Source organism: Ursus maritimus, unplaced genomic scaffold, assembly GCF_017311325.1.
Source record: "Ursus maritimus isolate PB19 unplaced genomic scaffold, ASM1731132v1 scaffold_23, whole genome shotgun sequence".
Lineage (NCBI taxonomy): Eukaryota > Metazoa > Chordata > Mammalia > Carnivora > Ursidae > Ursus > Ursus maritimus.
Window position 1 is genome coordinate 31,924,427 of NW_024424786.1, and position 58,421 is coordinate 31,982,847.

The 58,421-nt window shown below is 37.7% G+C and overlaps 3 protein-coding genes and 1 pseudogene across 3 annotated transcripts; all 4 read left to right on the forward strand.

Moving 5' to 3' along the window:
- The first annotated feature begins 9,027 nt into the window (after positions 1 to 9,027).
- Positions 9,028 to 10,130, forward strand: LOC103672263 (annotated as a pseudogene).
- A 7,067-nt stretch (positions 10,131 to 17,197) lies between these two features.
- LOC103672264 (olfactory receptor 4C11-like) lies at positions 17,198 to 18,501 on the forward strand. Its single transcript, XM_008700930.2, has one exon. It carries the CDS (start codon positions 17,587 to 17,589, stop codon positions 18,499 to 18,501), a length of 915 nt encoding a protein of 304 aa, XP_008699152.1. The 5' UTR covers positions 17,198 to 17,586.
- A 15,201-nt stretch (positions 18,502 to 33,702) lies between these two features.
- On the forward strand, positions 33,703 to 34,652 carry LOC103672262 (olfactory receptor 4C11-like). The gene has a single exon (XM_008700927.2). The coding sequence runs from the start codon at positions 33,703 to 33,705 to the stop codon at positions 34,615 to 34,617; it is 915 nt and encodes a 304-aa protein (XP_008699149.2). The 3' UTR covers positions 34,618 to 34,652.
- A 15,843-nt stretch (positions 34,653 to 50,495) lies between these two features.
- On the forward strand, positions 50,496 to 51,410 carry LOC103672261 (olfactory receptor 4C11-like). Its single transcript, XM_008700926.1, has one exon. The coding sequence runs from the start codon at positions 50,496 to 50,498 to the stop codon at positions 51,408 to 51,410; it is 915 nt and encodes a 304-aa protein (XP_008699148.1).
- Positions 51,411 to 58,421: the final 7,011 nt, after the last annotated feature.

A 58,421-nucleotide genomic window follows, 5' to 3' on the forward strand; every position in this document is an offset into this window, starting at 1 on the left:
TAATGATTTTGAACACTTTTTCATGTGTCTGTTAGCCATTTTTATGTCTTCATTGGAAAATGTCTGTTCATATATTCTGCCCATTTTTTGATTTGTTTATTTGTTTCTTGTATATTGAGTTTGAGAAGTTCTTTGTAGATCTTGGATACCAGTCTTTTATCTGTAGTATCATTTGCAAATACCTTTTCCCATTCCGTGGGCTGCCTCTTAGTTTTTTTGACTGTTTCCTTGGCTGTGCAGAAGGTTTTTATCTTGATGAAATCCCACAAGTTCATTTTTTCTTTTGTTTCTCTTGCCTTTGGAAATGTGTCATGAAAAGTTTGCTGTGGCTGATATCAAAAAGGTTGCTACCTATGTTCTCCTCTAGGATTTTGATGGATTCCTGTCTCACATCAAGGTCTTTCATCCATTTAGAGTTTATCTTTGTGTATGGTGTGAGAGAGTGGTTAAATTTCATTCTTTTTCATGTAGCTGACCAATTTTCCCAGCATCACTTATTGAAGAGACTGTCTTTTTTTCACTGGATGTTTTTCTGTGATGAATTAATAACACCCCTCCAAAAGAATGACAGAGTGTATTGTCATGGAAATTGATAAACTGATTCTAAAATTTGTATGTATGTGTAGCTATGTTTGAACAGCCTTGGCAATAAAAACAGTGTCAGGGACATAGAGTTGGGAGACTGGATCTTCTACATATCAGAATATACCAAAAAGCTCTGTTTTGTAAGCATTTGGCTGTAGGCCTGTTAATAAAGAACTCTGAAGAACAGAAGAAATGGCCCAGAGATTAAGCCATCTATTTTTGGAAATTTGGTATGAATTTTGTAATTTAATAAATGATGAAGGTGGGATTTTAAGTCTGTGGGTCGAATGGCTTATTGGATCAATTCTGGAAGGGCAAATTGTCATTTATCTCCCCTACTCCATCTCCCCATTTCATACATTTCTTTGTGCCTGTCTCTGTCTCTGTCCTCTCTCTTTTTGATTTGAAAAGCCTTTTTTCTTAAAGATTGATTATTATATTATCTGTCCCATCCCATCTTCACACTATTATTTCAGTGTTTTACCACTCATTTCTTCTAACAAAATGAGATAATTAATGATGAAGCAAAGCAGGGCATGGAATTAAGTAGAAGATGCCAAGTGTGGTTTGAAATAGGACTAGGGTTCCAGATTTAATGGCTGGAGTCCTGCCATTGAGTCATGTGTTTAAATGATTCTCTCTTTCAGGAGTGTGATCCTGGTCAGATGGTTCTTCTGGTCAGAGAAACTCTCTAAAATGTCAGTTAAGAGAAATTAATGTTTGTCCCTTAATACCACAGATGAATAACACCTGTTTCCTCATACCACAGGTGAATAACACTGTCCCTTTATACCACAGGTGAAGGTGCTTCTGCTTGTTCACTTTTCTGATGAATCACTTCAATTCTACTTCTTTTAGTCAGATGGGAATAGACATAAAATAGGTAGGATCAAGGGTGACAATGACAAACTCCTTGGTATAGATGCTTTCTGAAGGGACCTCAGGAGCTAAGTCCAAGTTTCCCTCAAGCGTCAATCCCAGGGCTACCTAGATTCAGAGTAAGCAGACCTGTCATTCCTTCTCTTCCAAAAAAAAAAAAAAAAAAACCAAAAAATGGAAAGAGAAATTTCCTTTAATCTCTAAAAATTGCATTGTTTAGTTTTAAAGTCATGGCATATATAGCTTATGTACTAAGGAAGAAAAAAGAAGATTTTGGATTAGTCCATACATTTTTGCACATTATCCACAAACTGTGTTAATCTTTAATAAGCACCTGTCGCTACTCTTTTTTTTATAATAATTATTTATTATGTTATGTTAGTCACCATACAGTACATCCCTAGTTTTTTATGTAATGTTCCATGATTCATTACTTGTGTATAACACCCAGTGCACCATGCAATACATGCCCTCCTTAATACCCATCACCAGCCTATCCCAATCCCCCACCCCCCTCCCCTCTGAAACCTTCAGTTTGTTTCCCTGTTGCTACTCTAATCCCAGCACATTACAAGTCCTTGTGGGTTGATGTTGTGTTTTATGCCAGAACTCAGCTCTTGTATTTAGTTAGAGTATGAGCATTTTGCCTTAATCCTGCACAGAGATACTGTATTCCATCCCAATGCACAGTTTTCTATTCCTGAATATGAAGGGAATGGAAAGCATCTTCACATGGAAACCCAGGAGAATTTGGAAAAAAAAATAATTGGTTGGAGACATAAAAGTTTTGCAAATACTTGAACAAATGAAACACAGGTAACTGTGTCTTGAAAAATCGTACTGATGGGAAATTTCCAAACCCTGAGGAGAACTGAGAAGCAATTCTATCGGGTCATGACCTCTCAGGGCAATGTCTTTAAATTCCAGCTGGAAATCAAGGAGGAAACTTTTGCTTCTTTATTTTTTTCCCTGAGACCATGTTGAAGATTGATAAGCAGTGGGGCACATTCTCTACCTTGTCTGCCACAGATACTCATCCTCTCTGTCTCTTATATGTAGAAGTAAGACTTGGAAAAACACTTCACATTTTGGACAGCCATTGATTGGACTTTTCTCCATGGAGTATAGGAGATTGCCATCTCCAGAATTTTCAAGAAACTGACAAATGATGAGATTTATAATGCACATTTTTGCATTTTCAGAGAGGATTTTAAGGTGATGTAGTACTTAAAAGTATGGGTGTTTTGGTCCAAGATACCAAATGCAAGCATGGGTCTATCACTTAACTGTGTACACTTGGGCTAGCTACATAATCTTTTTGGTCCTGAATCTTCTTTTTTAATGCATGTTATATATTTTAAAAGGTCAAAGGATTTGGAAACAAAATAATGCATGTAGAGTTCACAGGACAGCACTTGACGCAATATTATGTGCTCAATAAACAGACACATAGACCAATGAAACAGAATAGAGAACCCAGAAATGGACCCTCGGATCAATGGGCAACTAATCTTTGACAAAGCAGGAAAAAAACATCCAATGGAAAAAAGACGGTCTCTTCAATAATGGTGCTGGGAAAATTTGACAGCTATATGCAAAGAAATGAAACTTGACCACTCTCTCACACCATACACAAAGATAAACTCCAAATGGATGAAAGATCTGGATGTGAGACAGGAATCCATCAAAATCATTGAGGAGAACAGAGGCTGCAACCTCTTTGATATCAGCCACAGCAACTTTTTTCATGACACATCTCCAAAGACAAGAGAAACAAAAGATAAAATGAACTTGGGGGACTTCATCAAGATAAAAAGCTTCTGCACAGCCAAGGAAACAGTCAAAAAAACTAAGAGGCAGCCCACGGAATGGGAGAATATATTTGCAAATGACACTACAGATAAAAGACTGGTATCCAAGATCTACAAAGAACTTCTCAAACTCAATACATGAGAAACAAATAATCAAATTGAAAAATGGGCAGAAGATATGAACAGACACTTTTCCAATGAAGACATACAAATGGCTAACAGACACATGAAAAAATGTTCAAAATCATTAGCCATCAAGGAAATTCAAATCAAAACCACACTGAGATACCACCTTACGCCAGTTAGAATGGCAAAAATAGACAAGGCAAGAAACAACAATTGTTGGAGAGGATGTGGAGAAAGGGGATCCCTCCTACATTGTTGGTGGGAATGCAAGTTGGTACAGCCACTCTGGAAAACAGTGTGGAGGTCCCTTAAAAAGTTAAAAATTGAGCTACCCTATGATCCAGCCATTGCACTACTGGGTATTTACCCCAAAGATACAGACGTAGTGAAGAGAAGGGCCATATGCACCCCAATGTTCATAGCAGCAATGTCCACAATAGCTAAATCGTGGAAGGAGCCGAGATGCCCTTCAACAGATGACTGGATTAAGAAGTTGTGGTCCATATATACAATGGAATATTACTCAGCTATCAGAAAGAACGAGTTCTCAACATTTGCTACAACATGGACGGCACTGGAGGAGATAATGCTAAGTGAAATAAGTCAAGCAGAGAAAGACAACTATCATATGATTTCTCTCATCTATGGAACATAAGAACTAGGATGATCGGTAGGGGAAGAAAGGGATAAAGAAAGGGGGGGTAATCAGAAGGGGGAATGAAACATGAGAGACTATGGACTATGAGAAACAAACTGAGGACCTCAGAGGGGAGGGGGGTGGGGGAATGGGATAGACCGGTGATGGGTAGTAAGGAGGGCACGTATTGCATGGTGCACTGGGTGTTATACACAACTAATGAATCATCGAGCCTTACATCGGAAAACGGGGATGTACTGTATGGTGACTAACATAATATAATAAAAAATCATTTAAAAAAAAATAAATAAATTGCTAAAATTCATCTGAAAAGGAATCCAGCTACATGTTTTAAGAGAAGACAACATTGAAAATAAATTATTTTTACTAAAAAAATAAAAAAAAAATAAATAAATAAATATAGTTTTAAAGATATATTTCAAAGTTGAAACAGGAATTTCTAATATTTTCAGAATGATTGATCCTAGAATTAGTTTTGTGACAAAATGAGTGGAAAGGAAACTGTGGACAAAGGGGTTAGTGGGGAGGCAAAATTCCCAAGGTCACAGCTCAGGAGATGGTCCATCGTCCCGTTTATAGCCATGAGGGCCCCTAAGCAATCTCTGGTGCACCTCCGATGTATTAAAGAGTATGGCTATCAAGAAAGAGTAGACCTTTGAATCTTTGGGAAAATTTGGGCCCATGATACGTGTATTTATGAAAAGTTTATAATAGTTGAACATTTTTAGTTTAAGAAGCTATGTTATGATATGTTAGTTCCACCTACACAAATTAATTATACTGGACAGTTAATAAAATTATGCTCAATCCCCATCTCTTTTTTTCTGAACTGCTAAGTTGATGGAAAATGATAGTGTTATGGATTTTAAACCGGATTTTGGGGGGCACCTGGGTGGTGCATTGGGTTAAGCATCTGACTCTTGCTTCTGGCTCAGGTGGTGATCTCAGTGTCTTGAGATCAAGCCCTGCCTTGGGCTCTGCACTCAGCATGGAGTCTGCTCAGATTCTCCCTCACTCTCCCTCTGCCCCTCCTGCTCATGCCTGCTCTTGAAAATAAATAAATAAATAAATAATAGTTAAATAAATCTTAAGAAAAGCAAACTTGATTTTTAATTTTGAATATCATATAGCTATGTCTAGATACTTATTGAAAATAAAAGTCTATAGTTTTGTATGTTTACTTCCTGATTTTAAAATTATATTAACATGTCTGTAAAAATGGTCAGAGTTATTATAAATATTTTGTTTTTCTCATTTCATATATTGTAAAAATGCTTCACCATTCATGTCCTCACATTATTAATTAGTGTTTTACTGCCAGCATCGTGTGCTATCAATTTGTAACAGTGTGATTTACAAAAGCATCCTCCTATTATTGACCATGTTAGATATTTCTAAATTTTCACTATTATAAAAGACATGACTTCATCTTCCATTCTAAAAGTTATACCACCTTATTTCACTTTTAGAATAATCTTTAGGGTGGAGTTACTACATGAAGAATACAAACATGTTTATCATTCTGGAAATAATGCAAAAGCATTTTCCAAATGATTACATGAATGAATCAGTTTCACCGTAATTTTAGAATTAATGTATTTTTTAAAACCATGTTAAAAAAAAACCACATATTTTATCTTCTGCTGGATTAAAATTTCCAGCTTACTTTGTATGTGTAGACCCTGCTTTAAAATAATGTGATATCAATATTTCACATCTTCCTTTTGAATTATACATTAAAAAGCACATTCATAGTAACTGTCTTGTCTGACTCTTGTGGGCAGCAGCTTGAACAAGTGGTACTGTAGTTATTTTATGGGAGAGGATGTTGAGGCTTAGTGGTTCTTCAAAGACACATGGCTGAGAAGCAATGAAGCTGTAATTGTCAACTTTTTGACAGCAGAAACCGATATAATAAAATATTATTTTTAATTAAATTCATATTTGGAGCAATTTTAAATTGAAAGAAAAGGTATCTAGACAGTATAGAGAGTTCTTATAGTCTCCTCACTTAATTTTCCCTAATAATATAATCATATATTATCATGATTCAAAACTATGACATGAACATTAATATATTACTCTTAATGAAACATCAGATTTTATTCATATTTCACTAATTTCTCCACAGCAGTCCTTTTTCTACTCTAGAAATCCAACTTCACTAGGACACATTGTAGTTGGGACAACTACCTTTAAATGACTTAAAGTCATAAACCTTATGATCATAAACTATGAAGACAATGCACTCTCCTTTGTCAAGGTTTTAATACTAGTTGTGGAAATTCCTTTTATATGAAAGAAAGGTTGATTTATTTATATCTAATAAATATTTTAATTCTAAAATGGAATTACTCTCAGAAACTCCCAGACAAGGGAAGTGGAGAGCCTAAGAATTCTGTAATTATTAGATTAATTTAGAGCCTTCCCCTCTACCTCCTTACCTGAATTTGGTTTTTCTCTGTATAATGAAGCTATCTTAAAGAGAAGTGGACACGTGTGGGTCTGGGGGCCACAATAATTTATTCAGCGATTATTAAAGTTATTCAAAAGTGTTGCACACTTAAGCAATGCTAAATCTGCACTGTAACTTAAAAAAAATCTTTGTGAATAAATAAAAGCATTAGTAAAAAACATGCTTTCAGACTTGGTCATGGTAAAGAAGGTATTAAGGGTAATTGGCTCTGGGGGCTTGTTCTCACAACTTATCATGAATTTCTTCTGTGATTCTAACTGCATAAATGTTTTTAAGTGTTGCTTTATCTGATTTTCAAAAGAACACAGCAATAGGCATTTTTGTTATACTTGATTGCAGAAGTAGAATCAGAGTCTTGAGAATTTTAAGTGACTCTATCCAACACATAGTATAACTAAGTAGAACACCCTGGTCTATATGAGTCTGGAGCTGATGTTCTTCCTCATTTCTTTCCTGCTTTGACCCTAGGGTAAGCTGATCACTGCTGGATCATGTATTCTTAACTTTTTAATGAATGGTTGTTGATGGATCCAAGGACCTTATAGGGTTGTTTGATACGCTTGTTTTCTTGGTGACAGCTTATAGCCAGATGTAAAGTTTGCAGTCCAGGCACTATTCAGGATGTCTTGTACTCTGGAAACATAATGGAAATGGTTACAGTAAGAGACAACTTACTTAGTATACGTGGTTGTATATTTGTAGTTTTATTAACATTGAAAACTGTTTTGGTTAGCTCTAAGTTGTGTTCATAAAAATCAGCTTAATTTTAATTTTCCCAATAAGCCCCATTATTCTTTTATTTGCCTGTTTAATCAGCATAGATTATATGTATATGAACACACACATTTGGTATTAGATGAATAAATTTCTGCTATATGTGCAGGAGAGGATGTAATCTTTCTTTGAAGCTGTGTCTTGCTATGGAAAACGAAGTCAAAAGTTGGAATAATTATCTCGATGGCTCATGGAAAAGCTTTCTGTGGATGAGGTGCCTGGATTTTCAAGTGAGAGAATACTAACAACAATTGATAAGGTCTCCATATCCTAAGCAACATTTCACCTTTTCCAATTTGACCTCCATCATAATCCTATGAGATGAGCAGGTAGGCTATATATAAGCATCCCTAATTTACCATAAAGTCATATTCATTAGCAACAGATATACCTTGGCAAGTTGTGCTTAATCAGATTGGGACACTTTGTTTAATTAATTAGCAATTAATTAATAAATCCCCAGGATTCTAGCAATATTCACCACGCTGTTACTGTTCCCTACTTATGTGATTGTTGCCAGTTTGTATCTGTAAGTAATTGGGCCATTATCTTCTGATTCTACATTCATTTGTTCTGTGTCTGCCATCACAGGGCCTCTTCCAAACATGAAGGAGGGAATCAGAAGAATCAGAAGGCTTGAACCTCTACATATGGATGGAGAATAGAAAGGCCACCCTGCCCTGCATTCTTGCAAGAAAAGGAAAGTTCTTGTTCCTTTCTGTTGATACAGTGGGAAGGACTTGGGTGTTAGCGCCAGCATTTCTCTGTTATCCCAGATTTAGCATCTGTTGTTAACCTTATCTTTGTATGCATGAGTTTCCTACCAGTAAAATAGGGATAAGACCTAACATGGAGCATTTCCTGGACACTAGACCCAGAACAATTGTTTTTTTGTATTATTTAACTTAATCATCATGGCCACACTCTGATATAGGTATTTTTTTTCTAAATATCTGTTTTTATTTTAAAATGGTGAATGAAAAGAAAACTGAACACATGGATACTTGTTCTGTGTTTGTATGGAGGTTTCCCATGTATCTCTCTCTTTTATAAGGAATGAATGAACTCATCTTAAAGGCAAAGTTTTTTTCAGATTTTTATTTTATTTTTTTAATAATATTTTTTTATTATATTATGTTAGTCACCATACAGTACATCCCTGGTTTTTGATGTAAAGTTTGATGATTTCAGATTTTTAAAGACATATTTGGAGAGTAGCCATGATATGCAAGTGCCTCTTAACCTGGATGTTATTCTTCTGTTTGCAGATCAGGCAAACTCCTGGCAGGGATGGCATGCAAATCCCCTCTGCTCCCATTCTGTGCTCATGGGTGGACATGAGGACTCCATTGTAGTGCTCCTTTCCTCAGAACCCTTCTCAACAGTTCATTCCAGAAAGCCACTGCTAAGTGACTAGAGTTGGCAGTTGATATAAAGTATTTCTCCACAGGTGGATACCTCCATTCCCCTTTATTGAATCTCTGGCTACTTTAAAGTATTTAATAATACTTTTTCTCCTCCTCAATTCTGTCTGACCTCTCACTACCACCTTCAACAAATTTTGAATTTTGTGTTCTTAGCGACGCTAGAAACACAGAAGATAATTTTTCATGTGATGCACCAACTTCTTAATGACTACTGTTTCACTTTACACTGGCCTGAGACAAATTTTTCTTTCCCATATTTGTAGACTCTACATGTTCCTTCTGGCAGCTTTGAGCTTTCCCTTGGAAATCATGCTAAACCAAACCTTTGTAACTGAGTTTGTCCTCCTGGGGCTTTCACAGAATCCTAGTGCTCAGAAAATAGTATTTGTTGTGTTTTTGTTTGGCTATATTGCAACTGTGGGGGGCAACTTGCTAATTGTGGTGACCATCAGCAGCAGCCCAGCACTCCTGGGCTCCCCCATGTACTTCTTCTTGGCTTTCTTGTTCTTCCTGGATGCCTGCTTCTCCACTGTCATTGCCCCCAAGATGCTTGTGGATTCCCTCTATGAGAGGAAAACCATTTCCTTTGGAGGTTGCATGACCCAACTCTTTGCTGAACACTTCTTTGCTGGGGTGGAGGTCATTGTCCTCACAACCATGGCCTATGACTGCTATGTGGCCATTTGTAAGCCCCTCCACTACACAACCATCATGAACTGGAGACTCTGTGGCATTCTGATGGGTATAGCCTGGATGGGGGGGGCGGTTTCTGCATTCCACGATACAAATTCTCTTTACTTTCCAGCTTTCTTCTGTGGCCCCAATGTCATTGATCACTTCAGGTGTGATTTGTACCCATTACTGGAGCTTGCCTGCACTGACACTCACATCTTTGGCCTTTTGGTGGTCGCCAACAGTGGGTCTATCTGCATCATAATCTTCTCTTTGTTGTTTGTCTCCTGTGTTGTCCTCTTGCTCTCTCTGAGAACCCATAGTCCTGAAGGGCAGAGGAAAGCTCTCTCCACCTGCGGATCTCACATTGCTATTGTGGCTTTGTTCTTTGTCCCCTGCATATTTGTGTATGCAAGACCCCCATCTGCTTACTCCCTTGACAAAATGATGGCTGTATTTTACATCATTCTAACTCCCTTGCTCAATCCTTTGATGTACACTTTCAGGAATAGGGAATGAAAAATGCCATAAAGAAAGTGTGGAACAGACTAATGGTGGTTTGTAGTGACAAATGAAACATTAAAGTTTAAAGAATTGTGAAGAGTAAAAGTCAAATTTTCTAGAGAGAAGCTTTGTTTGTTTGGGCCTCTTTGATAGCAACTTATGTAATGCAAAGACACACACACACACACACACACACACACAAAACCAAAAACCAAGTAAAAAAAAAAAACACAAAAAGCAAAAAAAACCAAACGAACACACAAAAGAACACACACACACACACACACACACACACACACACACAAAGAAAACCAAAATCAAAAACACAAAAACCCAGTAATATGGGGCCTGGAAAATAGTTCCACATTTATAACACTTGTCACCTCGGATTTGGTCATTCAGTATCTTCACGGTAAATTAAAAAGAGTTGGAGATTATGTTTACTTAAAATCTAAGATTCAGTAAATGATTGTAAAGAGAAATTACCCATCAGACCTCTTGCCACTCATCCCATGCTTTGGTAAATATTTCTGGAGGAATGGCAAAAATATCTTAGAGATTAGAAACAGAAACTTACACTCTTTCAAGTGAAAAGAAGCTTATGTGTAGGGCCCTGATCTCCATGGTTGATGAAGACAACAGTCAGGACTGAAGAGTAGAAGAGTACAAGTATTCTCAGAACCTGAGCTGTAGGAGTCCCTACATCATAAGACTATGTTCCGAAAAGAGCAACTCACACCTTGGATTTCATGACCCCATTTCCCCATCTCTCTTATTTATTTATTTTTTATTTCTCAAGAGATGTTATTACTTTCTGAAATGCCGATATAATTTATTCAATTTTCTTATTTTTCATTTTTCGTGGAGCCTCCTCTCATGGACTGTGAGTTCTGTGTGAGGCAGGGATTTTTTTTCTCTCTCTTTGGTTCATGATGTATCATTAGCATCTAGAACAGCCTGATGTAGGAGTTCAGTAGATATCTGTTGAATAAGTGAATAAATGAGGTATCTTCCCATATTCACATTTAAGCCTATCTTTAACATTAACACACTACAGTGTCAAGTTTGGCAAAGGAATGTGAATGTAGTTATTGCTGATATTAGATCTTGGTAATGGTCACATAGACATATATACATATAAATATATACACATATATACATATATAAATTCAAATAGAAAATAAAGCCATTGTTCTCTATGCACTTTCTCATTCTTCACTCTCTATCCCTCCTTCCATTCTCTGCAACAATAAATCTTGCTCTCAGTGACCTGACTTATAATTGCAAAGTATTTCTGGTCCCATTAAAATAATTTATTGCCTCAAAATTGCATTGTATTATTTGGGTTTATACAGCCATTTCTGAATTATTCATTGGAAAACTTACCTTAGTAAGATACAACTTTAAATGAGCAGAGTTTAAATCAGGGCCTTGACTGATGTTAAGGTGAAGTAAGAGGTGGCTCAAACTAGTAGAAAACTCACTTGGCATTTGTTCTATTTCCACAGTTACCATGATGGAATGAGCATAGTCAAGTGCATTCAGCAAATCCTGGCATTGCTTTGACAGAAGCTGGAGTCCAGATGTCCTCCAGTCCTTTGATCTACAAGAAATTTAATAAGCACTAAAGGTCATTTGGCACAGAGATTGAAGAAACTTCAAGTGATCATTGACTCAGCTTCTTGCCTTTGGCCACTCTGGGATCTCCTTGGAAACCACCCTCCAAAATTTTCCCAGCAGAACTGGAGAGCTTAATCATTCCTTCAGAAGTCAGGAGTTCATTTAGGGCTTTTGGATTGGAAAGTTTAATGCAGGGGGTCATTCATTCCCTTTCTTGTTTTCCAGGCCACGAAATCTTATGACATTACTGTGCACATCATATGGATGTAAAAATGATTTCGACTTATATTTAGAAGATGTGGATTCTAGGCTCAGTTCTGTTACTAATTAGCTGTGGGAACTTTGTGAGGTATTTCAATTCTCTGGTTCTCAATACCTCATGTTTAAGTAGGATTAATATAAAACACACGAGTATTTCTTCTGTGCTTTCTCTGAGTCAAGGATTCATTCTTTTCCTGTGTTATATATTTTAAGTTTTACAGAAATATTTTATAGGTAGATCTTCATATTCCCATTTAATTGATGGGGAAGCTTAGTTTCTAAGACCTTAAGTGACACCCCAAAAACCTTCCTGAGGATTCTTCCAGTCCATTTGTAATAAAAGTGGCCAGGTGTTGGGGTGTGATTTTCTCTCAGGTGTTTCTGTGAGATACCAGGCCTTGTTGGCTACCAGTAGACCTTTCAGCAAGAGTGCAAAGCATTGTGCAGTCATTTGTGGGATCCTCTCACCTCCATTCCTATCTCCACCTTCTGTCCTTGCCCTGTACCCTGGACAGCTCACCTCATCCACTTTGAAGGTGTCTAGCAGACAGTGACACACATGGCAGGTAATTTTTGGACCAGAGTGCTGAGTAGTAACATGATTTGCCATGTTAAAACTAATTTTTAATGCAATCTTCATCATCTTTAACAGCTTATAACCATTCACAAGCAACTTTCTCTCTGGTAAGTGAAAGGGCACATATCTTTTTTTTTTTAAAGATTTTCTCTATCATCTTCTACTATCTAAATATCATCTATCATCTATCTATCTATCATCTATCTATCTACCTATCATCTATCTATTTATTTATTTGAGAGGGATGATAGAAGAGCATCAGGGGAAAGAACAGAGGGATACAGACAAGCAGACTCTGTGCTTAGTGCTGAGTCTGACTCAAGGTCCATGACCAAAGGACCATGACCAAAGGACCATGACCAAAGGAGCCAAAATCAAGAGTCAGAGGCTTAACTGACTGAGCTACCCAGGAACCCCAGGAAGGGCACTTACTTTAAAAAGAAAAAGAAAAAACTGAGGGCTTCAGAGGGGAGGGGAGTGGGGGACTGGGATAGGCAGGTGATAGATATTAAGGAGGGCACGTATTGCATGGTGCACTGGGTGTTATACGCAAATAATGAATCATGGAACATTACATCAAAAACTAAGGATATACTGTATGGTGACTAATATAACATAATAAAAATTATTATTAAAAAAATAACATACAGAAGACATGTATTCAAAAATTCTTTCCCTTTCCTTCTTTTCTATCTTCCTCTCTACATTGACAAAGGAACAGAGGTAAGACTAGGAATGGGAGAACTGAACATTAATGTTAAAAATAAAGAAACTAGGGTGCCTGAGGGGCAGAGTCAGTTGAGTGTCTGACTCTTGATTTCAGCTCAGGTCATGATCTCAAGGTCTTGAGATTGAGCCCTGTGTGGGGCTCCATGCAAGGCATGGAGCCGGCTTGAGATTCTCTCTCTCCCTGTGCCCCTCCTGTCCACAGCTCATGTGCTTTCTTTCTTTCTAAAAAATATATAAGAAAGAAGAAAGGAGGAAAGAAGAGAGAGAACGGAAGGAAGGAAGGAAGGGAGGAAGGAAGGAAGGAAAGAAGAAAGAAAGAATGAAAGAAAGAGAGAGAGAGAGAGAGAGAGGGAGAGAAAGAAAGAAAGAAAGAAGAAAGAAAGAAAGAAAGAAAGAAAGAAAAAATTTTATTACCAGTTGAATTTTACTAAGAGAGAATTGGAAATTAACGTGAGAAACTTGCTCAAGATCACATAACCGATAATGGTGGGGGCAGGTCTCATGTCTGTCTACCTGACATACTTCATCTATCTGAGCCTTTAACTGGCTTCAACAACTTTCCACTTCTACATGAGATGGGCTTAAGCAAAGCCTATGGAAAAGTGAACAGACTTTCCTGTCCTGCAGTTCACAGTGAGTTGAAGCTAAGTAATTGGCCCCAAAGCATGTGTTTGCCCATGGAACATCTGAACAGGGTAGCACATTGGATATCCTTTGGGACTGGGTTGGTAGTAATGGTTTTCCTGGAGGTCCTGAGGCTGGAAGACTGCCTTAGGCATTTGTAAACTTGTGTAAGAATTGCCATAAATATGCAATGCTGTAAGAACAAATCAGTTACCTCCTGTGTTTTCCAAAAGAGGAGCTCTGAGAAGAGAAGCAGTTTCAGAGGCATTTCTCTCTCAGAGAACGAGGTTTCTTCCACAATGTTTTGAGGAACTGAATTCGGAAATTTCTCTTTTTCATGACCCTCTCCCCTGCTCCAATCTAGACCTTGTTGTTTTTGTCTAACTTAGTGCTTTGTAGGAGGAACTGTGTGATGTATGGCCACATGGAGAGTCCCCTTTCTCCAGAAACTCTACATCCCGTCCCCTCCTGTGATAAAAACATTGATAAATCTCAATGAAATACAGTGTGCAAGTTTTATTCAGGCTTACTACGATTTATCTTCTAGCTATATTGGAGTTGAAGATATGAAGAAATGTACTGTATTGGAAGTCATTTATTTCCTCCGAAGCAAATAGGTAAGTTTTCAGTCTGTCTGAGATAATTTCTTCACATTGCCTCTTCAAGACTGATCTGATGGAATCTATACTCAGAGTGTCTTCTAACAAATGATGAAATTCCTGCACAATGTTTCCACACATGAAAGGTTAAGGTGGTCCAGATCTCCCAAACCTTTCCTGGCCTCAGCACAAAGCTTTCCTACCTTTCAAATCACCTCTTCTTAATGTAGGGCTGGGGTAGAACAACTGCAGCATGGCATTGAGGCCAAAGTGGCAGAAGTTTCTATCTTGGGGAGTCCCCTGATTTGAAAAGTTTTAGGTCAGTAGTGATGTTTCTTGGATGGAGTATAAGAAAGGAGTGCACTTTCTATACAATTGGGTTTTTAAGACCTTTGTTAACCCCTTGCTCATGACCCACAACTGCAACTTCTGTCTGGTTTCGGGGTGAGGGATCATGTGGTAGGTCCGGAAGAAAGAAGCTGAACTCTCTGATGAAAGCTTGGGTCAAGTGACCTTCTCCAATGTTTTTTGTTCACCTCCCTTCTTTTGTATGTCTTTTGTATCTTATTCCCTAACACACCTCTCCCTGGTGTCTGCTCACTCTCACTCTCCTCTCTCCTGTTCTGACTGTATTTTCTCTTTGCCCTGTCTTCCTCTTCACCGTTATTCATTTGGGTATCTAGTTTTCCCTTTACCTCACCATGCAGTTACAGAACCTGATTTTTGGAGTCAGGACCAGGAGTTAAGATATCAGTGGGCATCCTTCTCTAATGGCCCAGAGTTTGTCTTCTCTTGGATGCAATCTACGTGATGATAGGAATTTGAGGTTTTATATGCTGTGGAGGGAGAATGCTAGAGAGAGATGCTAGCTGGTAGCATCCCATTCTAGTTCTAGCCTGACTTTACTGTGCGTGGTGAAACTTACTGTCTCCCAGCTGAAACTCTGTATATAGATTTCTCTTTACACAAAGCAAGAGGACACACCTACCTTGCAAGAAAATATGCAGGTCAAATGAAACAACAAAAGAAGAACATTGTTTGAATGATGTTTGAAGATTTTAGAAGAAGAATAATATATAGTATAGGTCTTACTCAATTGTGTGTATAATATCTATATCTATATAATATGTATATATACTTAATAGACTCATATTAATATAAGAGTTAGAATCACAACCCTATTGAACCTGGAAAACCAAGGGGAGACTGTTGGTACTAATATAATGTGAACTGTAAAATTTCAAGAGGTAAAATAAAAAATTAAGTATTAAGGAAGAGAAAAAGCATGCTCTATTACTGAGATGTTACCTGAAAGATACAGAGATAGATAGGATGGTGTGGGAGTGTGAGGAAATGATGACTGAATTTAGTGATAGAACACAGTGGTGGTGTCGATATCACATAATGTATACATCTTGTAAGTGCTACTTTCTTGTCTTAATGCTCCCAAATATTCTTTTTGCTTATTTAAAATAAAATAAAATGGAACAACATCACCTGGCTTTCATGGTTGTCCATTATCTGGCCCCAAATTTCTCTGTTACAACCTTTTAATTTAATGATAGGATAGTTTTATGGAGATCATCTCTATGTTAAAATGAAGCTAAGTATGTTTTTCCTTATATAATATTTTATTGAGTCTTTTCATCTAATTGAACCTCTCTTCACAAGCAAGCCCTCCCTCATGTAGGTTTCATCCCTTTTCAGGAACCAAATTTGTCTTTTGAAAAAAAAAAATATATATATTTTTTTTGAGAGAGAGAATATATATATATATATTTTTTTTTTTTTTTTGAGAGAGAGAATGAGCTGGGGAAGGGGGAGAGGGAGAGAATACCCAAGCAGGCTTCTGATGAGCATGGAGCCCAACAGGAGAGCTTGATCCCAAGATCCATTAGATCAGAAACTGTTCTGAAACAAAAAGTCAGGGGCTTAACTGACTGAGCCACCCAGGTGCCGAAGGAATTTGCTGTTTCACAAAAAAGTAATCATTAATTTCTTTTCTTTTCTATACCTGTCAGAGATCATTGGAACTGCCAATCAGAGCTTGTAGTTATAACATCTCTAGTTTATCATACTACACTAATATTATTTTAGCTGGATGGCAAATAAATTCTATGTTTTAGTTAGATCCAGTATAAACTTACGGAATACTTGAGTTTCAGAGAAGTGTGTTGGGAACTCCAGTTTACATATTTAAAGCCCTTACTTCATTTCTTGTCATTTTTGAAACTTCACCAATAAACCAATTCATATTCAAGGGAACTTTGTACTTTTGAAACCAAAATTCACTTGGTATTATCACATAGAGTTGAGTCTAATTCTTAAGTCGTTAATGATCTTATCTAGAGGCATGTTATCCCTCCAACTTGTTTGTAAAGAGGTTGAGGATATATTTCTATGCCCCATTACATAGATGGCAGATATGAGTATGTACTTAGTACATATTGGTGATTGATTTGATGGTGTTATTGATTCATTGATGGATTGTTGATTTATCAGAAAAAGAGTTTCTCAAAACTCATTCTCAAATACATTCTAGATCATTTGACACCAATATTAAAAGTTACAGAAATATTGTGAGACAGAATAAAGATAAATTGTAGTAATTTCTTAAACTGACATAAGAGAAGGTAAAATTATGGCTAACATGAACCTCAATTTGTGGAAGTAATTTCTTCTTAAAGCATAATCCAAGCAAGATACTCAAAGGGTCAGGATAGTAGGTGCAAACTGGTGACAAATGAGGAAATGTGTTTTTTTAAAAAAGAGTCTCAAAGTGTATATGTTTTAAAATTAGAAAGGGATATTATTTTTTAGTAATGGAGCTGCATATACATTATATTCACACATACACATAAGGATATACTCAATTGTGTATCTGTTAGAGTGTCTAATTGTCAAATGAAGAAAAAGCTTCAAGACATTAAAGTGATCTGATCAAGATCATACAGCAAAGTCATTAGTTCTCAGAATTCGGCAGAGCTCACCATTGCTTGAGAACTTTGTTACCCCTGAAAATCTTGGTCCACATAGGAAGACCTTCAGTTAATGGTCATAGTTAGTGCCTGGACATTGGCATTAAAAAAATAAATACATTTTCTCAAGTGATTTCAATATACGAAAACCTGAGAGCCATTGGTTTATGTGTTGATGGAATTAGAACTATAAACATGCAATTCTGAATCCAGTTTCACTGCTATTACCAAGTCACTATTTCCCAATTTTCTCTGCAGATGAACAATTTCTACATTCACTGTAGCCATGGAGTGGAATAGCAGTGTGAATGAGTTCATTCTGTTTGGGTTAACACAGAATGTGCTAAAGGAGAAAGTCGTGTTTGTGGTCTTCTTGTTTCTCTACCTCGCAACTCTGATGGCAAATTTACTGATTGTGATGACCATAAGATACAGCCGGACACTTGGGAGCCCCATGTACTTCTTCCTTTCCTACTTGTCCTTTTCTGATGCCTGTTTCTCAACAACCACTGCTCCTAGGTTGATAGTAGATTCTGTATCTGAGAAGAAAGTCATCTCCTACAACGAGTGCATGATCCAGATTTTTACATTTCACTTCTTTGGGTGCATGGAGATCTTGGTGCTTGTCCTCATGTCCTTAGATCGCTATGTGGCCATTTGTAAGCCCCTGCGGTACACAACGATCATGAGCCAGCATGTCTGTGGCACAATGGTGAATGTGGCCTGGGTGGTATCTTGTATCCATTCTTCTTCACAGATTTTCTTGGCTTTGAAACTACCATTCTGTGGACCCAATGTTATCGATAATTATTTCTGTGATATGCCAACTTTGTTGAACCTTGCATGCATGGACACTCATATAATCAATTTACTCATAGTTTTTAATAGTGGGGCTATCTGCATGGTAAGTTTCATAGTCCTGCTTACCTCTTACATTTTCATCTTGCGTTCTCTGAATAGCCAGAGTGCAGAAGGAAGAAAGAAAGCCCTCTCTACCTGCACATCCCACATTATCGTTGTCATCTTATTTTTTGTTCCATGTATATTTACATATATTCGTCCTGTAACTACATTTCCAGTGGACAAGATGGTGGCTGTGTTTTACACTATTGGGACACCTGTGCTCAACCCTCTGATTTACACGCTGAGAAACGCAGAAGTGAAAAATGCCATGTGGAATTTATGGTGCAAGAAACTCTGACTTGCAATGGGAAAAAACAGAGGACTCCAATTTTAAATTCTGTAACAGTTTACATAAATTTGGATTGATAGAAAAGGGAAAATGTTTTCATCCCAACATGGACAATTGAACCCTCTCCCAGTAGGACATTTGGAGACATAGGCAGAATAACCACAGAGCACAGACCCGTTCATTTTGAATCAATATCACAGAGTGAGACAATATCAAATACAGTAGTATTTGTGGGAAGATAAGCCCATTCCTCCCTTCTGTCTTAGTAGCAGCTTGTGATCCAGCTTCTGTTGCATCTATGCTTTACCTCCCTCCTTTGCACATTACTCTGGTTTGTGTTTCTCTTTTCCATGTTTCTGGCCTGGTTTGAAGACTTGGTCCCTAATTTTGACTGAACTATTCTGTTGGCAGATCAGTTTTGACACCACTGAATCTGGATCTTATCTTTTCTGACTCAATGGTGGATAGCCCAAAGTCACTACAAGAAACTGATGATCCCACAGGAGCACACATATCAACCAATTAAGCCTCTCTTTGGTGCTTGTCTTCCCTTTGTAACATCTGTAAAAATTGGCCATTTTTTTTAATTGTCTCTTGAGCATGTAGAAGGAGATACCTCATGATCTTCTATTCAAATAGTATAATTCTAGTTATAACACATATGTTCATTGTAATCATCCACGATTTCTATGTACTTTAATAGCTTTCTTCTTTGTTTATCATGTTTCTCATTTTTTGTTCATATTCTTAGTTTCATATACATTTGTAATAGAAGTCCATGGCTATTTCCCAAATTGTTGGTTGGTGAATGGGGACAATTTTATCCAATTATGAGAGTTATAATATAAAAACCAACACCTCTTAGATAAGATCATACATATGAGAAAAGCAGCAACCAACAGAAAATAGAGCTAATGATAAAATATTTCTTCCAAAAGGGAAGATGCAAGGAAGTGTTTCACTGACTAGTGGGTAGGATTGCTTGGTTGCCCGGCATAGCATGTACACTTCTGGGTTGGGAGAAATGTCTCAGGCTATCGCTTCTTGAATTCTACCTTTATTAAGCAAACTTTGACTGGTAATTTGTCTTCCTATAGAGATTTTCCTTCCTAGAGAAGTATTGACTAGTGACTAGAATAAGCCAGTCAACAAAGGAAATTTGTGTGTAAAACAGTTGTGCAGCTCTAATGGGTAAATGAACAAGGAGGTTAACAACTTTGAAAGTTGGTATTAATAATCATAATGAAAGTAACCATTCCAATTGCAGGGAGTTCAGATGGGCATCTCCCATGCTTTGTACACACTGAATTATTTAGGCTTCATAGAAACCCTACAGAGTAGGTTACTTTACTCTTAAGGTTTACAGGTGAAGAAAATCAAGCACAGAGATATCAAGGGGCTTGTTAAATATGGCACGTTGTGGGCAGCAGGTGGGGTATGAATCTAGGCTGTGTGGCTTCAGCCTCTATGCACTAGGTGCTAACAGATGTGCTCACCTACCTCTCTGCTCTGCTTTAGAATAGCTGCATCTCAGGGAATCTGGCTTAGAACCTGTCTTTCTTCAGTTAAAGTTACAGTTCGACTCTTAACATAATTATGAATTTTTCACTACCAGTCTATCCTTCAGGAATTTGTGCTCCTGTCTCTGCAGATGATTTGTATTCTTCTAATAGCAATCACAAAGTGCCTTACATAATGAATAATTTCATCTACATTTATCTTAAAACTCATATAAATAATTACAAACAGGGAAGCATTTTGTCCATTAACTGCAGGTAATTGTGATTCAATATTTAAAACAAAAGATAATTATAAAATTATGATAGAATTAAATAGTATAATTTTAAAATGTGTTGAAAAGAGACTAAATCAAAATGGGGAGATTGACAACTTGGACTATATGAAAAGAAAAACGTCACAGAAAAAGAGAAGTGTAATTTTATTAGTGAAAAAGGCAGAGGCTGGGACTTACATAGTTCTTACTTAGGCAATTATTATGCAATATTATGGAATTACATTCTTATTTATTATGCACAACTCCAAATATCCTACTTATTACTTACTCATATGAGCCAGATCTTTTTCTCATTTTATCTGCAAAGGTACCATGATTATGTTTAAAACTGCTCTCCCACATGAGTAAATAGTGGAGCTGGGATTTGAACTCAAGGCAACTGACTCTAGTAACTGTATTTTTGGCCAAGAATGTAATTATTTTGCTAGATAAATGGCTATTCCAGATGAAATATCAAGATTGCAAAATATAAACTGACAAAAGATGACAAATCCTCAGAAGAGCAATATTTTCATTAAAAAACAGTAATAAAAATGTAAAACATAGTTTGTAATAAGAAGTATAAGCCACATTGAGATATCACCTTACGCCAGTTAGAATGGCAAAAATTGACAAGGCAGGAAACTACAAATGTTGGAGAGTATGTGGAGAAAGGGGATCCCTCTTACACTGTTGGTGGGAATGCAAATTGTTACAACCACTTTGGAAAACAGTGTGGAGGTCCCTTAAAAAGTTAAAAATTGAGCTACCCTATGATCCAGCAATTGCACTACTGAGTATTTACCCCAAAGATACAGACATAGTGAAGAGAAGGGCCATATGCACCCCAATGTTCATAGCAGCATTGTCCACAATAGTTAAATTGTGGAAGGAGCTGAAATGCTCTTCAACAGATGACTGGATTAAGAAGGTGTGGTTCATACATACAATGGAATATTACTCAGCCATCAGAAAAAAAATGATTTCACAACATTTGCAGCAACATGGATGGGACTGGAGGAGATTATGGTAAATGCAATAAATCAGGTAGAGAAAGACAATTATCATATGGTTTCACTCATTTATGGAACATAAGAAATAGCAGGAAGATCGATAGGAGAAGGAAGGGAAGAATGAAGGAGGAGTAAACACAAGGGGGAATGAACCATGACAGACTATGGACTCTGGGAAACAAACTGAGGGCTCCAGAGGGGAGGGGGTTGGGGGATTGGGATGGGCTGGTGGTGGGTATCAAGGAGGGCACATATTACATGGTGCAGTGGGTGTTATACACCAATAATGAATCACAGATCATTACATCAAAAACTAAGGATGTACTGTATGGTGACTAACATAACATAATAAAAAATTATAAAAAAAGAAGTATTAGGACATAATGAAATACATTTTTAAAACTTTTAATGAAGTGAGAAAATAAGATAATGTCACAAGATAACTGTTCTGTTTGTCTGCATGTTCATCAGCTTTTCTGCAAAATCATCAACCTTGTGATATTGGCTATACTTGTATATAAAAACAACTGTACAGAAATATATGCAAGGATACTGATAGAATGTTTCTAAAAGGACATATAAAACAACAAAAGTGGTTATTTCTGGAGAATAGGATGATAGATTCTATAATTTGGAGACAGATTTTAATTTTTTTCTCTTATTCTTCTGTGTACTTGGAAGAATTAATGACAATCATGAATTATTCTACAATACAAACATAGCTAATAAATGGACACAAAATATTGAAAAACTTTTTAATAATTATCAATAGCAATGATAATCTCACATTTGGGGCAACATACCATATTTGGGAAATTACTCTAAATTGTTATTTGAGAGAGTGTAAATTGGAAGCAACATCAATATCCCAATGGACAAAGCGTCAAATAAATATCATTTAGAAAAATCTATACAATGTCACATATTTACATGAACAATTAAACTATGGGAATTGTAGTAATTTGGGAAGAATTGTTATAATGATTTCAATTCAAAATTGGAACAGAAAATGTATACAATTTCAATGACAAACTATATATGCTAAGAACAAGAACATGGGATAGAAAAATCATAGCCTACTATACTGGAATTATGAAATATTTTTCAAATGATATTTTTAGAAGAATTATCCTGGGGAATTCAGGGTAAAAAGAAACATATAGAAGTCAAAACAGTAGATTAGATTATAGAGTATATTAGATTATAGGCATTGTTAGGAATTTTATACCATACTGAATTCATATGCAGAGATTCTCAATATTCTAATGAGTTTAGTTTAAGAGTATAATCAAGAGGGTAAACAGGAGTTTTCTTCACTTTAGCCAGCCTCAAAGTTCTCCAGACATCTGTTATATAATGACCATCAATGAAGTTGACCCTGAACACAAGAGATGTAAGTAAAAGATTGTCAAAATAGATTTTTGTAAAGCAAATGTCAACTAAGATCCTGTCAGAGTCAGAGATGAAGGGGTCAAGAACCCAAAAATGAGTGAACCGAATGAGAATATTTTCTTCAGGAGGGATTCGCCAACAATATGAGTGCTTAATTATATTGGAATAGTGTTTTTCGGATTTTAGAGCACATAGATAAAAAACCTAATACATGAACTCTATGTGTGTATATGTGTGCATAATTTATTTTTTTTAATTCTTAGGGAAACTTAGGATAAGGCAGGGCAAGTATTTGACTCCATTTTTCATATGAAAGTGAAATTTCAAGGTAGTTAAGTCACTTGCCAAGGAAAATGCAAGTTCTGCCGTGTTCAATCTTGGTGGGAGTCAAAATTCTTTTTATTATTTTTTTAAGATTTATTTATTTATTTGACAGAGAGAAAGAGACAGCCAGGGAGAGAGGGAACACAAGCAGGGGGAGTAGGAGAGGAAGAAGCACGCTCCCAGCGGAGGAGCCTGATGTGGGGCTTGATCTCATAATGCTGGGATCATGTCCTGAGCCAAAGGCAGATGCTCAACGACTGAGCCACCCAGGCACCCCAGGAGTTAAAATTCTTAAAGGACATTTAATTTTTACTCCCCAAATGCAAAGGTTTGATGCAAGGCAGTTAGTTTCTGAAGCAACAGATAGATCTGGGAGAGGCTTGGACTTCTGCAGATTTACAAAGATTCATAGAGGATTAAAGGCAGGAGAAGGTAACATAACATGGAAAAAAAAGAAGAAATTCAGAGGTCAGTCCACTGGTCTTCCAAAGATGTCACTTCTCTTCTCTTTGCAGATTAAACCCTTGTCAATGGCATCTTACCTACATCTGCTAGTATGGTGATGAATAGCAGTGTGACTGAATTCATTCTGTTTGGGTTGACACAGGATGCAGGAAAGCAGAAAGCACTATTTGGGGTCTTCTTCATGCTTTACCTTGCCACTCTGCTGGGGAACTTTCCCACCGTAGTGACTATTAAAACAAGCAGGACCCTCGGGAGTCCCATGTACTTCTTCCTACTCTATTTGTCCTTTGCTGATGCCTGCTTCTCTACAACCACAGCTCCCAGATTGATCGTGGATGCCCTTTCTCAGAAGAAGTCCATTTCCTACAATGAGTGCATGACTCAGGTCTTTGCAGCCCACTTCTTTGGGTGCATGGAAATATAGTATATATGTGTGTATATGAATATACACGGACCAAAAAATAAGACAACCACAATAAAATGGGAGGTGCAGGTGCAGAAGACTTTTCACTTTCCTTCTGCATTGCAGTTTCTCGGAGAGTACAAGATGATGACATAGGAGATAAGCAGGATTATGAAACTCACCATGCATATGGCGCCACTGTTGGAAACAACTAGCAAGTTTAACACATAAGTATCCATGCAGGCAAGTTTCAACAAGGGCTGCAAGTCACAGAAAGAGTGGTCAATCACATTGGGGCCACAAAAAGGCAATCCCAAAACCAGAAAAACTTGTGCTGAAGAGTGGATACAGGATCCCACCCAGCTCAGAATCACCAGCACACTGCAGACATTGCAGCTCATGATGGCCGTGTATCCCAAAGGACTTAAAAGTGGCTACACAGTGATCAAGAGCCATGAGGATGAGCACAAAGATTTCCATGCACCCAAAGAAGTGGGCTGCAAAGACCCGAGTCATGCATCAGCACAGGAACCTGTAGCTGTCCCAGCATTCACCTGATCTGTTTGCTTTCTTTGAGGGATCTTAGTACTGTCAGTGAATGACAACATTTGCAAGAATTTATTTATTTTTTTGGAATATTATATTTGCCATTCATTTTCAAACTGTAATCATGTATAACACCATATTTGTTTATGTAAGGCCAAGACTAACTAATAAATGGAATATGTATGGAGTGTGTGTGTCTATGTGTGTATAGCTTACAAGCAGTCACTTTGGTAAACAAGAGAAAAAGATTAATGCTAGGTAGTTGAAAACCATGCAGATAAATAATAGACAAATGTTCTTATTCGTATTTTAAATAATTCATTGCTTTGGAGAGTATAGATACAATCTCATAAAAATAACACTATATTAATATTCAAGGTCTGGGGCATCTGGGTGGCACAGTCATTAAGCCTCTGCCTTCGGCTCAGGGCGTGATCCCAGCGTTCTGGGATCGAGCCCCACATCAGGCTCCTCCGCTGGGAGCCTGCTTCTTCCTCTCTCACTCCCCCTGCTTGTGTTCCCTCTCTGGCTGGCTGTCTCTTTCTGTCAAATAAATAAAATCTTAAAAAAAAAAATCTAAAAAAAACCATCAAGGTCAAATGTCACCCTTTGTATCTACTTTGTGCTAATTACTGACCTAGTCACCCTTCTTCTCTCACAGATACCCTTTGAGCCAAGTATCTTCATTTTACAGTAAATAGTGAAGATTTCCAGAGCTTAAATGCATTTTATAGAATTATCTATGCTAAATTGCAGTGTAAGGCCAAGGTCACTGCCTACTGACTTACATTGAATAGCTTCCTTACCCTTTCTAAGGCTTCATTATTTCATCTGTGACATAAGGATGACAGCAGGGTCTGACTTCAGTGTTGATATAAAGATTCAATGTGTCTGGCACTTGTAAACACTCAACCAAATGTTGGCTGTGTTGGTAGTGACATCTAGACACGAAATTGGCTCAGTAAATGTCAACACTGTCTTTAGGAGATATTGTCCAAAAAACTTTGGAGTGATGTTACTCTTTTCTCACTTTACATCACTGTAATACTCACTTTACATCAACAAATACTATTGTATCTACCTTCATAGTACATCCAACTCTACTACTATCAACACAATCTAAACCACCATCATTTTTTAGCTGGATGGTTACAATACCCTCCTAATTAGTCTCTTTCTACTCTTGCTTCTTTATGACCCATTCTCCAGACACGAGCCAGAATAATCTTTTTACAATGATCTGCAAAGCCCTGCAAGATCTGTCATCAACTAATCTTTATTCATCTCACTCCTGTTAAGCTGGCCTCCTTTGATCAATGATACCAACCATGCTCCCTCCTCAGGGACTTTTCACTTGCTGGTTTCTCTATCTGGAAACTCCTTTCCTTGGATATCTTTGTGGGTTCTTCTGCATTCATTCAAGTTTGGCTCATGCAATCCCTTTTCAAAGAAGTCTTTTCTGATTACCTTACAGAAAATAATCATATCCAGAGACCATGTCTCATTTACCCTGCTTTATATTTCTTCTACCAGGTATTGTAATTTCACGTAATGTATAATTCCTTTTCTATTTGCTATTTTCTGTCTCTACTTACTAGAATATAAGCTTCAGGAAAGTAGAGACTTTATCTGCTTTTTTCCCCTAGCGTGTTAGGTATATAGCAGACAATGAGTATTTTGAAGTGAATGTATAAAGAAATGATTAAATAAGCCATAAAATCATATACCATTATGCAATCCTTCTCCTACACACACACACACACACACACACACTCACACTCACACACTCACACACTAGGGCCAGATTGATTGAATTTGTTCAGCAATTTGGTTTCATTGTGGTTGATAAGAATACTCATATTAGCTAAGTCTGGCTGGGACTAAAATTGGAAACCTAATAAAAATTTTGATAACATATTTTGTTTCTATTTGACTTCAAAGCCAGTTTCAAAGAAGTGTTTTATAAATCAATTAAGCAGAAACAAATCTCCAACAAAATAAAGCAGAAAAACGCATGGTGTAATAACATAGTGGACAAGAATATCTGCATCTTTAGAAGTCCTTTAGCTTATCTCTATTAAATATAATGGTCTCTCTTCTCTTATCCAAAGGCAAAAAAAAATTTTAAAAAGTGAAACCAGTACTTTCAATGAAATATAAAATGAACACATGACAAATTTTTTATTTAGTTCATTAATAAGGGAACTGGTAAGATTATAATCAGCCTAAAGGAAATGACAAAATACCATCCTTCCATTATTACTATTTCAAGTGAAAAGAAGCTTATGCATAGGGCACTGAACTCAGTGATTGAGGAAGACAACAGTCAGGACTCAAGAGTGGAAAACATCAAGCATTGTCAGAACCTGAGCTGTAGGAGTCCCTATATCATAAGACTATGCTCTGAAAAAAAGCAATGCACACCTTAGATTTCATGACCGCACTTCCCCATCTAGTCTTATTTATTTATTTATTTATTTATTTATTTATTTATTTATTTATTTATTTTTCAAGAGATGTTATTACTTTCTGACATGCTGATATAATTTATTTAATTTTCTTATTTTTAATTTTTTGGTCAGACTGCTCTCATGGACTGTAAGCTCTTGGTGAGGCAGGGAATTTTTTTTTCCTCTTTTTGGTTCATGATGTATCATAATTTTCTGAAACAGCCTGATGTAGGAGTTCAATAGATATCTGTTGAATAAGTTAATAAGTGAGGTATCTTCCCATATTAACATTTACGTCTATCTTTTTACATTAAAACAGAAAAGTGTCAAGTTTGGCAAAGGAATATAGTTATTTCTGATATTAGATCTTGGTAATGGTCATATATACATATACATACATACATAAATTCAAATATAAAATAAAGCCATTTTCTCTATCCAATTTCTCATTCTTTACTCTCTATGCCTTTTTCCATTTCCTGCAACAATGAATCTTGCTCTCAGTGACCTGACTTTCAATTGTAAAGTATTTCTGATCCCATTAAAATCTTTTATTGCCCCAAAATTCCATTGTATTAGTTGGGATTATTCAGCCAGAGTTTCTGAACTTTTCATTGAAAATCTTACTTTGGTAAGATACAAGATTAAATGAGCAGAGTTTAAATCAGGGCCCTGAATGATGCTAAGATTAAGAAAGAGGTGGCTCAAGCCAGGACAAAATAAGTTGGCACTTGTTCTACTTCCACAGTTTTCATGATGGAGTGAGTATAGTCAAGTGCATTCAGCAAATCCTCGCATTGCTTTGGCAGAACCTGGAATCCAGATGTCCTCCAGTCCTTTGGTTTATGAGAGCTTTAATGAGCACTAAAGGTCATATGACTCAGAGTCTGAAGAAGGTTCAAGTGATCATTGACTTGGCTTTTTGCATTTGGCGACTTCGGGATCTCCTTGGAAACCACCCTCCAAAATTTTCCCAGCAGAACTGGAGAGCTTAATCATTCCTTCAGATATAAGGTGTTCATTTAGGGCTTTTGGACTGGGAAATTTAATGCAGGGGCTCATTCATTCCCTCTCTTAATTTTCCAGGCCAAGAACTCTTATGACATTACTGTGCACATCATATGGACATAAAAATGATTTAGACTTATATTTAGGAGATGTGTATTCAAGGCTCAGTTCTCTTACTAATTAGTTGTCGGAACTTTGTGAGGTATTTCACTTCTGTGGTTCTCAGTTCCTCATGTTTAAGAGGATTCATAAAAACACATGAGTATTTCTTCTGTGCTTTTTCTGAGCCAAGGATTCATTCTTTCCCTATGTTGTATATTTTAAAATTTACAGAAATATTTTTATAGGTGTGTCTTCATATTCCCATTTAATTGATGGGGAAGCTTAGTTTCTAAGACCTTAAGTGACACCCCAAAAACCTTCCTGAGGATTCTTCCAGTCCATTTGTAATAAAAGAGGCCAGATATTGGGTTGTAATTTTCTCTCAGATGTTTCTGTGATGTACTTGGGCTTGTTAATTACCAGTAGACCTTTCAGGAAGAGTGCAAAGCATTGTGCAGTCATTTGTGGGATCTTCTCACCTCCATTCCTGTCTCCACCTTCTGTCCTTCCCCTGTACCCTGCACCACTCACTTCATCCCCATTGAAAGTGTCTAGAGAACAGTGACACACCTGGCAGGTGATTCTTGGACCAGAGTGTTGAGTAGTAACATGATGTGCCATGTGAAAAATAATCTGTAATGCAATCTATATCATCTTTAATAGCTTATAACCATTTACAGCTAACTTTCTCTCTGGTAAGTGGAACGGCACATATCTTTTTTTTTTTCATTTAAAGATTTTACTATTTATTTATTTATTTATTTATTTATTTATTTATTTATCTGTGAGGGAGGAGAGAGAGAACCAGCAGGGGGATTAGCAGAGGAAAGAAGACAAGCAAACTCTGTGCTGGATACAGAGCCTGACAAAGGACTGGATCTCATGACCCTAAGACCATGATCTGAACAAAAATCAAGAGACAGAGACTTAGCTGACTGAGCCACCCAGTGCCCCAGGAAGGGCATGTATCTTTTAAGATGAAAAGAAAATGCAGAAGATATGTATTAAAAAAATCTCTCCTTTTCCTTCTTTCCTGTCCTCTTCTCTACTTTGACTTAGGAACATAGGTAAGATTAGGAATGGGAGAACCGAAAATTAATGTTAAAAATAAAGAAAGAATTTGAGTGCCTGATTGGCAGAGTCCATTCAGTGTCTGACTCTTGATTTCAGCTCAGGTCATGATCACAAGGTTGTGAGACTGAGCCCTGTGTGGGGCTCCATGCTGGGTTTGGAGCCTGCTTGAGATTCTCTCTCTCCCTGTGTCCCTCATGCCCACAGCTCGTGTGCTCTCTTTCTTTCTAAAAATATATATAAGAAAGAAGGAAAGAAGACAGAGAGAGGAAGAAAGAAAGAAAAAAAGAAAAAAAAAGAAAGAAAGAAAGAAAGAAAGAAAGAAAGAAAGAAAGAAAGAAAGAAGAAAGAAAGAGAGAAAGGAAAGATGGAAGAAAGAAAAATTTTATTACCAGTTCACTTTCCCTAAGAGAAAATTGGAAATTAAAGAACATGAGAAACTTGCTCAAGATCACATAACCGATAATGGTGGGGCCAGGTCTCATGTCTGTCTATCTGACATACTTCATCTGTATGAGCCTTAACTGGCTTCAACAATTTTCATGCTTCTACAACAAATGGGCTTAAGCAAAGCCTATGGAGAAGTGAACAGACTTTCCTGTCCTGCAGTTCACAGTGAGTTGAAACTAACTAATTGGCCCCAAAGCATGTATTTACCTATGGACCATCTGAACAAGGTACCACATTGGACATCCTTTGGGACTGGGTTGGGAGTAATGGTTTTCCTGGAGGTCCTGAGGCTGGAAGCCTGCCTTAGGCATTTGTCAACTTGTGTAAGAATTGCCATAAATATGCAATGCTGTAAGAACAAATCAGTTACCTCCTGTGTTTCCAAAAGAGGAGCTCTGGGAAGAGAGGAGCTTCGGAGGCATTTCTCTCTCAGAGTACAGGGATAAGGTTCCTTCATAAAGTTTTGAGGAACTGAATTAGGAAATTTCTCTTTTTCATGATCCTCTCCCTGCTCCAGTCTAGACATTGTTGTTTTTGTCTCAATTAGAGCTTCTGGGGGGGAAACTGTGTGATGTATGGCCACGTGCAGAGTTCCCTTTCTGCATAATTTTCTACGTCCCATCACCTCCTGTGATAAAAACATTGATAAATCTCAATGAAGTACAGTTTGCATGTTTTATTCAGACTTATTATGATTTATCTTCTAAGTAAATTGAAGTTGAAGATATGAAAAAAAATGTACTATATTGGAAGTCATCTAGTTCCTCCTAAGCAAAGAGGTAAGTTTCCAGTCTGTCTGAGATAATTTCTTCACACTGCTTCTTCACGACTGAGCTGATGGAATTACACGTAGAGTGTCTTCTAACAAATGATGAAATTCCTGGACAGTATTTCCATCCATGAAGAGTTGAGGTGGTCCAGGATTCCCAAGCCTTTCCTGGCCTCAGCACAAAGCTTTCCTACATTTCAACAACCTCTGCTTAGTATAGGAGTGGGGTAGAGCAAGAAATTGAAGCAGGGAATTAAGGCCAAGTTGGAAAAAGTTTCGATCGAGGGGAGTCTCCTGATTTGAAAAGTGTTAGGTCAGTGATGATGTTTCTGGAACGGGGTGCAAGATAGGAGTGCACTTTCTATACACTTGGGTTTTAAGACCTTTGTTAACCCCTTGCTCATGACCCACATCTGCAACTTCTGTCTGGTTTGGGGGTGAGGAATCATGTGGTAGGTCAGGAAGAAAGAAGCTGAACTCTCCGATGAAACATTGGGTTAAGTGACCTTCTCCAACGTTTTTTGCTCACCTCCCTTCTTTTGTATGTCTTTTGTATCTCTTTCCCTAACACATCTCTCCCTGGTGTCTGCTCACTCTCACTCTCCTCTCTCCTGGTGTGACTCTATTCTGTCTTTGCTCTGTCTTCCTCTTCACTGTTACTCATTTGGGTATCTAGTTTTCCCTTTACCTCACCATGCAGTTTACAGAAACTGATTTTTGGAGTCAGGACCGAGAGTTAAGGTATCAGTTGAGGTCCTTCTCCGATGGCCCAGGATTTGTTTTCTCTTGGATGCAATCTATATGATAGGAATTTCATGTTTTATATGCTGTGGAGGGAGAATGCTAGAGAGAGATGCTAGCTGGTAGCATCCCATTCTACTACTACCTGACTTTACTGTACACGGTGAAACTTACTGTGTCCCAGCCCAAACTCTGTATATAGATTTCTCTTTACACAAAGCAAGAGGACACACCCACTTTGCAAGAAAATGTGCAGGTCAAATGAAATAACAGAAGAGGAATATTGTTTGAATGATGTTTGAAAATTTTGGATGAAGAATAATATAATCTACAGTTGCCTTATACAACTGTGTGTATAATGTCTATATCCATATCTACATAATATGTATCTATATGTAATAGATACATATTAATATAAGTGTTAGAAGCACAACCCTATTGACCTGGGAAAACCAAGGGAAGACTATTGGTACTAATATAATTTGAACTGTAAAATTTCAACAGGTAAAATAAAAATTAAGGTTTAAGAAAGAGAAAAAGCATGCTCTATTACTGAGATGTTCCCCAAAAGATAAAAAGATAGATAGGACAGTCTGGGAGTGTGAGGAAATGATGACCGAATTTAGTGATAGAACTCTGAGTGGTGGTATCGATCTCACATAATTTATACATCTTATAAGTGCTACTTTCTTGTCTTAATGCCCCCAAATCTTCTTTTTGCTTATTTAAAATAAAACAAAATAGAACTACATCACCTGGCTTTCATGGTTGTCCATTATCTGCCCCAAATTTCTCTGCTACAACCCATTAATTTAATGAGAGTATAGTTTCTATGGAGATCATCTCTATGCTAACCTGAAGCAAAGCATGTTTCTCCCTGTATGATATTTTACTGACACCTCTCACCTAACTGCTCCTCTCTTCACAGCCAAGCCCTGCCTCCCTTTGGTTTCATCCCTTTTTAGGAATCTAATGTTTATTTTTTTAGGATTTTATTTATTTAATTAAAAAAATTTATTATGTTATGCTAGTCACCATACAGTACATCCTTAGTTTTTGATGTAGTGTTCCATGATTCATTGTTTGCATATAACACCCAGTGCTCCATTTAATTTTTTTTTGAGAGAGATTGAGAGAGAGAGAGAATGAGTAGGGGAAGTAGCAGAGGGAGAGAATATCCAAGCAGATTTCTGCTGAGCATGGAACTGGACAGGGGTCGGGGGTCAGGGGTGGGGAGGGGGCTTGATCCTAACACCCATGAGATCAGGACATAGACCAAAACTAAGAGTAAGGCACTTAACTGGCTGAGTCACCCAGTTGCCCCAGGAATCTAACATTTCAAAACAAAATAATCATTATTTTTTTTTCTTATTTATACATGTCAGATACCATTGGAACAAACTGCCAATCAGAGCTTCTAGTTAAAACACCTCTAGTTATCATACTGCACTAATATTATTGTAGCTGGATGGCAAATAAATTTTAAGTTAGATATGGAATTTTATTAGGGGTCAATGGGTGATTTGAGTCAGTAATTTTAAAATATATATTTTACTTAGGGAAAAATGGTTTAAACTTATGGAATACTTGCGTTTCAGAGAAGTGTGTTTGGAAATCCAGTTTACATATTTAAAGCCCTTATTTAATTTCTTTGTCATTTTTGAAACTTCACTGACCAGCTAATTTGTAATTAAGGAACCTTTGTACTTTTGGAACCAAAATTCACTTGGTATTATCACATAGAGTTGTGTGTAATTCTTCTGTAGTTAATGATCTTATCTAGAGGTATGTTATCCCTCCAACTTGTTTGTAAAGAGGTTGAGGACATATTTCTATGCCCCATTACATAGATGGCAGATATGATTATATACTTAGTACATATTGGTGAATGATTTGATGGTGTTATTGATTCATTGATGGATTGTTGATTTATCAGAAAAAAAGAGTTTCTCAAAACTCATTCTCAAATACATTCTAGATCATTCGACATCAATGTTAAAAGGTACAGCAATACTGTAGACAAAATAAAGATTAATTGTAGTAATTTCTTAAATTGATGTAATAGAAGGTAAAATTATGGCCACCAGGAACCTGAATTTGCAGAAGTAAGTTCTTCTTCAAACATAATTCAAACAAGATACTCAAGAGATCAGGAATAATAGGTGCAAACTGGTGTTTAAATGAAGAAATGTGTTTTTTTTAAGAGAGAATTTCCTAGTGTCTGTATTTTAAAATTACATGGAGATATAACTTTTCAACATTTGAGCTGCATATACATTATATTCACACACACACATAAGTATATATTTAATTGTATATCTATTAGAGTGTCTAATTGTCAAATGAAGAAAAAGCTTCAAGACATTAAAGTGATCTGATCAAGATCATACAGCAAAGTCATTAGTTCTCAGAACTTGGCAGAGCTCACCATCACTTGAGAGCTTTGTTACCCCTGAAAATCTCGGTCCACATAGGAAGACCTTCAGTTAATGCTCATGGTTAAAGCATGGACATCTGCATTGAAAAAAATAAATACATTTTCTCAATGATTTCAATATATGAAAACCTGAGAGCCATTGGTTTATGTGTTGATGGAATTAGAACTATAAAAGTGCAATTCTGAATCCAGTTTCACTGCTATCGCCAAGTCACTATTTCCCAATTTTCTCTGCAGATGAATGATTTCTACATTCACTGTAACCATGGAGTTGAACAGCAGTGTGAATGAGTTCATTCTGTTTGGGTTAACACAGAATGTGCTAAAGGAGAAAGTCGTGTTTGTGATCTTCTTGTTCCTCTACCTTGCAACTCTGATGGCAAATTTACTGATTGTGATGACCATAAGATACAGCCGGACACTTGGGAGCCCCATGTACTTCTTCCTTTTCTACTTGTCCTTTTCTGATGCCTGTTTCTCAACAACCACTGCTCCTAGGTTGATAGTGGATTCTGTATCTGAGAAGAAAGTCATCTCCTTCAATGAGTGCATGACCCAGATTTTTGCATTGCACTTCTTTGGGTGCATGGAGATCTTGGTGCTTGTCCTCATGTCCTTAGATCGCTATGTGGCCATTTGTAAGCCCCTGCGGTACACAACGATCATGAGCCAGCATGTCTGTGGCACAATGGTGAATGTGGCCTGGGTGGTATCTTGTATCCATTCTTCTGCACAGATTTTCTTGGCTTTGAAACTACCATTCTGTGGACCCAATGTTATCGATAATTATTTCTGTGATATGACACCTTTGTTGAAACTTGCATGCACGGACACTCATGTAATCAATTTACTTTTGGTTTTTAATACTGGGGCTATCTGCTTGATAAGTTTCATAGTCCTACTTACCTCTTACTTTTTCATCTTACGTTCTCTGAATAACCAGAGTGCAGAAGGAAGAAAGAAAGCCCTCTCTACCTGCACATCCCACATTATCGTTGTCATCTTATTCTTTGTTCCATGTATATTCACGTATATTCGTCCTGTAACTACATTTCCAGTGGACAAGATGGTGGCTGTGTTTTACACTATTGGGACACCTGTGCTCAACCCTCTGATTTACACTCTGAGAAACGCAGAAGTGAAAAATGCCATGAGGAATTTATGGTGCAAGAAACTCTGACTTACAATGGGAAAAAACAGAGGACTCCAATTTTATTTATTTATTTTTTTAAAAATTATTTCTGAAAGATAAGGTTGTTAAATACATAATGTCCTTTTTTAAATCATTTTTATTTTGTTATATTAGTCACCATACAGTACATCCTCAGTTTTTGATGCACTGTTCCATGATTCATTATTTGCATGATGGGTATTAAGGAGAGGACTCCAATTTTAAATTCTGTAACAGTTTACATAAATTTGGATTGAAAGTAAAGGGAAAATGTTTTCATCCCAATGTGGACAATTGAACCCTCTCACAGTAGGACGTTTGTAGACATAGGCAGAATTACCACAGAGCACAGATCAATTCATTTTGGGTCAATATCACAGAGTGCCACAATATCAAATACAGTAGTATTTGTAGGAAGATAATTCAACTCTTCCCTTCTTCTGTCTGAATAGCGGCTTGTGATCCAGCTTCTGTTGCATCATCGCTTTACCTCCTTCCTTTGTACATTCTTCTTGGTTTTGTTTCTTTTTCTCATGTCTCTGGCCTGGTTTGAAAAATGGCCCCTAATTTTTTTAATGTTTTTTTTTTATTATATTATGTTAGTCACCATACAGTACATCCCCGGTTTCCGATGTAAGGCTCGATGATTCATTAGTTGCGTATAACACCCAGTGCACCATGCAATACGTGCCCTCCTTACTACCCATCACCAGCCAATCCCATTCTATTCTGTTGGCAAATTAGTTTTGACATATTAAATCTGGATCTTATCTTTTGTGGTTCAATGGTCAATAGCCCAAAGACACTACAAGAAACTCATGATCCCACCGGAGCACACATATCAACTAATTAAGCTATTTGGTGCTTGTCTTCCCTTTGTAACATCTGTAAAAAACTGTCCTTTTTTTTTTTTTTTTGGTCTCTTGAGCATGTAGAAGTGAACTCATGACCTTCTATTTCAATAGTATAATTCTAGTTATAACACATGTGTTCATTGTATTGATCCACAATTTCTATGTACTTTAATATCTTGCTTCTTGGTTTATCATGTTTCTCATTATTTGTTCATATTCTTAGTTTCATATACATTTGTAATATAAGCCTATGGGTATTTCCTGAATTGTTGGTTGGTGAATTGGGGACAATTTGATCCAATTCTGAGAGCTATATTATAACAAACAACACCTCATGGATAAGATCATACATATGAGAAAAGCAGCAACTGACAGAAAAAACAGAGCTAACGTTATAATATTTCATCCAAAAAGGGAAGATGCAAGGAAGTGTTTCACTGACTAGTGGGTAGGATTGCTTGGTTGCCCAGCATAGCATGTACACTTCCGTGTTGGGAGAAATATTTCAGGTTATGGCTTCTTGAATTCTACCTTTATTAAGCAAACTTTGCATGGTAATTTGGCTTCCTATAGAGATTTCCTGACCTGGAAAGAGACATATTGATTAGTGACTAGAATAAGCACTTTGGTGTTTTGATTTATATTTTTCATGTATCTCATTAGATTTACACTCTAGTTCAGGTAGTGTTAACGAATGAGTGTTGACAACAGCAGCCGGTCCCTGTGAGAGTGGGCAATGAGTCTGTCTCTGAGAATACATATAATCAAGTCTATCTTCCTACAGATCTAGTGACTGGAGCTTGAAGTGTGGTAGATGAACCCATCTAAAGCAACTCCAAGTGGCTTTGCATGAGTATGTCTCCTTGAGGATAAAGTTCAGTCTTCAAACTCTGATAATAAAAGGCTGGAGATTTATTTAAAGCTCATCTCTTTTACTGGAAAATCTCTCAAAGTACAAATCCTATAGGGGTACCAGGGTGGCTGAAACAGTTAAGCCTCTGACTCTTGGTTTCTGCTCAGGTCATGATCTCATGGGTTTTGAGACCGAGCCCCATGTTGGGCTCCATGCTCAATGGGACATAGGCCTGAAGATTTTCTCTCTCAGCCCTTCCCCTGACTCTCATGCTCTCTCTTGCTCTCAAATAAATACATAAATTTTTAAATTAAAAAGTACAAGTCCTGTAGATGATGAGGCAGGAATTTCTTGGTTGGTTACATAAGGCATCAATAAGCTACTTGCCTTGCTACCTTGGCCAGAAATTTAGATTTGCTATTAATTGCTATAGTTTAGTATTGCTACAGAAAGAGAGGGAAAGAAGAGAAAAGAGGAGAAAGGAGAAGTATTAATGAAAGTGAGATTATGTCAGACAGAAAGCTTTTCAGCTTGAGTTTTAGGAACCTCCACGAAGAGAATGTTGGTGGAGGGTCATTGATGATCAGGAAGATTTTTTTTTCTTCTACTATTGATTCTGATTAGCTGAGATTTCCTTGAAAGTGCATGTATTTAGGCAACTAAAACTCAGATGAAAGATTTTATTTCATAAGTTATGTTAAAAGTAAAATAAAATCAAGGGTTTTTGTGTCTTTAATACCATCTCTATGCAGATGACTCGCACATATTTCTACCACAGGCCTCCCACTTGAATGCAGATGTCTACACTCAACTACTTGCTTGATACTTTCTGTTCTATATATCTAACAGATATCTTTATATTTAATGACTGATTTTTTTCCCTTTCAATAATAAATTTAATACACTGGAAACCTGTGTGTGTATACATTTCAACATACAGGAAAACTGTGTGTATATAAATTAACAACTTAATATTAGATATTTTCAAATTCATAGATAGGCACTATTTGGAAGGACTATTATATAAACTTGACATGCATTGCTCAAGGTGGAACAATCTGAAATCTGATTTTTTAAAATTCTAGTAGAGATGATTAGCCCAAAGTGTTTTTGTCCAGTTACATTTTTGTTTTTGATATGTGTCAAATGTTCTATTTGGTTCTTTCTTGGCAACCAGGACATTTTGTGAGAATAACTTGACTAAATAATTGATTTTCAGGGTAGGCTTGTAAAGCAGGTTAAAAAGACATAGCATTCGGGCCACTTAAAGTGTACATGACTTCACCTGGAAGATGTTTTGGGGCATAATTAAGCAGTCATGGTAAAAACTGCCTTCCTGAAATATAATATTCCTGAAACATCTAAGCCTGGGCTACTCCACATTTACATAAAGAAGCATGATTCTACTACAATAGTGATGATTTTTAAATGTTAAATATTTTAATTTCTTGCTAAGGCATAATTGATACTGCAGTGTGTGTACTGAGAATTCAGCAAAGATTTTGAATTCCAGAATGATTGTATTGAGAAGTCTTGGGTCATATTGAGAAAAACTAGGGTGATGTGGTTTAGTGCAAGTGTGACCGTGTGGCTGAGCTCATGAAGTGGTATCTGCTCAGCCACTTCAACTATTTGTTGTTTCAAGGTGTCAGGGCAATTACCCTTTGTTGCTGTTGTGTAAATTGCATGTTTACATTCAGAATGAAAATGCACATTTCATTATTGCTAGGTTTTGCTATCAAATCTGGTGAAATGCCATCATGAGACCGTTATGTTGGGAAACCTTCCCCTGGCTCAGGTGTTCATCAGTTTGGAGCTCAGAGGTGATGCATGGCGCAATCTTCACATTTATAGTAGTGCAGGCAACAGTATCCTCTAGTCCTTCCATGTGTGGAAATATGTAGCAAAATCTACCTGTGACTGCTGCAGGTCTTCAGTCAGTATACTTCTCTTTTTGTTTTTTCTGTTCTTTTTTAAAAGATTTTATTTATTTATTTGAGGGAGAGACATAGAGAGAGCACGAGCAAAAAGCAGGGGGAGTGGGAGAGGGAGAAGCAGGCTCCTCGCTGGGCAGGGAGCTTGAATTGAGACTCAATCCCAGGACCCTGGGATCATGACCTGAGTGGAAGGCAGATGTTTAACAGACTAAGTCACCCAGATACCCCACTTCTCTCTTTCTCTTTTCATTCTTTTAAAAGATTTTCTTTATTTATTTGGGAGAGAGATAGGAGAGTGAGCACAAGTAGGGGGGAAGGGTAGAAAAAGAGGAGGAAGTAAACTCCTCCCTAAGCAGGGCTCAATGCACAGAGGATCCCCTTGTAAGATGCTTCCAGCACATTCTGCAAAATTAGCCTGGATTTGATGAACTCTGTTCGATTTATCACATGGTGAAAATCCTGTCTGCCAGACTCCCAGCCATGATGGAGCTCCACTTGGAAATATGGCCCAGGTCATCTGTGAATAACACTAAACTTGTGGTAGGCTTGCTGCTGCAGGGGGAGAGGTGAAGGCATGCCACCATCTTTCCCTTCCAGGTCCTGGACTCCCTACATCCCTAGGGCCCCTCCCCTAGAATTGCCATCAGCCTGAGTCCCCCCAACTGGCCCCATCCCAGCCAGGGTGACCAACAGTGAGTGATTGTTGTTGCAGTCAAACACCTGTGGCCTTCCCAGAAAATTCCATTCTTCCAGTTTCCTAGGCCAAAAACATGGAAGTCCAAAAAATTTTTAATATCACAGCTCACACCAAACGTGTTAGAAAAACTTTGTTTGCCTTCAAAATATATGCAGAATATGATCTCTTTTCCCACCAAGTCCCCTTTCATCCTGGTCTAAGCTGCCATCATCTCTCACTTAAATCAGAGAACTCAGAATTCTCTGTACTTCCACACTTGCTCTGCTAAGTCTATTTTCAGCACAGCACACTTCTCTCCTTAAAACCCTGCAGTGATTCCATTTTGCTCAGAGAAAAAGACCAAATTCTTACAATGATTTGACCTTCTATTGCCCCTTTGTCTCTTCAGGTACTTCCATACTTGCTCCCTTGACTCCAGCCATACTGGCTTCCTTGCAATTTCTTGATGACATCAGGTAGCCTTTCCCTGCCTAAAATATGGGTGCTTGCCCAATAGCTTCATCTACTTATGGCATTATTCTAATCTCTCCTCAGTGAGACCTTCTTTATGCATACTTAATACCAAATTCCTCTTAGCATGCCTGGTCCCTTTTTCTTGTTTGACTTTCCTGTTTTGTTTTGTTTTGTTTTGTTTTGTTTGTTTGTTTCTTTCAGAGAGGTAATGGGGAGGGGCAGAGAGAGAAATAGAGGGAATCATAAGCAGGCTCCATGCCCTTTGCTGTTTCTGTATATTGTCTCTTTTCCTTGTCTATGTTATTTTTGGGCTCTCTCTTCACTCAAAGGATCCCCTTTAATATTTCTTGAAGGGCTGGTTTAGTGATCACAAATTCTTCTAGTTTCTGTTTGTCCTGGAAGCTCTTTATCTCTCCTTCTATTTGGAATGATAGTCTTGCTGGATTAAGAGTTCTTCACTGCATAGTTTTTCATTAGCACCTTGAATATATCATGCCAGCCCTTTCTGGCCTTCCAGGTCTCTCTGGATAGGTCTGCTGCCAGTCTACTACATTTCTACCCATGTAGGTTAAGGAACTCTTGTCCTGAGCCTGTTTCAGGATTTTGGCTTTGCCTCTGAAATTTGCAAGCTTCACTATTATATATCGAGGTGTTGACCTATTTTTAATGATTTTGAGGGGGACGCGTTCTCTGTGCCTCCTGGACTTGAATGCCTGTTTCATTCCCCAGATTAGGGACATTCTCACATATAATTTGCTCCAAAATACCTTCTGTCCCTCTCTTTCTTTCTGCTTCTTCTGGGACCCCAACTATTCTAACATTGTTTTGCTTAATGGTATCACTTATGTCTTGAATTCTCACCTTGTGATCCAGTAGTTATTGATCTGTATTTTTCAGTTTCTTAATTCTCAATCATTTTGTCTTCCATATCACCAATTATCTCTTCTGCCTCATTTATCCTAGCAATTAGAGACTCCATTTTTGATTGTATCTCATTAATAACCTTTTTGATTTTGACCTGATTAGGTTTTAGTTCTTTCATTTCTCCAGAAAGGGATACTCTACTGTCCTTTATGCTTTTTTTCAAGCCCAGCTGGTATCTTTATAATCATTATTCTGAACCTTACTTCCAGCATCCTACTTATGTCCATACTGATCTGGTTCCTGGATGTCAGTGCTTCCTCTTGTTCTCTTTTCTGGGGCAAGTTCTTCCATCTAGTCATTCTGTCCAGGGGTGGATAGACGAATGAGAGAACAAAATACTAAAATAGCAACAACGGCCCCAGAGAAATATACACTAAACTAATCAGAAGAGACAGAAACTGGAAAAAGGGGAGAGAGAGAGAGAGAGAGAATATAATGAAATAGTCGAAGAGAACAAAGCAATATACTATATCCTGGGTTTATTTTGATCTGTTTGTTAGAAGAAACCAGATCCCAAAATTGTCAAGAAAGAACAACTTACATATATACAAAAATAAAATTAAGTATAATGAAAGGATAAAATGTGCCTGTAAAAATGAAAATTAAAAAAGACTTAAGAAAAGTGTTGAAAACACAAGAAATTAGTTGAAAAGGAAAAATCGAAATACTATAAAGAATTATGAGAAAAATCCACAAATTCTATATACTATTTTTCCCAGAGCTGGGGTTCTGAAGTTCTGTGTGATTGATAAACTCGATGTTAGCTGGATGTTCCTGCTGGTTTTCTGGGTAGGGGCCTGTTATGCTGATTCTCAGGTGTCTTTGTCCAGGGCAGAATTGCACCACCCTTGCCACGGGTTGTGCTCATTTCAAGAGGCAGAGTTTAAGAGGTTGCTCTATGTGGCTTTTTGTTCCCTGCAGGCTTTCCCCACTGCTTTAGACGATGAGAATGAAAATGGCGGCAACCTTATTACCAGCCCTGGAGATGAAAGTTCTCACTCCCCACTCTTCAGTGAGCCCTCAGAGAAAAGCAGTCAATCACTCTGGTCTCCCTGATTGCAGTCCACACTCTGTGTTCACCTAACTTGTGACCAGGAGTTTCTGTCTCAGGCACACGACCCAATTTCCAGTCTCCAAACATTACAGACTCCTGTGGCATGCACCAGAGTCATTCCTCCCAGGGAATGATGGGGGGCTCTCTCCATGGTTCTGCCACTAGCTGGGCCCCTGCCAAGAATTTGGTCACCCGACCATGCAGTGGTTCCCGTTTATGTCAACAGTGAGCAGAAAGTTGTAGCCTGGGCTCATTTTTGCAACTGGCTTCCCTTCTCCACTGTCTAGGAACTCTGTTACACTAATTCACCCCCATTCTGACAGGCGTGAGGTGATATCATGTCAGGCTCCTTGCACAGTGGGGAGTCTCCTTTTCCCTCTGCTTGCTGCCCCCTTCCTTGTGCTCACTCTCTCTCACAAATAAATAAAATCTTTAAAAAAAAAAGAGTCTGGGTTTTTTGTTTCCTTTTTTCTTTGTTCATTTGTCTTTTATCTTAAATTCCACATATGAGTGAAATTATATGGTATTTGTCCTTTTGTCCAATTTATTTCACTTAGCATTATACCAAGTTCTTTCATGTTGTTGCAAATGGGAAGATTTCATTCTTTTTAAAGCTGAGTAATATTCCATCGTATATATATATATATACTGTATCTTCTTTATCCATTCACTTATCATTGAATTTTTGGGTTGCTGCCATTGTTTGGCTATTGTAAATAATACTGCAACAAACAGAGGGCTGTATATATCTCTTCAAATTAGTGTTTTTGTGTTCTTCGGGTAAATACCCAGTAGTGGAATTACTAGATCATATGATAATTCTATTTTTTTTTATTTTGAAAAAAGATTGGACATAAAGAGCAGAGCCTTTGGGAACTTTTAGTAGTCTATACTTTATTACTTTTTTTTGTATTGTGCACTTATTTTTTTAATAATATTTATTTTGTTATATTAGTCTCCATACAGTACATCCACAGTTCTTGATGCAATGTTCCATGATTCATTACTTGCATATAACACCCAGTGCACCATGCAATATGCGCCCTCCTTAATATCCTTTAGAGTGACTTTAAAGATGTAGTTTTTCTTTAGAGCAGGGAAATAGGTAGAGCATTTGGTAACGAAAATGGGCAGGGTCCCTTTGGGAGACTAGGAGGGGAGAAGGGCTCTGAGGACAGAATCTGCCTGTTGACAGCCTTGCCCGGGATTCCTTGACACCAGGGTTTGCTGTGATGCAGGGTTGACTGAGGTAAGTAGTTTATAGAGCATAACCTTTGGGGTTGGGTGGGAAGGGCAGAGTCCTTATCCCTCTAAGGACTGGGGATTTGTGAACCTCTCTGAAATCTCTATAAATATCTGATTGAAGAAGAAGAAATGTTTCATACATGTGCTCTACCAGGAAATTGTTCTGGGGTAATACAGCTGGCTTTAGAGGTGTTTCTATCACAGAACAGTGGCGATATTTCCTTTTTATGCTAGAACGTTCTAAGAGTAGAAGAAACTTTCTGCTGATATTACAATCCCTTTTGAAGAGTCTAGCTCAAGCCTTCTAGGAAAGACTGGCTCTTTGTGGAGTATCTTCTCTCCCTATAGATCCTTCGATGGAAAACTGAGTAGAAGTATTTGAAGTACAGTTTACATGTTGCAAACACACTGCACATGATTCATCTTCAAAATAAATCAGAATTGCAAGAGCAAAAACTATGAGCTCTGCATTGGAACTCGTCTCTTTCTGTATAAGAAATAAGGTAAGTTTTCAAGCCCAACTAAAGTATGTTCTTTTTCTCGCCTACCATTTGGGACTGGGTTTTTGGGCAGTTGCCATAATGTAGTTCTGTCTTCCAAGGAGCATGAAGTTCCAGAAATCTCAGTGATGAGAATATTCTGATGTGTCAGGGTTCCCGGCTTTCACTGGCCTCTGCTTGATGCAGCACTGTCTCAGGACTAATTCTTATTGGCGGGGAGGGGTTCCACTGAAGGGGCAGAGATACAGTCTCCTCTACTGGTGGATTTCTTATTTGCAAGGCATAAGGTCAGGAGAAGGATAGAGATGTATCCTGACCACATGCAATCAGTATGCATTGGTACTGTTGATACCATGATTCTATGACACTATGATACTGACTGTTATATATTGGCTGCCCAAACCCCCTGTCACCTAAGAATTATATTCTCTTTCCAGTGTTGGAGTAAGGGATGATATATGGAGAGGAGGAATGAGAAGCAAACTCTCTAGTGAAATCCTAGGACGAACCACTTTTATCCCTACCAAGGTTCTTTGCCCAACCTTGCACTGTGGGTTTATATTAAGTATAAATATAAATGCTGGTCTCATTTTTTGACACATCCTGAATTTTCCATCTATTGGGTAGTCAGGACATGTACTGGGCATGTCAACATTTTTTATTCCTTACCTATTCATGGTTTCTGTCTTTATGCTGGCTTGATGGTTGGAGTCTGATGCTTTGCATGGCAGTGGAGAGTGGAGTGTTCAAGAGGGAGAAGTTGCCATGGAGCACAAAAGCTACAGATCCGGCACTGGTTTATTTCTGACAGCTCTCTGCTAAACTGCCTGCCAGCCTACCTGAATTGCACAAAACAGAACAGGGTGAACTTACCTTACTTGGTATAAAGTCAAATGAACAAAGATATTAAAGCAAAAAAGAAAGAAGGCTATAATTAAGGGTTACATGATTCGTTAAACACATCGCACAAACATTTTAGCAGCAGAAGGTCCTTAGCGAGATAGTTGTTCGGGAAAATGTGGAAGTCTTTGCTGAGGAGATGGCATCTGAACTGGGTCCTCCGTGCACCGGTAGCAATGGAGAGTGGAGGTTGTATCAGGGGAAGGGCATTTAGCCACTAAGAACTATTGAAAATTCAGTGAATGAGATGGTGTGGGCATATTTATGAGGGACAGCAAGTGTCAGGCGTGGCTGGAGCACGCATGCCAGAGGCACTGGGGGGAAAGGTGGTAAGCAGGATTGTGGCCCAGCGTTCGAGGGCTGTGAAAGTCATGGTGAGTATTTCAGCATTTGCATTTGAAGACCATAGTAACCATTTAATCATATTTATGATTCATCATATTTTTAGAATGATTACTTTTCCTTTTCAAGTTATAGCAAAGAGGTAAAAAGAGGGAAAGGATGGAGAGTGAGGATAAAGGGAATATCTGAAATAGTGTCCTTTCTTTCTGTTTAGAAACCTAGTGGGTCCTTTTAACGAATTCTAGGATTGGCCATTTGTAATACTCGCCTTTTTTAAATACCAGCCTGATTTTCTGGTGTCTATGAACTATTAATGCTCACAATGAAAACTCACATAGATATCTCACTCAATGTGTTTTTTTTTCCTTCCACAAAATAGTGTGAAACATTTTATTCAGAATTTAACAAATACTAGAGATTGTGTGAAAAGAATTATTATCTTCTATGTTTTGGGAATCTAAGATGATCCTGCTTTTAGGGCAGTGAAAATACTCTGTATGATATTATAATGATGGGCGCATGTCATTCTTGGTTCCAATTCCATAGAATGTACCACACCCAGAGTGAACCCTAGGGTAGACTCTGGGCTCTGGGTGATGGTGATGTGGCATGGTTGACTCATCAGTTGTGAGAAATGTGCCATTCTGGTGGGAGATGCTGATAATGGCGGGTGTGTGTGTGTGTGTGTGTGTGTGATATCTGTGTGGGGGCAGGGACTGTATGGGGACTCTGTACCTTTCTGGGTTTTGCTGTTAATCTAACACTGCTCTAAAACAATAGTTTGGACAACAACAGCAGAAAAGACAAAAGCAACAATAGAATGATCCTATCAATCCTGAGGTGAGGTGTGTAATTTTGCTACCCACCCCAGAGACAGCTGAGAGTGAGCATTTCTGGTCCTTCACTGTGAGGGGAAGTAACAAGTCTGACACCACCAGAGATTCATGTTGTTGGGGATACAGCAAATACACTTGTATGCTTTCCACTGAGTTTCTCAGTGCAGGGGATACAAAGATGGATGTCTTCAGTGCAACTCTGACATCTTGAAGGAGGGAGATGCTTCATTGCAGATAAACTCAAAGACCAATGGGATTACAGTTAGGAAAAAAAATGACTAAATTTTGTTAAAAAACTGAATGATTTTACGGTCACTTTGGTGACTCAGTGGGTTAAGTGCCTGCCTTCAGGTCAGGTTATAAACTCAGGCTCCTGGAATCCAGCCCTGTGTGGGGCTCCTTGCTCAGCAGAGAGTCTGCTTCTCCTTCCCTGCCTCCTGCTCCCCCTGCTTGAGCTCTCTCTCTCTGTGTCCAAAAATTAAATAAAATCTTTAAAAGTAAACAACTGAATAATTTTGTTTTTAGCTGCTGAATAAATCTTAATAAAATAAGCTCCCATATTCTGTATGTCTCCAAATTTTATATTTGACCACAAGAATGTATTCAAACTTCATAACCTGGCTTTCATGGCCTTTGGCTAAAGGAAAACTTGCTTTTTCAAGTTTTCCCACTATGGCTTTGGAATCTGTCTAGAGGTTTCATACTGATCTCCTCTATTTGCTCAATCATCTCTATTAATACTTTGATTTGATTTCTTTCATCTCAAATGCTCTTTTCCCCCTCTGATTTTCATATCTTTGGATCACAAACACATTACAACTAAGGGCCTACTTTATTTCTACTTTCCTCTCATCATGGGCCCCACATAACAAAGCTGTTATATGCTTTTTATCTATATTTAATGTATTCAAGACATTTGGATTTGTTACACCAGCTTCTAACCACCATGAGCAAATGAGCATGATCCACAGTGCCAATATGATGTCAGCCAGTCAGCAAAGGAAATTGGTGTGTAAAACATTTGTGCAGCTCCGTTGTGGGTGAATGAACAGGTAGATTAACAACTTCGAAAGTTGATATGAATAATCATAATGGGACGCTGATACTAATAATTATAATGAAAGTAACCATTCCAACTGCAGGGAGTTCAGATGGGCATCTCCCATGCTTTGTACATACTGAATTATTTAGGCTTCATAGAAACCCTACAGAGTAGGTTACTTTACTCTTAAGGTTTACAGGTGAAGAAAATCAAGCACAGAGATATCAAGGGGCTTGTTAAATATGACACCGTAGTGGGCAGCAGGTGGGGTATGAATCTAGGCTGTGTGGCTTCAGCCTCTATGCACTAGGTGCTAACAGATGTGCTCACCTACCTCTCTGCTCTGCTTTAGAATAGCTGCATCTCAGGGAATCTGGCTTAGAACCTGTCTTTCTTCAGTTAAAGTTACAGTTCGACTCTTAACATAATTATGAATTTTTCACTACCAGTCTATCCTTCAGGAATTTGTGCTCCTGTCTCTGCAGATGATTTGTATTCTTCTAATAGCATTCACAAAGTGCCTTACATAATGAATAATTTCATCTACATTTATCTTAAAACTCATATAAATAATTACAAACAGGGGAGCATTTTGTCCATTAACTGCAGGTAATTGTGATTCAATATTTAAAACAAAAGATAATTATAAAATTATGAGAGAAGTAAGGAGACAGTATAATTTTAAAATGTGTTGAAAAGAGACTAAATCAAAATGGGGAGATTGATGACTTGGACTATATGAAAAGAAAAACGTCACAGAAAAAGAGAAGTGTAATTTTATTAGTGAAAAAGGCAGAGGCTGGGACTTACATAGTTCTTACTTATTAGGCAATTATTATGCAATATTATGGAATTACGTTCTTATTTATTATGCACAACTCCAAATATCCTACTTATTACTTACTCATATGAGCCAGATCTTTTTCTCATTTTATCTGCAGAGGTACCAAGATTATGTTTAAAAGTGCTTTCCCAAGCGAGTAAATAGTGGAGCTGGGATTTGAACTCAAGGCATCTGACTCTAGCACCTGTATTCTTGGCCAAGAATGTAACTATTTTGCTAGATTAATAGCCATTCCAGATAAAATATCAAGGTTGCAAAATACAAACTGACAAAAGATGAAACATCCTCAGAAGAGCAATATTTTCATAAAAAATATAGTAAAAATGTAAAACGTGGTTTGTGATAAGAAGTATAAGCACATAATAAAATACGTTTTTTAAAAAATCTTAACAGAGTGAGAAAATAAGACAATATCACAAAATAACTGTTCTGTTTGTCTGCATGTTCATCAGCTTTTCTGAAAAATCATCAACCTTGAGATATTGGCCATGCTTGTATGTAGAATAGAATTGTAGAGATACATATGCAAGGATGCTGAAAAAATGTTTCTACAAGGACATATCAAACAACAAAAGTGGTTATTTCTGGAGAGTAGGATGATAGATTCTATAATTTGGAGACAGATTTTAATTTTTTTTTTTTAAGATTTTATTTATTTATTTGACAGAGAGAGACAGCCAGCGAGAGAGGGAACACAGCAGGGGGAGTGGGAGAGGAAGAAGCAGGCTCATAGCAGAGGAGCCTGATGTGGGACTCGATCCCGGTACGCCAGGATCACGCCCTGAGCCGAAGGCAGACGCTTTTAACGACTGCGCCACCCAGGCGCCCCTGGAGACAGATTTTAAATTTTTTCTTTATTCTTCTGTGTTCTTGGAAGAATTAATGACAATCATGAATTATTCTACAATAAAAAGGTAGCTAATAAATGGACACAAAATATTGAAAAACCTTTTAATAATTATCAATAGCAATGATAATCTCACATTTGGGGCAACATATCATATTTGGGAAATTACTCTACATTGTTATTTGAGAGAGGGTAAATTGGAAGCAACATCAATATCCCAATGGACAAAGAGTCAAATATCATTTGGAAAAAACTATACAATGTCACATACTTATATAAGCAATTAAACTACAGGAATTATACCAATATGGGAAGAATTGTTATAATTATTTCAATTCAAAATTGGAACAGAAAATGTATACAATTTCAATGACAAACTATATATGCTAAGAACAAGAACATGGGATAGAAAAATCATAGCCTACTATGCTGAAATTATGAAATATTTTTCAAATGACATTTGTAGAAGAATTATCCTGGGGAATTCAGGGTAAAAAGAAACATATAGGAGTCAAAACCACTTTGGAAAACAGTGTGGAGTTCCCTTAAAAAGTTAAAAAATGAGTTCCCTATGATTCAGCAATTGCACTACTGGGTATTTACCCCAAAGATAGAGATGTAGTGAAGAGAAGGGCCATATGCACCCCAATGTTCCTAGCAGCATTGTCCACAATAGCTAAATTGTGGAAGGAGCTGAGATGCCCTTCAACAGATGACTGGATTAAGAAAATGTGGTCCATATATACAATGGAATATTACTCAGCCATCAAAAAGAACGATTTCTCAACATTTGCAGCAACATGGACAGGACTGGAGGAGATAACGCTAAGTGAAATAAGTCAAGCAGAGAAAGACAATTATCATATGGTTTCACTCATTTATGGAACATAAGAAGTAGGAAGATCGATAGGAAAAGAAAGGGAAGGAGAAAGGGAGGGTAAACAGAAGGCGGAATGAACCATGAGAAACTATGGACTCTGGGAAACAAACTGAGGGCTTCAGAGGGGAGGGGGGGTGGGGAAATGGGCTGGGCTGGTGATGGGTGTTGAGGAGGGCACATATTGCATGGTGCACTGGGTGTTGTATGCAAGTAATGAATCATAGAACTTTACATCAAAAACTAGGGATGTACTTACGGTGACTAACATAATAAAAAATATTATAAAATTTAAAAAAAGAATCAAAACAGCAGATTAGATTATAGAGTATATTAGATTATAGGCATTGTTAGGAATTTTATACCATACTGAATTCATATGCAGAGATTCTCAATATTTAATGAGTTCAGTTTTAGAGTATAATCAAGAGGGTAAATAGGAGTTTTCTTCAGTTTTGCCAACCTCAAAATTCCCCAGATATATTTGTTATATAATGGCCATCAATGAAGTTGACACTGAACACAAGAGATATAAGTAAAATATTGTCAAAATAGATTTTTGTAAAGCAAATGTCAACCAAGATCCTGACAGGGTCAGAGATGAGGGGGTCAAGAACCCGAAAATGAGTGAACCAAAAGAGAATATTTTCTTCAGGAGGGATTCTACAACAATATGAGTGCTTAATTATATTGCAATAGTGTTTTTCGGATTTCAGAGCACATAGATAAAAAACCTAATACATGAACTCTATGTGTATATATGTATGCATCATTTATTTTTTAAAAATTCTTAGGGAAACTTAGGATAAGGTAGGGCAAGTATTTGACTCCATTTTTCATATGAAAGCAAAATTTCAAGGTAGTTAAGTTACCTGCCCAAGGAAAGTGCAAGTTCTGCGGAGTTAAATCCTGGTAGGAGTCAAAATTGTTAAAGGATATTTAATTTTTATTCCTCAAATGCAAAGGTTTGATGTAAGGCAGTTAGTTTCTTGCAGTGGCCCCTGGCCAAGAGCTTATGCTAAAAATATAATAGGAAAACATGTTTGTGAGTAGGCTTTAGTGTAGACCTCAGAGCATAAGCAGTTGCGAACGCCTGGACTGTTCAGGGCAGAATGAGGCCCTCCTCTGAAATTCCCTCAGAAAAGGAGTGGCTGGGAATGCCTGGTCTGCTCAGGACCTCAGGATGGAGCGCTGCCCTCCCCCAAAACCTGATTAGCCTTGATAATAGCCCACGGGGTCTGTACAACACAGATAAGAATATGCTTTGCTTTGTTTACTCAACCTGGATGTACTATAGGCTTTAAGACTCCCCTTGATTACCCTTGTCTTTGATTGTTTATCACTAATTACTATGCGAGGCTGTAGCCGCTGTGGATGATTGCATTCCTTGCAGTGGTCACCTGCTCCCTCGTTTCTTTCACACCTAACCTGTCTGTGCCTCATCCTTCTTCGAGTCACCACCGTACTGCAGCAGTTTCTGAATCAACAGACAGATCTGGGAGAGGCTTGGACTTCTGTAGATTTACAGAGATTCATAGAGGATTAAAGGCAGTTGGAGGTAACATAACATGGAACAAGAAGGAATTCAGAGGTCAGTCCACTGGCCTTCCCATGATGTCACTTCTTTTCTTCTTTTTTCAGATTAAATCCTTGTCAACAGCATCTTACCTACAGCTGCTAGTATGGCGATGAATAGCAGTGTGACCGAATTCATTCTGTTTGGGTTGACACAGGATGCAGGAAAGCAGAAAGCAATATTTGGGGTCTTCTTGATGCTTTACCTTGCCACTCTGCTGGGGAACTTTCTCATTGTAGTGACTATTAAAGCAAGCAGGACCCTCGGGAGTCCCATGTACTTCTTCCTATTCTATCTGTCCTTTGCTGATGCCTGCTTCTCTACAACCACAGCTCCCAGATTGATTGTGGATGCCCTTTCTCAGAAGAAGTCCATTTCCTACAATGAGTGCATGACTCAGGTCTTTGCAGCCCACTTCTTTGGGTGCCTGGAAATCTTTGTGCTCATCCTCATGGCTCTTGATCGCTGTGTAGCCATTTGTAAGCCCTTACGATACACGACCATCATGAGCTGCCGTGTCTGCAGTGTGCTGGTGATTCTGAGCTGGGTGGGATCCTGTATCCACTCTTCAGTACAAGTTTTTCTGGTTTTGGGATTGCCTTTCTGTGGCCCCAATGTGATTGACCACTATTTCTGTGACTTGCAGCCCTTGTTGAAACTTGCCTGCATGGACACTTATGTGATAAACTTGCTAGTTGTTTCCAACAGTGGAGCCATATGCATGGTGAGTTTCATAATCCTGCTTATCTCCTATGTCGTCATCTTGTACTCTCTGAGAAACTACAGTGCAGAAGGAAGGCGGAAAGCCCTTTCCACCTGCACCTCCCATTTCATGGTGGTTGTCTTATTTTTTGGTCCGTGTATATTCATATACACACGCCCAGCAACCACATTTCCAATAGACAAGATGGTGGCTGTGTTTTATACAATTGGGACACCCTTGCTCAATCCTCTGATCTATACACTGAGGAATGCAGAAGTGAAACATGCCATGAAAAAGTTATGGTGTAGCCAAGTATGACTTCTGTCGATACATGATATTCAGGGATTCTAATGTGCATTTCCTTAATAGCTTGTTTTGCTTCATAGACAGGAAAGATAAAATATTCCCCCCTGGGGAAAAAGAATTAACAAATTTTAATTGCATTAAGATTTTGTATATTTAATTGTGTTAATATTAATAAATATTAACAAATACATATATTCGGTTATTCTGAAAGGATTGCTTTAGAATAGGATTACTTACAGTCCATCACCATATTGAACAACCCATGATGGCCCTTAGTGGAATGCTATTAATATCTAATCATATTCACATGATAATTTAGCTTCCTGTACAAATTTGTTTTCAGAAAGAAAAGTACTGACCAGTGACAGAATGATTATGTGTTTATGCACACACCAGTTCTTTTTTCTAGATTTTATTCTAGTCTTTAAGACTGTGGTCAGAGGGGCACCTGGGTGGCTCCATCATTAAGCAGCTGCCTTCTGATCACATCATGATTCCAGTGTCTTGGAATTTAGTCCTATGTTGGGCTCCCTGCTCAGTGTGGAGCCTTCTTCTCTCTCTGCGGGCTACTTCTGCTGCCTGTGCTCTCTTTCTCTGTCAAATAAATAAATAAATAAATAAATAAATAAATAAATAAATAAAATCTTAAAAAAAGAAAAGAAAAATAAACTACCTGATATTCAAAAAAAAAAGAATATGGTTATAAGAGCTAATCCATATGGAACTGGAACTTAGAAGTAGAGGTTGCTATCTTGAAAACATGGGACTTGGAGAAGGTGTTCTGAGAAAATGATACATTTATTCATCTATAAGAACCTTCACTGCCATCTCTCGAAGCACTGCTATAATAAATATATAGATCTTGGATATCCTCATGTCAATGGTGATTCCTTAGATGTGGGGCCCTATGCACACAAGTGTGTGGTAGCCTTGGATGTCCCCTTTAGGCAGAATTAATTCTTATCGATGCAATTCTATACCATGTCATGGAAGACTCACTCTTCATCAGGGAAACATTTTGCTAGCATTAACATTCAGGTAGGCATAATCATTCAGAGCTACTGTTAAAAATCCTTCTGAAAAGGAAACCCTACTGGAGGGTTCCATGACTTGATCACATTTGTTTTTACTGTACCTCCAAATTAGAGACATTAGTGTCATTCAGACAGATATCTTCTGTTTACTTCATGTATCATCCTTTATCAGGCAAGATCATTAGTAATTGTTACTCAGAATCACCTTCCGATGTGATTTCATCTGTGACTTTCTTCCTCCCTCCCTCCAATCTGCCCAGCCTCCCTCTCTCCCTTCTGATTGCTTTCGTCCTCCCTTCCTCCCTCTCTCCTTTCCTCAGTCCCTCCTTCTTTCGTTCCTCCCTCCCTTCCTCCCACCCTTCCTCCCTCCCTTTCTTCCTTCCTTCTTTCCTTCCTTCCTTCCTTCTTCTTCCCTGATACTCCCTCCCCCTCATCCTTTCTTTCTTCTTTTCTTTCTTGCAACACATTGTTAATTAGTTATGTACTAGGTTCCATGACTGGAGGATACAAAGTTGAATGAGAGAGTCATGACCCCAATCCTCATAAAGGATAAATCTACAGGAATTCCTTAAAGTTTGTCAAATATATAGGTATTATTTCCTTTGGTCCAGCCCTAATTTTTGCTACCTTAAATTGTTTTTATAATTTGACATTGGAAAGGAAGGGCATGGGATTTAAAGATTTTTTTCTCTAAACATCTTTTTCCAGAGAAGTCCCTCTTCCACTTTCCTGATATTTCTGTTTCTTGACTTCCATCATGTCATGATTTCTTGATTATTTTGGTGCTTCTCTGATCTTACTTCCTGGTTCACTTTACAGTTTCTTCTGCTGTAACTTCTTGTCTTCTGAAAACCAATTCATTTTTTTCTTCTGGCATTTAAAAAAATTAATTTAAATTCAATTTAATTAACATAAACTTTTTTTTTAGTTTCAGAGGTAGAATTTAGTGATTCTTCATTTGCATATATACCAGTTACTTCAAGTGCCCTTCTTAATGCCCATCTCCCAATTACACCATCCCCCCACCCACCACCCCTCCAGCAACCCTGTTAGTTTCCTATAGTTAGGAGTCTTTTATGGTTTAGCTCCCTCTCTGTTTTCATCTTATTTAATTTTTCTTTCCCTTCCCCTATGTTCATCTGTTTTGTTTCTTAAATTGCACATATGAGTGAAATCATATGGTATTTGTCTTTCTCTGACTGTAAACCTGGGTTCTACCCTTGGCTCACTCTTCTCATCACATGCTTTCCTGGGGTAATATCTACTACTCTCCTAGCTTCAGCTAACACTTACCCACTAAGTGTTCACCATATCTAGGTCTCCACCATGACTTGTCTCCTAGTTTTCATTTTGTTTATCCTTCCTTTTGGATATCTTTCTTTACATCTTATGGAGCCTCAGCTGATGGCTTGAGGAATTCAATCTGAGCTCCTTAACCGAATACTTCAGAGCTGTCAGGATGTACTTCTCCATCACCATAATCTGCAGCTTTCTGACTCACAATATATGTTCTATACATCCTGAATTTCTTGAGAACAACAGTAATCATAGCTATCATTATTAAATCTTGTATCTCTTCGCTATTGTTTGGTAACAACCATGCAATCTCAGTAGCATGAAACCGTAATTTCTCTTTTAATCATTAGTCTGTGGATCAGCTGGGTTGTACTTCTACTTTTAGTTGAACTCCTTTATCCATCTGGAATCAGCAGCAGGTTGGATCGGTGGCTTTAAGATCTTGTCTGGGATCTCTCATGTGTTTGGGTTCAAGTAGCTATAGTCTGATCTAATATGATCTTGGATGGGACAGTCGTTCTCTGACCCTGATGGTCTGTTATCCAGGATGCTATTCTGGGGTTATTCTCATGGCAGAAGTTTCTCAGAGAGCAAATGAAAGTGTGCAAGGCCTCTTGAGGCACAGGCTCAGAACTGGCATTCTGTCTGGGTCTACCACATTCTGTCAACCAAAGTGAGTCACAAGGACTTCCCAGAGTCAGAAAGGGAAGAATCTGCAACATTGTAAGGAAAACAGTGTAGATACGGGGAGTCTAATAATCGTGTGCACAATGGAATTACTATGTGCCAGGGGTTTTTCAAAGTGTTTCATATGATTTAATTTATTCAATCCTTAGCAGAGCACATAACATCTGCTTTATGCTCTATGTCTTTATTCATGCTGGTCCCATTACATGGAATGCCCTGTACTTTGGCTAACTTGGAAGCATCTTAGTCATATTTTCAGACTCAACTTTAATGTCATCTCTTCCAGGAAGTTTATTGGTTTGTTGTTTGTGTTTCTGTGTTTGTGTTTGTTTTTTTTTTAAATCCAAATGGCTCAGCCAAAGGCTCTTTATCTGCACTCGCTTCTTACTTGTAACTTACTCTTCACCATATTCATCACATTATATTGAATTTAATAAATTTGTGTACCTCTTCCATTATGTTTACACTTCTTATACCCAGGGAATTAGTATAGTGGACACTAATGAGCCTAGAGCTAGACTGGGTTTCAGACTATGCTTCGAAATTCATCTGGAGCAAGTTACTTAATCTCTTTGTATCTCAGGTGGCTCATCTGCAACGTGGGAACACAACAGTATTGAGTGTATAGATTTGTGGTAAAGTTTAAATGCATTAACCTTTATAAAATGCTTAGTAAAGTACCTTGGATATGATAAATGCACAATAGGTATCAATCATTATTATTACTTATGTTTGCATTTTCACAATACCCACAACCAAAAATGTTTAAATGAACTGAAACATTTTAAAAACTCTTTGAGAAACTTTAGAAATGTTAAAAAGCCAGGACCATCTTTCAGAAATATCCAAGATGGTGTTCTGAAAATATACTGCTTAGAGAAATTTGTTGAAAGGGTTCAAACATGGGACTGACAAGGATATACATTTAGTGCATCACCGATAAGTTATACCAGGGGCAGTAAGTCACTCACAGGAAGAGTTTCCTTTCTCCTTTCCTTTCCTGGCTTCTTTTCAGTTATGTGCAAGTGTCTTAAAATTTATATACCTGCAGTCTTTAGATGTTCAAGGTATATCTTAGACTTTGAGGCACAAGGAATGTGGACAAAAGCTGTGTCTGCTGGTCAGAGGTTGAGGCTCACATCTCTAGTTTCTGGGTCTTCTGCAGAGCAGGGACCACTGAAGGGACCACCCATTCAGTTACAAGCTGATGGAGTTCATTAGCCTCTCCCTGATTTGCTATGTGAAGCAGAGATCCTATGTGAAGGAACGTACAGACTGAATGAGAATATTTTTTCTTTTTTTTTTTTTTAAGAGTTATTTATTTATTTGAGATGTGGGGGAGGGGCCGAGAGAAGGGGGAAGAATCCTCGGGGAGACCTCACTGAGCATGGAGTCCAATATGGGGCCCAATCCCAAGACCCTGAGATGACGAACTGAGCTGAAACCAAGACTTGGATGCTCAACTGACTGAGCCACCCTGGTGCCCATTTTCCTGATCTTTACTCTGTCTTGTGCTGTTTCATCCCACAACTTAACACACAACTTAATATTCTTTGTATTGAGCAAAGGACTTTGTTGGCACTTTGTTGGAAACTTCTGAATTTTTTTCCCCGCAATGTCCTATACTGCAGCCTCTTCACTTCCCTGAGCTCTGTGCTCTGACTCCTTGTTTCAGAGAACTGTGGTGCCAACCTCCCTTCCTATACTGAGGTCTAGGATGTGCTCCCACAGGAACCTGTAGCTGTCCCAGCACTCACCTGATCTGTTTGCTTTCTCTGAGGGATCTTAGTACTGTCAGTGAATGACAACACTTGCAAGAAATTTATTTCTTTTTGTTGGAATATTATATTTGGCATTTATTTTCAGCTGCAATAATGTATAACACCATATTGTCTATTTAAGGCCAAGACTAACTAATTAATGAATGTGTGTGGAGTGTGTGTGTCTATGTTTGTGAAATAGCTTACAAGCAGTCACTTTGGTAAACAAGAGAAAAAGATTCATGCTAGGTAGTTAAAAACCATGCAGATAAATGATAAACATATGTTCTCATTCTTTTTTTTAAATAATTCATTGCTTTGGATAGTATAGATACAATCTCATAGAAAGAACACTATATTAATAGTCATGGTCAAATGTCACCCTTTGTATCTACTTTGGCCAATTACTGACCTAGTCACCCTTTTGCTCTCACAGATTTCCATTGAGACAATTATCTTCATTTTACAATAAATGGTGAGGAGTTCCAGAGGTTAAATGCATTTTATAGAATTATCTATGCTAAATTGCAGTGTAAGGCCAGGGTCACCGCCTACTGACTTACACTGAATAGCTTCCTTACCCTTTCTAAGGCTTCATTATTTCATCTGTGACATAAGGATGATAGCAGGGTCTGACTTCAGTGTTGATATAAAGATTCAATGTGTCTGGCACTTGTAAACACTCAAGCAAATGTTGGCTGTGTTAGTGGTGACATCTAGACATGAAATTGTATCAGTAAATGTCAACACTGTCTTTAGGTGATACTGTCCAAAAACCTTTGGAATGATGTTTACTCTTTTCTCACTTTACATCAACGTCAAATCCCTCAACAAATACTATTGTATCTACCTTCATAGTACTTCCAACTCTACTACTATCAACACGATCTAAACCACCATCATTTTTTAGCTAGGTGGCTGCAATATCCTTGTAACTAGTCTGCTTCTACTCTTGCTCCTTTATGACCCTTTCTCTAGACAGGAGCCAGAATAATCCTCTTTCAATGGTCTGCAAAGCCCTACATGATCTGTCATCAACTACTCTATATTCATCCCACTTCTGTTAAGCTGGCTTCCTTTGATCAATGGTACCAACCATGCTCCCTCCTCAGAGACTTTTCGCTTGCTGGTTTCTCTGTCTGGAAACTTCTCTCCTTGGATATCTTTGTGGGTTCTTCTGCATTCATTCAAGTTTGGCTCATGCAATCCCTTTTCAAAGAAGTCTTTTCTGATTACCTTACAGAAAATAATCTTATCCAGGGACCATGTATCATTTACCCTGCTTTATATTTCTCTTAGCAGGTATTGTAATTTGACATAATGTATAATTCCTTTTCTATTTTCTGCCTCTACTTACTAGAATATAAGCTTCAAGAAAGTAAAGACTTTATCTGCTTTTTTGCCCTAGAGTGTTAGGCATATAGTAGACAATGAGTATTTTGAAGTGAACTTATAAAGGAATGATTAAATAAGCCATAAAATTATATTCCATTATTCAATCCTTCTCCTACACACACACACACACACACACACATGCACACACACACACACACACAGACACTCACACACTCACACACTAGGGCCAGATTGATAGAATTTATTCAGCAATTTGGTTTCATTGTGGTTGAAAAGGTACTGTATGGTGACTAACATAACATAATAAAAATTATTATAAAAAATAAATAAAACTCCATGCCCAGTTTTCAAAAAAGAAAGAAAGAAAGAGAAAGGAAGAAGAAAGAAAGAAAGAAAGAAAGAAAGAAAGAAAGAAAGAAAGAAAGAAAAGGATACTCATTTTAGATAAGTCTGGCTGGGACTAGAACTGGGAACCTAATAAAAAAATATTGATGAAAATTTTGTTTCTATTTGACTTCAAAGCAAGTTTCAAGGGAGAGTTTTACAAATTTATTAAGCAGAAACAAATCTCCAACAAAATAAAACAGAGAAACCCATAGTGAAATAATATAAAGTGCAAGACTATCTGGATCTTAAGAAGTCCTTTAGCTTATCTCTATTAAATTTAATGGTCTCTCTTCTCTTATGCAAAGGCAAAATAATTTTTTTAAAAAGTGAAACCATGACTGTCAAAGAAATATAAAATGAAGACATGACAAAGGTTTTATTTAGTTCATTATTTAATGAGGGAACTGATAAGATTATAATCAGCCTAAAGAAAACTCCAAAATATCATCCTTACATTTTTACTATTTCAAGTGAAAAGAAGCTTATGTGTAGCGCATTGATGT

Bases quoted from the DNA above. Each gene is read 5' to 3' on its own strand.
- LOC103672264 (XM_008700930.2), top strand. From the start codon at position 17,587: ATGGAGTGGAATAGCAGTGTGAATGAGTTCATTCTGTTTGGGTTAACA.
- LOC103672262 (XM_008700927.2), top strand. From the start codon at position 33,703: ATGGAGTTGAACAGCAGTGTGAATGAGTTCATTCTGTTTGGGTTAACA.
- LOC103672261 (XM_008700926.1), top strand. From the start codon at position 50,496: ATGGCGATGAATAGCAGTGTGACCGAATTCATTCTGTTTGGGTTGACA.